At 45.6% G+C, this 60,948-nt stretch overlaps 4 protein-coding genes across 6 annotated transcripts; 2 read left to right on the top strand and 2 right to left on the bottom strand.

Annotated features, from left to right (window-relative positions):
• Positions 1-540: 540 nt before the first annotated feature.
• LOC129125216 (fatty acyl-CoA hydrolase precursor, medium chain-like) lies at positions 541-9,981 on the bottom strand. 2 transcript variants are annotated; one of them, XM_054640548.2, is made up of 13 exons: positions 9,839-9,981; positions 8,307-8,499; positions 7,496-7,640; positions 6,919-7,052; positions 6,430-6,583; positions 5,461-5,562; positions 4,527-4,631; positions 3,729-3,869; positions 3,558-3,644; positions 2,435-2,582; positions 2,118-2,249; positions 1,715-1,787; positions 541-1,288 (listed from the first exon to the last, which is right to left on the bottom strand). In XM_054640548.2, exons 1-13 carry the CDS (start codon positions 9,909-9,911, stop codon positions 1,114-1,116), a joined length of 1,662 nt encoding a protein of 553 aa, XP_054496523.2. In that variant the 5' UTR covers positions 9,912-9,981; the 3' UTR covers positions 541-1,113. The 2 variants fall into 2 exon arrangements, with proteins under 2 accessions (XP_054496523.2, XP_077041224.1); XM_077185109.1 differs by lacking the exon at positions 8,307-8,499 and having other exon boundaries at positions 9,839-9,925.
• Positions 9,982-13,200: 3,219 nt separating this feature from the next.
• LOC129125587 (fatty acyl-CoA hydrolase precursor, medium chain-like) lies at positions 13,201-24,440 on the bottom strand. Its single transcript, XM_077184995.1, has 14 exons — positions 24,154-24,440; positions 22,976-23,179; positions 22,223-22,427; positions 21,756-21,894; positions 21,371-21,504; positions 20,492-20,645; positions 20,150-20,251; positions 19,226-19,324; positions 18,613-18,753; positions 17,365-17,445; positions 16,380-16,527; positions 15,623-15,772; positions 13,808-13,880; positions 13,201-13,658 (listed from the first exon to the last, which is right to left on the bottom strand). Exons 2-14 carry the CDS (start codon positions 23,049-23,051, stop codon positions 13,469-13,471), a joined length of 1,692 nt encoding a protein of 563 aa, XP_077041110.1. The 5' UTR covers positions 23,052-23,179; positions 24,154-24,440; the 3' UTR covers positions 13,201-13,468.
• Positions 24,441-24,454: 14 nt separating this feature from the next.
• Positions 24,455-26,789, top strand: CIAO2B (cytosolic iron-sulfur assembly component 2B). The gene is made up of 5 exons (XM_077184996.1): positions 24,455-24,690; positions 24,786-24,863; positions 25,527-25,652; positions 26,113-26,158; positions 26,575-26,789. Exons 1-5 carry the CDS (start codon positions 24,550-24,552, stop codon positions 26,670-26,672), a joined length of 489 nt encoding a protein of 162 aa, XP_077041111.1. The 5' UTR covers positions 24,455-24,549; the 3' UTR covers positions 26,673-26,789.
• Positions 26,790-44,740: 17,951 nt separating this feature from the next.
• RRAD (RRAD, Ras related glycolysis inhibitor and calcium channel regulator) lies at positions 44,741-48,822 on the top strand. Of its 2 annotated transcripts, none has more exons than XM_054640826.2 (5): positions 44,741-44,869; positions 45,150-45,486; positions 45,610-45,683; positions 46,201-46,405; positions 47,961-48,822. In XM_054640826.2, the coding sequence occupies exons 2-5, from the start codon at positions 45,153-45,155 to the stop codon at positions 48,236-48,238; spliced, it is 891 nt and encodes a 296-aa protein (XP_054496801.1). In that variant the 5' UTR covers positions 44,741-44,869; positions 45,150-45,152; the 3' UTR covers positions 48,239-48,822. The 2 variants fall into 2 exon arrangements, with proteins under 2 accessions (XP_054496801.1, XP_077041228.1); XM_077185113.1 differs by having other exon boundaries at positions 44,795-44,869; positions 45,120-45,486.
• The last annotated feature ends 12,126 nt before the right edge of the window (positions 48,823-60,948 follow it).

Below are 60,948 nucleotides of genomic sequence, written 5' to 3'. Positions count from 1 at the left end.
GGGCAGCAGTGCAAGGGGTAGTTGGAGTAGGGCTGTTTGTTTGTTAATGGCCATGAGGAGAGCTCTCCTGGCTTCCTGGATTCCCACATTGTTCCTCTGTATCCTGCTTGCCATGTAACCTGGCAAAAAGCCACTTGCCTCCCGGTGTGCCCTGAGCCCTTCCCCAGCTGGGGGAGCCTGGGGGTGCACACTCTGCACATCAGCAGATCTTCTCTCTGGTGCTGCTGAGCCAACAACGTGCAGGGAGCACCACCAGCCTTTGCTCCCCCCTCTGCCTCTGTGGGCATCTGTCCTGCCAGCAGTGCGTGCTCCTGCAGCCCCTGGACTGGGCAATTGCCAGGAAGGAATGAAGGACACCCAGTCACACCCCAGAAGAGTCTGTGGAAGAGCCTTAAGCCTCAGGTCCTGCACAGACACCTGAAAAGATTCATACCTGAAACCATTTGTGTGGAAGAAAGAACCTGGGCACGTTTCTGGCTCCTCGCGTGTGCCTTGACCTCTCGGAATGAGCCTCCATCAGTTAAGTGAAAGAAAAGGAAGTTCCAAAAAATCAAAGCAACATTTATTTAGAACAATTCACAAAGCAATAAAACAGGTAGAGATTTTCTGTCCTCTTTTGTGAGATGTCAAGCCCACCTCACAGGCGTAGTTTGATGGATGCTCTGCTGCCTACAAGCTATTTCCAGTTAAAGAAAGCAGAAGGAGTCCCTAGGAAGGACAACTGGCCATGCCTTTCTGCAAGAAGAAGGGAATAAGCATATAAAATATTCTGACACTTATGGTATAGTCTATATATATATAATTTCTTACAGATTTCAGTTCATTTGCCCATTCCCACCTCAGTATTCAGTTTTGATTTGCCCTGAGTAGGTACCATGGTCTGTCTGGACCTGGACAGATTGATTTTTTTTTTTTTTCTGCTTGCTTCATTAAATAGTGATTTTCAGTCTGACAAACATTCTGAATGCCCCTTGTTTCTGTCCCTTCACTGGGATTAGGACAGCAGATTACACAACAGTGAGTTAGGAGGTGATTATTACTCTGTATGCTGACAAACTCATTTTGTTTGACTTTCCTTTGGGCTTTAAAAGCAAACGGTGGCCTCCACAGTTCTTATAAATCTGTGTGTTTTCTCCTTCCAGTCTGACTTTGTTTCATGAGCTGTGCCCAAAACTGCACTCTGTGTTCTTTCAGTTTCTTTGCTGCCTTTTGCTCCAGGTCTATTGCCAGGTATTTTTCCTCCAGGTCATACTGAGGCCAATGGACCAAGCCCTCTCCGTTGGGATTTCTGGAAACAACAGAAGGACAAGTTAGCTCTCCATTTGCCAATCCATTGCTGTCTGACTGCTCAGGTTCAGAGCAGTTCAGAAAACCAACAGGTGAGCCCAGCTGATGTGATTCTGGTACCTGAATAAATGGACAGTATTTTATGAAAATGCTCATCAGTGGAACAGCAAAAGTGTAAAAGTTGCCATTCATTTTAGATCTAAAACTCCATTCCAGATGGAGTAACTGCTCTTAGATTTTTTCTTTCTCATTTCTGCTGGGTTTTATTGGTTGTTTTAAGACCATTAAGAAGAGATATTGCTTCAATATTTCTCTTAAATTCTGTCAAATTTCTAGGAAGCAGCATATAAGTACTGCTTCAGGCAGGTAAGTACCTTCTGGGCAGCACAGACTGAACTTGAGCTGTAATTAGCACTGTGATTCTCACCCATTTTTAGCAAAGTTGGTCCAGTATCTCATAACAGTCCTGCTAAGTTCATTTTCTTCTTCTGTAGCCCCTCCTGCAAAGGGAGAGATGGAAGGGCCACATTAGAAAGTAACTAATGAGTATCAGCTGTATCAATTGCAACACTTCTCCTGGTTGCCCTGTTTTTCTAGGAGGTTTTTCTAGGAGAGACCTGCAGATGAATGATGTAATGAAAAGTATCTGCTACTGAAGATAGAAGATGCTTATGCTCATAATGATGCTTATGATATATAAGGTATGCTAATAATAAGTATAATGTTTTTGAAGCATATAAGAGAGAAATTCTATTCTAAAGCCCTGCAGTAATTGAAATGAGACATAATGAGGGTCTAAAAGGAAGATGGAGTACATATGGGTACATTACCAGCTAAGAATGGCTTTCCAAAGACAAAGGCAATCTCAGCTCCATGATCTGCTTTTACAAACTCTGGTACCAAACCTTCTGCGGAACTCGGCCGATGTTGGAATTCATAAAAGTAGACTGGGTTGCCAGCATCTAGAGGATACAGAAAAGTGCTGGTTTGAGAGCTGAAAATACTGCTCCAGAGATGATAAACATTCATGAAAAACTGTTTTGGTTAAATAAAAGCACTCTCAGTGCTCTGGATGGTGAAAAGTGCTGCACACTGTCCACACCAGCCCCCGACAGAACTGTACAGCTGTTCTGAAGCTGCTGGGTACCTCTGTGGTATCTGGCCACTTCCACAGATGAGATGACAAAGTAGACATCTCCCATTGCATCCAGGAGGCCATCTCGGACCTGAGCAGGGCTTTCTGCATCCCCCATGTACTCCTTGTACACTCTGTCAACAACTTCAGATGTAAGGCCCTGAAACAGCAATGAAAAGTATTATAATGATGATGAATGTTACAAGGAGCAACAGCAGTGGGTGAGTGTGGCCTCTGCACATGCCTGGCTAATCCTCAACAACAGCTTTCAGAGAAAATCCCCAGCTGTGTCAGAGTGTGGCTCAGAGCTCAGAGTGAAATTCCACAGCTGTGGATACAGGTGATCTTGGGGAAAAGAGGGATGCAAGATCAAAGGATCAACCACCTTTAGATAAGCGGCAGTCAGTGATGCTGACTCTTCTCTCTTCTATGGAAACACCTTCACAACAGCACAGAAATCCTGCTGGATTTCATAAAATCCATTGATTGTTGTAGATAACCATAATTTCTCCCATTCAGTACAAGCTTGGGCTCTGCATTTTCAAGTTCCTGGTGGATGTTTGTGTCATTGAATGATCCTTGCAAGTACTGGCCCTGCTTCTAGAGTCCTTAATTCTTACCTCATAATTTGTACTTTTCTATGGATTAGCTTCAGGAGAGCACAAAGGCACTACAAAGCCAAGAGATTTGTAAATTACAGGGAAGCAAAACCTCGAGAAACCTGAAGGAAGGTGTCAGAGCACCCCAAACCTCTCAGGCTGTCCTTTCCAGTGCCCAGCTACTGCTTTAGGAGGTTGTGTCCCATAGGTGTCCTGCCAGACCTGCTGCTACTCTGCACGTCTTGCATAACTGGGAGGATCTACAATATCCAAGAGACCTTGTTTATGGACCTGCATCACTGCTGGATTCCCACAGAACTCCTTTTGAGGAAGATGGACATTTAGGCTGGAAATGGAGAGGGTATTTGCAGTCACTGGAGGTAACAGGAATGCAGCACATGTGTGCCTGTTTCTGCCCCAATTCAGGGAGCTGTCCAGCACAATGGCATTTCCCTGTGAAATGTGTCCCTCCAGGGGTGAAACCAGCCTGACCAGCCAAGCAGCAGCACTGGCTTATTCTGAAACTGGTCTCTTACCTTAAAGATTAGTGGTAGGGTGCTCTGTAAAATTTGACGTGCAACATCTTTATCCAGACCATCCACAAAAGGAGGAAATTTCATCATCTGTGTGATACAGAGAATCATACTTATTAAAGCAGCCTCTATTTACAAAATGATATTTATATATCAACTTTATAATTCTCTTACCATAGGAAGTCCATATCCAAATTCACAGTTATTTACTCCTATGAGGTATGGGACAGCATTGATTGATTTTTCAGAGAGTAATTCCCTAGGGCTCTTTGGAAAAAAATTACCATCTACACATCCACTGCTGAAAAAGACATCCTGAACAAAACGGGAAAAAGGGAAAAGAAAGCTTCATTAGTGCATTCATTTTGCTTCTGAAAGTAGTTCAGATTTTAACTGCAGTTGCAAAGTGAAGCTAAAAGAAAATACAAAAAGTAATGATATCCATGCTAACTGAACAATCTCTGATTTTTTGCACTAGGAAGGAGGTTCTGTGAAGATTAACATTATATTTCTAATGTTTGTGAAGCAGAAGTCATTATGTTGAATTATATCTTTTCTTAGTACAATATGGCCATAGATGTGTGGAACAGTGGGGGAAAACCACTCCTGTATTGAAGTTTCAAAGGCACATAAGCAATGTGATAAGAACTTTTAAGTAGGACATAATATATGGTTTGATTTTCAGGTTCTCCAGAATCATCTGTGCCATTTTCTGTTCCTTGCCCTGGTAGAGCACGACAGCAAACCACAGGCAGCTCCAAGTGCATGCAGAATGAAGGGCAGGAACCTGTTTACACTTTTCAGGCAAGAATTCACTGCAGATCTGCAGTGCTGTCACGTCCTGAAAAAGTCAAGAACGTCAGATTTTACAACCACTTCAGGTTCTCCTAATATTACAGCCCACAAAGAGTATTCTCTGGGATGAAAAGATCTGAGGTGTCATTTAAATGCAAGAAGAATCATTTCACCTACCATTTTTTGAGTTATCTGTAGTAGTTCTTCTTCTGTTTTTCCTCTCAAGCATTCAACCATTGCAGCTGAACTGGATTTTTCACAGCCAGAGACAGCAGCAATTTTCTGAAAGCAGTGAGAACAAACAGTTTTGGACACATTTCCTCTGTCTGGCTCTGTGAGACACGGAGTGCAGCAGGAGCAGCCAAAGCTCCTGCACAAAGGGTGCTGGAGCCTGGCTTGTCCCAGCTCCTGAGAGAGGGCACTGGAAGCCCTCACAATCCTTCACACCATGGGCTGGGTATGAAGGGGAAAACCTCTGACTGCAGGTTTTTTTGATACAGAAATATTCTGAGACAATGCTGGTAAATAACGGGCTGGGCTGAGAAGGCTGGGTGACATAAAGGAGTTAGAGAATAAACCATCTGCAACAGGGAGCACATTCTACCACTCTTGGTGATGTCTTTTTGGCTGGAGCAAGAGCTGTCATTAGAGACAGCTGTCTCTTTTATGTCCCAGCTTCCAGGTTCTGGAAATTGTTCCTTGCAGTTGAAGAGAAAAGAAAGGGCTGGAAGCCTGTAGTTCTCAAAGTGAAAAAAAAAAACTGAATAAAGTCTTGTTTATTTGCACACTACAGGCATCAAACAGGAGGGGAAGAGAAGACTATTCAGTCTGACACTGGTTTCCAGCCAAACAGTATAAGTTCAGTTTTTTGGAAGACACTACATGTTACAACATTCCTGGACTTTTCATTCTTCTCTCATTGGGGATATTTGGATGTTTGAAAAGCAGCACATCATTAAACATGTACTATTTGCACACAGAAATACTGTCTTTAATGACTGCTTTGATCCACAAGAAATGTGAATTCACATGATTCAATATTTTGGACTGAACAGTGTAAGATATGCAGAACTATGTGGAAAAAGGAATTAAAATTCCCACCAGTACCCACCTGTGCATCCTCCTTAGGCTGGTCAGTGAACAAGCCCAGGGCTGCAGTGCCACTCTCTGAAATGGCCTTGTGGAACAAGCCCTTGGCCAGGGGAGATAAGACCTGTGAGAAAGCAAGGACAAGCATGACAAGCACTGTGTTCTCCCCTGGCATTTTGGGTTTCAGTATCAGCAGAGGCCATTGGGAGCATTTGGAAAGGCCATGTGCTAAGAGTGTCCCTGTGCAGCCTCTGGCCATAGCCCAGCTGTGCAAAGTGCTTTGGCAGCCCTGGCAGGGATGGGGAGTTCAGGGCCTTTCCCTCCCCCTGCCCTTTGCTCCCAGGGCCTCCCAGCACCGCCCTGCAGGGCAGGTACAGATGGGATGTGCCCAAGGCAGGCTGGCTCTGCTGTAGAAGGGCAGGAAAGAGCTTCTGGCCCGAGGAAGCAGGGATGTGTATGCCAGGTACAAGGAAGCCTGGCTGGGCTGTGTGAGCTGTACCAAAGTGGCCCCCTGGAGAAGGAGAGACTCACAGCCAATGTGCTCCGTGTTGGAGTAAAGATTGTACACAATCACAGGGTCCCAAACTGCAGGGCTGCACCAGCTACCAGAACTATTCACCTCAATCACTTTGCGCTGTCAAAGCAAACAGAATTGGGCAAGAGTCCACAACTCCTCCTAAAGGACTTTTCTCATGAGATTAGACCTTGAGGGTTGTTTACATTGGGAAAAAAACCCAAACGGACCAAAATTTAATTCAACAGATGAGTAATAACATTCTCTTCCTTAACCACAACATTTGAGCATGAAAATGACACATTTTTGTCATTCAAAAGCTGTGTTGTTTTGCCTTGTTGTGTTATCAAAGACCCAGGTGATGTGTCACTGTAACCCCGTCCCTTTTCTCTTGCTGACTTCCCATGCAGATACTGAAAATGGATGGAGGGGGTTTTTCCCCTAAGTAATTACAATTCAATATTACTGTGAACTTACAAGAGCAGAAACACTGATTCCTCCTGCAGATTCTCCAAAGATAGTGACAGATCCTGGATCTCCTCCAAAATGCATGATATTTTCCTGAATCCACCGAAGAGCCGCCACTTGGTCTAAATATCCCCAGTTACCTCGGGCATGCTCATCACCAGTGCTGCAGGGAGAGAACAGATTTGTTCAAGTGCTCCATGCAAGCCAGGAGGCAGAGGAAAGTACAATCTGTGGTGGGAGAAATCATCTGCCATTCTCTGCATAGAACTTCCCTCCACGACTGACAAATGGATGGCTGGGGCATCGCTGAGATTGGAGCAGCAGCCCCACAAGAACAGACCTGGAAGCTGCCTTGGCACTGGAAATTGTCCCCAGTGCTGCAGGTGCAGTTCAGAAATGTTTCTTTGCATAAGCAAGTCTTCTGCACTTCTCTTTACAAGGGCTTTGCACACATCCTTTTAGAAATCACTTAGGAAAAACTGAGATCAACCAACTTACCTAAAATATCCAGCAATACCTAATCTGTACTGAATTGCTACAACCACCACATTGTCAAATGCTGCAAGTACTGAGCCATCATATGATGAAGCTGCTCCAAAAACTAATGCACCTCCATGGATCCATACTAGGACCTGGAACAAGAAACACAGGATCAACCCAGCACAGGTAAGAGCCCTCAGTGAGAAAAACTAAATATAGTCCAAGAAACAACATTTGGTGCTATTTCACTCCTGATTCTTTCAGAATACATTTCACAAATTGTAGAAATCATTCAAATCTAAGGCCTGCAGGGCTACAAAATGGCACTACTTTTGTTAAATGCTTACACTGTGTCAGTGCCCTGTGACTTTGGACAGATCCTTTAGATTAAATCAAGCACTGCTTAGCTAAATGGCAGTACAATTTTACTTGTAAAATAGGGTTTTGTGTCTCTTTAATTTCAGTTAATATTGGCTGGGACAAAGCATGTAAGTTGTTCACCACTACAAAAGTGGCCCTGCATGTCTGCTCATGGCAGAGGTTGAAGTTTCCTGTCAGATAATTTTGCTCAAAGTGTTTTAAGGATTTTGCTTACAGGCAGCTTCTCCTTTTCTCCTGTAGAAACAGGTGTGTAGACATTTAGGTACAAGCAATCCTCAGACACTTGCAGAGCAACTTTCTCTTTTCTGTTGGTAACCATATTTGAAATAAACTGTCCTTGGACTTGGTCCTGTAGACACCTGAATAAATACAAAAGTAACAGGCAAGAGAATTCACTAAATCCTGAAAGCTGTGAAGAGAAGCTTTTTTGTACTTCCACAACAAAGTGCCAAGCAGAAATTGATCTGCAGCAAACTTTTAGATTGGTATGTGAAATACATATGAAAATATAAATGAATTATTTGAAGTCTCCAATCGCTTTTTCCACTGCAATGGCAGATATTAGCCTTGAGACACTGAAGAAGGCCAGTAGGACAACAGGAGTGAGTGAGACATTTACAAGGTAGATTGGAATTGCTGTGCATTTCCTATGTGCCCTTTTAAGCACTTGACTCGGCAGTTTCCCCTAAGGCTGTGTTCCAGCATTTCCTCAGCTCCTTTCTGTCCATGCTCCAAAGGTTTCCAGGGATTGGTAAGGGATGGCCAAGTGCTCCTGAGGCAGAGCATTGTCTGTAGGTGCTGCTCCATCTCAGCTCATCTGTGATGCCTGTCAAACAGCAGCTGCTGGTACAGAGAGCAGCTCCCAGAGTGTCTTTAGAAATGCATCCACTGGGACAGCTGCAGGTGCAACGAGGGGGGGCACCAAGGAATTTGCTTTCATGGATGGCCCTGTGAGCACATCAGTGTCATGGAAGTGCCCAGAGTTTAACATCATGAAAGGTTCAGTGGTTTGGTCATTGCCTTACATTGGTGGGTAGGAAGTGGCATCTCTGACACCTTCCCATGGCTCAGGTGGCTGGGGTTCAGAAAACCTCAGTGCTCCAAGTGGAGGCTTAGCAAAAGGAAGTCCCAAAAAGACATTTACAGTCCTGTCAGCTGTGTCCACTTGGAATTGGTACCCTCGGACTCTCCCGTATTTGGTCTCTGCTTCTGGTTGTTCTGTGGGACAGCAGCACAGAATCACATCACTGGTCTGTTTGTAAGCAATTGCTAGATTTGCTACTTAAATATACACCTTTTGTGCACTTAAACAAGTAGTTTTTATACATAAAACTTCAACAAACTCTCATCAGCTTTGACACTATACTGTCTTAATATGCTATATTATTTTACTCTTTTATTTTACTAATTTGATTACTAGTGTTTACTCATTTAAATTTTAGTTTAATTGAATTTAAATGTTAATTTTTAATTTTTTAAAATTTAATTTTAATTTATTCTGATGTACTTTCATTATACCCTAATTTTATCAGTAGAGCTGCCATTATTACAGCCTTCATTTTGATTGACCTGTATGTCCATCCCTTTCAGGTATATAATTTGTATTGTCGTACCACACACACATTGGTGGTTGCATAGAGATTTTAATATTTTTTTTTTCAGCCCTGGGTGGTTAGATAAAAACCCATTTTAAGATCTGTGTGCAAGTTCTAACATCAAATACAGATGTGGTACTGTGGCTGCTCAGCCTCAGCAGGCAAGATTTTGGGACAGGGATTTGACTTTGCTTATTGCAAAGGAGGCAAGTAATACAAATGACTGAAAGTAGATTAAAAACAGAAGTGAATTTTTGCTTCTGCAGCTCAGTTTGTGTGTCCAGATCAGCCCAGGGTTTGTGCCCCTCCCTGCTCAGGGTTTTTACCCATCCCTGCCCAGGGTTTTTGCCCATCCCTGTCCAGGGTTTGTGCTCAGTTCAGCCCAGGGTTTGTGCCCATCCCAGCACTGGGTTTGAGCCCATCCCTGCCCAGCGTTTTTGCCTGGCTCCAGCCAGGTTTTGTGCCCAGCTGAGCCCCAGTTTTGTGCACATCCCTGCCCAGGGTTTGTGTCCAGCTCAGCCCAAGGTTTTTGCCCAGCTCAGCCCAAGGTTTTTGCCCATCCCTGCCCAGGGTTTGTGCACATCCCTGCCCAGGGTTTGTGTCCAGCTCAGCCCAAGGTTTTTGCCCATCCCTGCCCAGGGTTTGTGTCCATCCCTGCCCAGGGTTTGAGCCCATCCCTGCCCAGGGTTTGTGTCCATCCCTGCCCAGGGTTTGAGCCCATCCCTGCCCAGGGTTTGTGCCCATCCCTGCCCAGGGTTTGTGCCCTGCTCCCAGCCCAGGGTTTGTGTCCATACCTGCCCAGGCTTTTTTGCCCATCCCTGCCCAGGGTTTGTGCCCATCCCTGCCCAGGGTTTGAGCCCATCCCTGGCCAGGGTTTGTGCCCTGCTCTCGGCTGGCCCCGGGAGGCAGCTGCAGGTGCCGTGTCTCCTGCAGCTGCCCTGGGCAGTATCCCCGGTGTTTACCTGTGGCCAGCAGCGCCGTGCCGCCGAGGCAGAGGATCCAGGCCAGCAGCGCCGTGTCCCTCGCAGCTGCCATGGTGCCACTGGCACCGAGCCCGCGGGCCGGGCCTTTATAGGCTCGGCCTGGGCCGCCTTACGCAAGGCAAACCCGGCTGAGGCGAGGCAGCGCTCGGGCTGCGAGCCAGGCCGGCACTGCCGGGCTGGGCCCGGGAGCGGGGAGCCCTCCTGCCCACGGCGCTCCTGCTGCCTCCCCAGCGCTCCTTGGCCATGGCATTGCCAGAATCCCGGGCCCCGCGGGCTCCAAGTGCTTTGGAAACGGCCCGGCATTGCCGGGAGCGCTGTCCTGCTGCTGCAGCACCTCCGGCTGCGGCTCCGGGGGAGGCTTTGCTCAGCCTGCCCCGCACACACCTGCAGGGCACCTCGGCTCTGCTCGCTCACATTCACTGCCTTTGGGTGCTGAGATCTCCGTGTGGGAAACAGCCTAGCCAAGACCAAACCTATAGCCCTTGCTTGGGTGCTGCTGTGCATTCTCTCTCTGCCTTCTCTTACCTGGTACTGTTTGGGTTCCTGGTAAGGGAAAACTCTTTCCATGCAAATTGGAACTACAGGAATCCCTCCTTGTGGCTCAGCTCCCACACTGGTGGGCATTCATGCCTCACTAGTGACACACAAGCTACAGGAGGTGTCCTTTGCTGCAAAGCCAAATATCCTGTACTCTACCTGCTGCTTTCTACTTTTGATGAATTTATCTTCTATAACCTGATCTTTGCTGATTTTACTAGAATCCATATTTTCCCATTTACTTTCCTTTTATTTTCCGCCTTGATTACTATTTTAATTTCCAAGCTTTTCTCCTCTTTGTTCTGCTCACTACTTCTCTCTCAAGTACCTACTCTGCAACAACTCTGAGCCCACATCCCATCCACAGGCCTAGAGAAGCAGCCATTCTGAAAATGGTGTGTGTGCAGACCAGTTTCTGTGAACTCTACCAATCCTACTTACAGTAGGATAAGATAACAAAAAATGGGACTTTAGATCCCTACAGCCTTGTCTGGAGATACTTTGGTAGATCTGCAAGCATGGCATATATGCTTTGCAAATGTGGAGACTCTTACTCCAGTGACACAGACTAGTAGAATCTGAGGACAGTGCTACATACCTGGTGAGTATGATTCTTGAATCCTGTTTGGCATTAAATTAAAGAGATTTTGCAGCTTGCCCTCAATCAGTGAATAATGCATAAGTCTTAATGTGACATAATTCATAAGTAAATAATGCACAAAGGTCAATGGAAAAATCCTGCCTCATGATGACCTTTGCCTCTTTGTACTGTAATAAACAGCTACCTGTCCTGATTTCAATAGCTGAAAAAAAATGGACAAATATTGTGGTAATCACATATTTGTGAACAGAGAGAGATATAATTCTCTCCCAGGATTTTCCTGGGAAGCTTTGAGAAGCTGTGAGAAAGCTCAGAGAAAACAATTCTTATCTCCATTTGCTGCAGCTGTTGTTGTGCACATGTGGAATGTGTTATGGAGATTGTTTACCAAAGAGTGGTTTCTTAATTGGACACTGGTGGTGGTGTTTGGATTCATTGACCAATTGGATCCATGTGTGTTTGTTGGGACTGTCTGTCAAGGAAGATGGGTTTTTCATATAGTATAGTACAATATAGTATAGTATAGTGTAGTACAATAAAGTGATTGATCAGCCTTCTGCAATCACTGACTCAATGCTCGTTATTCCCTGCTCAGGGGCTCACTGCTACAATAAAATATCACCGCCCCTGCTGAGGATTCAATGAAACTACAGAATATAAAACTTAGAGCTAAAGCCTCTGAAGTTTGGAGAGCTTTACCACATGCTAAAGAAACAATGTGAATCTCACCTCAGGAGCCAAGAGTGTCACAGTGCTTATCTCGACATAGAAATCAGTAAGATCTTCTGACATTTTCCACTGTGATTATTTTTAGTGCTGGCCTGTGCTAGGAAGTCAATTCAACTGCACTTCTCTGCATACACAAGATGAGTGTGTATTCTGTGCACACCCATACAGCACTGCCTGTTTATCTCCTTTTAAAGGAAGTGACACAACATGTCAAAGGTTTGTGCAATGAAGATTTAGCACAACTGTTTTGAAATTATATTCCCCTCACACAACAAAGGAGGTAAGAAGTGAGGACAGATGCTTAGGAGGAAGTTTTGCTTACCAAAACTGCAGTGGTAAAACAGTCTGACCCTGCTCCTGAGTTCTGCCTGGCAACAGAACTTGGGCAAGAAAATGTAGAAAATCCCACCCTACTTCTTCCAGGAAGTAACTGGGAAAGAAGGGATGGGTAGCTACTTGCTGTAGGACATTATTAGCCATGAACAATAAAAACTTCTTCCAGAGATATAGAGGGAAGCTGAAGGGAGGGGGAACAGATGTTCATTGCCCTGTAGGACGTGTGGAGCTGAATCACTGCTGTGAGGCACCAGTGTGACCAGGAATGTGGCTGGGATTGTGGTAATCACATAACCTCTGAACAGAGAGAGACACAGCTCTCCCAGGATTCTCCTGGGAAGCTGTGAAAAAGCTCAGAGAAAGAATTAAAACAATTATTATCTCAATCTCTGCACCTGGAAGGCAATCTCTGTTTGTCAGAGATGTTTACAAGAAGGAGTTGTCCCTTCTTGACCAATAGGTGAGAGAAGATTCCTAAAGGCCAATTCAGGTCTTAGGTCCACCATTGTTTCTATAAGAACTATGGATTTCTAATAATAAAGTGCTTTTCATGCCTTCTGATGATGGAGTCTCTGTATCACCTTTGTCTGTCCCCAATACCCCTTTGGTGATATGGGATAGCTGGAGCAGCCTAGGAGCCAGGTACAGCAAACAAAGACATGGCAGAGAAGTGATTGGCAACTCTGCCATGAAGAGTGCAAGGCTTGTTCTTGGCAGCCAAAGCACCCTGGAGTGGCCCTGGGACAGACCTAGGGCTGGCAGTGAGGCTGTGAGCCAGTGCAAACAGGGACAATGGCACAGGGGACAGCCTGGAGCACACAGAGAAGCACTGGGGAAACAACAGAAATGTTAATCCTTGTAGGGGAGCTACAACTGAATTTAAAAGCAGAGAATTGTGGGTACTAGAGAATTTTTCTCCCTTTTCTAACATTTGGGAGAAATCTTAATTCCAGCACTATTGTTACAGGTTAAGTACCACAGCAGTCAGAACTATCCTGTCTCAGTTGTAAAACCAACAGACAAAGCAGAACCTTCTGTATTTTCATCTTCTTTCCACAGAGGACATTTCTGTATCTACACCACACCAAAGCTTCTGTACCACCAATAAACTTGGCATCAAGAGAATCTTACTCACAAATTGGGTGTTCATTGATTTCCCTTTATTAAAACATTGCTGCTACATTCTGTCTTCAGTCATGGGGAGTGACAGAAAAACATGAGTACTGGGGAAATTTGGTAGCTGTATTTGACAAGTGAGGATCAACTGGAATTATTACAGTGAATAATTGCAGGTATGACAACTGTGAAGAAAAGGTGAGGGAAATGCAATTTTATCCTCAAATATACTTCAATTAATTTTTAATATCCTAATATTTTGCATATTATGTGCATGTTTAGACTGTAAACTATAACTCTAATTTAAACTTCTTATTTTCTGTGCTTTTGCTATTTGTCTTTTCAAGGATCACTTTTTTCCAGAATTCTACCTTCTTTTCTTTCAACTTTCTGTCTTTCTTTTGTTGTAGATTTATCTGCAAGTATTCTTCATCTAGGTTGTAAGATGGCCATTCAACCAGACCCTCTCCATTAGGATTTCTGTAAGCAAGAGGAAAGAAGAGTGAGTGCCCTTTTCAGCCACAAGGGAATTCAATCACATGAATTAAGACTGAATCAATTAAACCAGCCAATTCCTCATAGAGTCAGTGCAAAGCAGCAATATCTGTCATGAACTTCATGATTCTTACCCATTTCGAGCAAAGTTAGCCCAGTACTTCATTAGAGTTCTGCTGAGGTTCTTCTCTTCCTCTGTAACCTCACCTGAAAGACAAAACACAGAATAGCTACTCTGTGTGGCACAAATCAGGACATGGCTCCTACAGCAGCAGAATTCCCCTCTGTAAATATGCTGGCAATTGCAAAATTCCAACGTGGCAATTGCAACACCACTGGCCAACATCACTCCTACAGCAAGCATCAGGGTATTTCAGCACTCCTCATGAATGACTTCAGCATCATTACCCCACTGTAGAAATCTGGGAATTTGGGAACAAAGAAATAAGGTGATGTGCCTGTAACCTTCCAGGAAATCAGAGCAGAACCAAAAACCCCCCATGTGTCCTGCATCCCAGTACAACTGCAGGAATGGGCCACATGGCTGTGTTTCCTGGATCCCATTCTAGTTTTGTGGGACTGAAATTCTCCCTATTATTCAGAGCATGACTGTGCAAAGATTTCTTCATTCTCACACAAGATGGTGCCACTCCATTTCTCTTAAAATACTTTAAGAGTATTTCTTTAAATATAGTTACACATAACATAAGCTCACTGTATCACTAGGTGGGAATTATTTCAGTTCCTGTGTGTTTTTAATTATAAATGCATCTCAATACACTAAGAAAAATGTTTGGTATTTTAAAGCCCTTGATAAATTCAGGCAAAGGGGAAAAGAGCTGTTCAGTGTTTCCTAGTGCCAAAGGTATGTAAGTAAAAAAAAAAAAAAGGAAAAGGCTCTGGTAACAGATTAACAAAGGGCTTTACAACATAGCTGGATTGCTCCAAAGTTCAATGAAGTAAAAGGAAATACTTTCATTTATGTAGGCTTTAACCTATATATTTGATCAGACTATGAACTACTGTGCAAATCACAAAAATAAAAGCAGAAAAAATAGTGAATTCACTTAAAATAAGCAGAATTTTTGTGTCTCTGTCAAAATAAGAACTGTTCCTAATACGTTCCACAGGAAAGAAAATACTTCATGCTGAATACTACTGTCTTAGGCATATGTAATTAAAGGATATTGCTGGATTAATAATGTTCCTTAGGAATTGGCATCATGTTTCTTAACTGTTCAGTGATTGGCAGATTCATTGGGAATATAAAAATGTGGGATTCTGACAGAGGGAACTTCCAGAATCCCATGGGAATTTTGGGAGTACACCCTTAATCCTCCCTCAAATGGTTCCATTTGAATAAATGCTCAAGTATTAATTGAATTGTGAGGCAAAACAGTCCTAACCATTGGATCTTCACACAGAAAATGAAACACTGGAATTCCAAGCCTTGCTCTGAACATGGCTGGGGTCACTTCCTGCAAAAGAAGCCAAGTCCCCCATTCTCCAGAGCCTGACAGCCCATGGGATTTCCTCCAAGGAGGAGACACTGGCCTAAACTCCCCAGGAAAAGAAGAGATCCTGGCTTTCCTGCTTCCCAAGCACCCTACAAGTTTAATTGACCTTTCCTTCAATTTCATTTTCAGCCAAAGCCATTTGGCAAATTCAGCACAGTGCTGGGACAATGGCAGTGAATTTTCTAGGAAATATCCTATTTGCTGAATTGCTGACAAGATGTGGGACTGTGCTTCAGACCAAGCAAACTGTAAAGGAGAGAAGCTGGAGAAGATGGTTAAATGCATAAAACCAATTCTGCCAGGAGAAAGGGTTATGGCTTGGTCTCACTGCCAATATATGCACTTTAATCTGATGGAAATTAATAGAACACTGAATAGAAAAATGCCAGGGCTACAGGAGTCATTCAGGAGTGAGTGGTGTCTGTTCCTTACTGCGGAGCTGGATGTCCCCAGCCAGAAATGGCCCCCCAAAGACAAAGCCAACTTCATCCCCATGGTCAGCCTTCACATAGTCAGGTTTGCTGTCCCTGAATGCACTGGCCCGGTGCTGGAACTCAAAGAAGTAGGTGGGAGCTCCAGACTCTGCAAGACATAACATACAGGGAGTTACAGAAGAGATAAATAAACTTCAGCTGTCATCAGCTGTTTAAAATACTGCTTTAAAAAGAGCTTTATACTGGGCACTTTTCTAGTGTAATTGTTACATTCAAATATGTACTTTTACTTTTAATGCAAAATTAAGTGCTTAGCTTACACAAAAACCCCCAAAATTGGAAGATCCACTCTAAGATAACATACAGAAAACAAAATATCAAATTATTTCCACTTTGGAAAATCTTGGCATGACTTGTCTATACCTACACACCAGAAAATTTACAGACCACAGAGCTGCTGACTTCCCAAACAGCCATGGGCCAAAGGACAAAAGTGCTTTGATATGTTTTAATTTTTAAGCCTGTATACTTCAGTTAGCAAATATTTACCTGTGTTATCGTGCTCTGCTCTCAATATATTGTGATTATGAGCACACTTGCACAGAGATAAGGGACACAATCCTGCAGACCTGTATCATTGCTCCCAGTGGCAATCTCAAGAAGGGCTACCTACATATGACAGGATTTGTGTCTGCATCATTTGATCCAGCCTGCAGTAGGGGGTTTGAGTGTCCCACTGCTGTTGATCAGCTTACCCTTATGATAATTCAGTGCTTTAATGGCTGGCATGACAATTGCCATGTCCCCCAGCAGGTCCAGGAATCCGTCCCGAAGCTCTGCAGGGTCCTCTGTGTCTCCCAGATATTCATCTAAGATCATGGGCAGAAAATCTGAGGGTACATCCTAAGAGACAAGAAACAAACAGACAAACAATCACTGTCTGAATGAACACCTAAATTTGCCATCTTTTAAACTTCAGAGTTTCTGCAAAGGCACAAATGTCCAGGACAGCACCCATGCTGATGGGAAACAAAACCTATTCATGCTTTTTGTGGGCAAAAAAATACCAAACAAACCAACCACCTCAGGTCAAATTTGCTCCAGATTCATAAAATTAAATTATTAAATTAGGGTTAAAAATCTACAGGAATAAGTGCAGATCTAGCAATTTTTCCTGACAATATCTTCAGCTTCTGTCTTCATCAGGAGAAGAGAGATGGGAATTACAAAAGTAAATTCTCAGTCCTTGAAAGATTTATGGACCATTAGACAAGAGGACAAGGCCAATGGGATCTCCAAACAGTGTAAATTTTCAGGGTTAGAATTTGCTGCTTTAGAGATGCGCCTCAAAATGAGGAGTGCAAAGTAACTACTTTAAAAGCTACATTTAATGTAAACATACTGAAAAATACACCTTGAAACTCCCTAAGCAGGAGATTAGCCATAAGATTCCTTAACATTAGGGAAGCTATTACAGTAATCCCACAAATAGGTAAGATAAAAGTATTCTTTGAGGTCTAGAATGAAAAAGGCATTTTCCCAAATCCCAGGTCTGGCTCAATCCTGTTTCTGTGTAATTCCATACACCCTGGTCCTGTCAACTTTGCTGGGATTCTCCCCAAAGCCCACCATGGCCTCAGCCCTCAGTAACACTATGACTCAAGCAGTAAGACCCAAATCTGTTACATACATGAAAAAGAAAATTCACTTCTCAAATTAGATTAGTGCAGCAGTACTTACAATCATTGGTAGAAAAACCTCTACAGTTGAGGCAATTGATTTTCTATCTCCTATTTCCCTCAAACCTTTCATTTTTGATGTCTGTACAGAGAAAAAAACCAATGTTATTAGCTTACCATTCAATGTCTCTATTATTTTAAACATTGAAACTACATTATTCCATTAATTCTTACTACTGGTGTTTATTTTTAAAGCATCATATCATATGCAAAAGTGCAGCACAATGCAGCAGCTGTCTTGAAAAGCTTGTATTTACTGCAGTAAACGTTGTCTTGGTGAAGGTTTCAACATAAACCACTCCTAATACATAATTTATCCTTAAATCAATGTTAAGAAACTTGTTAGACTAGAAAACACGAGGGCAGAGTTGAAGCAAAAAGCTGCTTCTGTCTCACAGGCTTATTGTCATTCTGCTGGGGGAGATCTTAAAAGTCACTGGCAGTCTGTCTCTAGTCCAATTGTTTGAGCCCTTTGAAATAAGACTAATACAGTGTTCTTCCTCTTTTACAGCATTACATATAACAACTCTTCTGTCTGCAAAATAAATTCAAACAGATTTCACTTTGCATGGTTCTTCTGGGACTTACAACCAGCAACAGCTGCTTCATAGAGTCAGAACAAATGCTTGGTACTACACAAAGGAAATATTTAGGAAATAAAAGAAAGGGACAAGAAAGGAGAGGACACAAATCCATCTCCTGCAGTTTTTGTGCACTGAGAGCATTTGCTCATGTTTTGGAGGCACCCATTGAGTTCCCATGAGAAAGGAGAATGGGCTGGGCACCTGCATTGTGCCCTCACTCTGCCCCAGATGAGATTTTCAGATGAAAACTCTTTCTGCAGGTTATGATACCAAGGGGAAGCTGGTTGAGGTGATCAGTGGCACATTTTTAAGCACACTGTGTATCAACCCTGACTACTGAGCCTTGGGGGAAAGGATTGGCTTTACTTGTCTTTCAGGAACAAGTCCTTGATTGTTGCATTCTTTTTCCTCTCTCTGCCTGGATGAGGGATCAAAACCGTAGGATAAGAAAGCACTGTACAAAACTGATGTTCCAGCTGATGTGTCCATGCAGTTTAACTTGCAGGATGAAGCCTCTCTTCAGACCCAGTGGTTCTGGGTCACTGCAGAGCCATGATCTAAGCAATGTTTACCTTGTATGTATTTCCATCACTGCAAAGACTTGTCCTATCACTTGACACAAACATTAAAAACACATTAAAAACAAAGAATAGACATTAAATCACCGATCTAATGTTCCAGCCAAATTCATTGTTGGTGACTCCTATCATGAACGGGACTGCATTGAATTCTTTTCCAGCCAATATCTCCTCAGGTGGCTTATGAAGAAACACTCCATCCAAAACTAAGGGTAGAAATGAGATTTCCTGAAGGAAGAGGAAAAAAAAAAGATCAAATTAGTTATTAATAGTATTTCCAATTTTTTCTTCAAATCATGTAAGATGTCCACACTGAATATCCAAAATGCAAAAAAGGGCTTTAAGAAATCCAAGTACCTACAGCCACTGTAACATAAATTCAGTTTGGCACAGGAGTGTAAAATGCAGGCCTGGCTGGGTCAAGTGTAGAGGAATGTAATGGGTTCCTGATCCTGGGCTCTTCTGACATTAAAACACAGGGATGCTCAGGCCTTGCTCACAACTTCACAGGTGCTGTGACACTGCCAAACTTCCAGAAAGAATTGATGTGTGAAATTGCTTCAGCATTTAGGGAGTATTTTGACAAAAGATAAGAAAAATCAACTTTGGAACGGACCATCAATGAACTCTGGTCAGAGGCTGAGCTAAAGTTTTGCAAGTGAGCCATTAAAAAGTTCTGTTGCCATGAAGTCTCACCTACCTTGCTGTTAAGGACTATGTGCTCTGCTTCCAGCTTCCTCAAGCAGTCCAGCAGGGAGAGGGAACTGCTTCTATCACATTTGAAGATTTTGGCAATTTTCTGAAAATTATCAACAAAGACAAGCACTGTTATAAAATCATTATACATGCTGCTGTTAAGAGCTTCTTAGTGGCAGATTTAAGTGAGCTTGATAGATCTTTGAGTATTTTGTTTTACTGGAAATGCTACAGTTTGATCACAAAGTGAAATCATTCTGGTGTACTTCTCTTTCTTGTTGTATTTCCATTCACTGTTTTTTCAAACTTTGCTGTAGAGATAATGCAAGCTTTAGCATAAACCAAATAAAGAAAGAAAATACAAAAACATTTACATTATTACTGTCTGCCATTACAGGAAAAGATATTAAAATCACTTATAGAAAGTGATTTTATTTTAAGTTTGGGGGTTTTATGTTGTTTTATATTTAATTAATTTACTTCACATAAAGGCCCTCCTTAAAAAAACTGTAGGTCAATAAAAAACTGAATTCTTCTTCTGGATTCTTGTCAAATTTTCCATAATAAATGCCAGAGTTACTGTATCAAGCACAGTGGGTATAGAAATGGACATTTGCCTAGCTTGATATGTGTGTGACTGAAATGCCTTTGCCAGCCCACAGCTGTTACAATCATACAGTGTCCAATCTGTTTCTAACACCAAACAGACCAAAATTCAACAGGTGTGCTGCAACAATAAACTGGATCAACTTTGTTGCATGGTATACAATGACATTTTCCCCTTTTCTCTTTTAAACAAATTATCACATAGAAGTATCCTTTAGATATCCATATATATCCTATATAGATATTTAATATCCTTCTATCCATAGGAGAAGCCTATTTTAGGCTATAAAGACTTTAAAATGAAAAAAAAAAACGAGCTTACCTCAAGATCTGTTGAAAGACGTAAATCTTTACTGGGGGGAATTATAATTCCACTCTCTGCTATTGCTTTATGAAAGAGACCCTTAGATAAAGGAGATAACACCTGCCAAGAAGGGAAGAACAAAAAGTATTTATTCTAGATTAACATCCTTACCTTACAACTTTATGCTAATTATAGTCTATTAACTCCTGGATTCAGTTGGGAATTATACATCTTCATTTGCTAAATCTCCAGATTTAGCCCAATGTGCTGTTAAACTTACTGTCAAAAACCAGATTAAGCATGAAATGTTACATTAATTAAGCTTTTGAAGACTTTTATTTTTATCTACTATATACCTACATGTGCAAAAACAGAGCAAGATCCTGCAGATATCCCAAAGAGAGTGACAGAAGCTGGGTCTCCACCAAAGTGCTCGATGTTTCCTTGCACCCACCGAAGGGCAGCGACCTGGTCCAGGTACGCCCAGTTCCCAGGGGCGTGCTCGTCACCAGTGCTGGAAGGAAAGCACAGAGCCCTGCTCAGCACAGTGACAGTGGCACAGCAGAGCCACCTCAGAAAGCACAGAGCAGTGGCACAGTGACAGAGGCACAGCAGAAAGCACAGAGCAGTGGCACAGTGACAGTGGCACAGCAGAGCCACCTCAGAAAGCACAGAGCAGTGGCACAGTGACAGTGGCACAGCAGAAAGCACAGAGCCCTGCTCAGCACAGTGACAGTGGCACAGCAGAAAGCACAGAGCAGGACTGTGACAGTGGCACAGCAGAAAGCACAGAGCAGTGGCACAGTGACAGTGGCACAGCAGAGCCACCTCAGCACTCTGTGCTTGGTGCAAAGTGACCTACAGCCCCTCAGGGTCACACCTCAGCCCGACTCCCTCCATTCTCTGCTCACCCCTGCTCAGGTGCACCCCTGGCCTTTACTCTGCCTGAGTTTTTGCTTTACACAGCAGAGGATGGAAGCAAAGGCCAGAACAAACATCCTGTCCAGCACCAAATAAGCCCAGCTATGATCTGATAGGCTGCAATCACATGACCATGCAGATGGAATGTACAGACATTTCTCAGGGCTCTGAAGTCCTGATGTTGGTGAATTATGTACATTTAAACCACTCTAACAGTGGGAAGCTGATATAGAAGTTCAGCACATTTAGCAATCAGAACTTCCCATGCTTTAATCATGACAGCAAGTACTTTCTACAGAGTGAAATAGGTGTTCTTACTTGAAGTATCCAAGGAGTCCCAGTCTGTACTGAATTAATACCACCACAACATTCTCATAGGCTGACAGTGCAGAGCCATCATACCGAGCAGCACCACCAAATATGAAATTGCCTCCATGGATCCACACCATTACCTTGGAAACAAGAGGGTGAGACACACCTTTATGCACTGGTTTGCAGATTTCACTTGAAAAAGGAAAACAACATCAGAGAATTAGGAACACCAAATCACCGAAATACGATGGCTGCTGAATTTCAGATTGGTGGACTTGGAATTTCACATGCTAATATTATTTCTGTTTGTGCAGCATCACATTTTCAAAAGCAGGAGCAATCATTATTTGCAAACTTTATAAAACACAAGTTTGTTCAATGGTTTACATACAGGTAACTTGTCCTTCTTGCTTGAGCCAGCAGGGCTGTAAACACTGAGATATAAACAGTCCTCAGAAGTTTGGAATGCAAGGTGCTTTTCTTTAAAGTTTTTTTCAGCTGTTTTCAACAGGGACAGATCTTGAGGACAGCTTCACCAAAAAAAAACCAAACCAAAACAAAACAAAACCACAATTATTAGTACTAAACCTGCAATAGCATCAAGGTAACAACAGTAGAGAAAACTTCTTTTGCACCCAGCTGAATCCCCACAGGGTGCTTGAATTTTGTCTTATCTATAATCAGTGAGAGGTGCAGCCTGTAAAAGCACATCTCCACACCTGTACTAGAAACACTCCAGTACTGGCAGTGTATCCACCACCAAATATCAACTCCTCAGCAGAAGGAGGCCTCTGCACCCCAATAAACAGAGCTCTGACCAGCACGGGCAGGCTCTGCCTAGAAATGAGCAGCTCTCACAGCGGTGGGTAAGAAGTTGCATCTCTCACACCAGTCCAGGGTTCAGGTGGTTCAGGCGGAGAAAACCTCAAGGATCCAAGAGGGGCTTTTGCAAAAGGAATTCCGAGGAAAACATTTACAAGCTTGTCTGTGCCCTTCACATTTGTCTGTGTTCCTTTGAGCCGTCCAAGTGCAATGGTCACTTCTGGCCCAGCACCACTCTGTCCTAGGTAACACAAAAGGTAAAAAAAAATTAAATTGCATCTTCATAATTATCACACAGACTTTTCCATTAAGTATTTTTTAACTGATTGTTTAATTTAGAACATTTCAGGTTATTCCTTTCAATTTTGTTCAGTCTTCATTTTGCTTTGGTGGAGTGACAGACACCCCCCGCCAAACCCCCATGCCAGTGTCACCTGGAGCCAGGTAGGGGAGGATTTTGTCACCCTGCAAGAGCAAATTTCAGAGCAAACAGCAAAACCATTAATACTTCCTAAATTTACCATTCAACAAGATCTTAAAAATATTTTGTTTAGAGAATTCAGAAATGTTGCTGCTTTCTACCTTTTAAAAAAGACAGAAAGCTTTATTTTCATTAAATCATCTGAAAAAGTTTCATCTCACAAAACCAGTAATTTTTGCATCATGAAGGCATTTTGGCAGATTGGTAATCAAAGCAGAAGAGATTTACGGCCTTTATAAAAATCATTGGAACTTGGTGCAGTGGCTTCCCCAGCAGCAAGAACAACACCAGCAGCTCGCGGGGCTCACCTTCTGCCCCGCACACGAGGAGCGCTACAAACCCAAACCAGGCACAAAGCGACGCGATCGGGCTCGCAGGAGACATTGTCACCCCGGCCGGGCTCCCGGGGACCCTTCCTGCTTTATGCGGAACAGGAGGGGACAAAGGTCCCGGCGAGGGCACCCGGGGCACGGAGCGCGGCTGAACTGCAGCGTGACCGGCAGCAGCGCCTCCTGAGCGCCAAAAACAAACAGGAGAGAGAGACAGATCCTGATCAGGGATACAGACCCTGATTATCGATACAGACCTTGATTATCGATACAGCCCCTGATTATCGATACAGATCCTGACCAGCGATACAGACCTTGATTATCGATACAGCCCCTGATTATCGATACAGACCCTGATCAGGAATACAGAACCCTGATTATCGATACAGCCCCTGATTATCGATACAGACCCTGATCAGCGATACAAACCCTGACCAGCGATACAGACCCTGACCAGCGATACAGACCCTGATTATCGATACAGACCCTGATCAGCGATACAGACCCTGACCAGCGATACAGCCCCCGATCATCTATACAGCCCCTGATCAGCGATACAGACCCTGACCATCTATACAGCCCCTGATTATCGATACAGACCCTGACCAGAGATACAGCTCCGACTATCGATTCAGACCCTGATTATCGATTCAGACCCTGATTAGCGACACAGCCCCCGATCATCGACACAGCCCCCGATCATCGATACAGCCCGCTTAGCGACACAGCCCCTGATTATCGATACAGCCCCTGAACAGCGACACAGCCCCCGGTCACCGGCACAGCCCCGATCACCGGCACAGCCCCGGTCACCGGCACAGCCCCGGTCACCGGCACAGCCCCGGCGCCGCCGCCTCGCAAGGCGGGAGGGCCTCAGCCGGTCCCGGCAGTGCCCAGCGCCGATCGCCGCTCATTCCCCGGCTGTCAGCGCCACCGGCAGAGAACACAGGGCGAGTCTGAACACAGAGTTTAAATGCTATAAAGTTCTTTAAAACCCCCTAAAAACAACAAAAATATCACCAAAACACCGCAACAAGCAAAACAAACAATAAAACCCCCTAACTTGACCCCCACCCAACAACCGGGATTAGACTACAAATAACTAGAAAGTAACAATAAACAAAGAAGAAAACCAAATCAAAATAGTTAATTCTTGCCTTAGTCTCCTTTTAGAGGGGTGTATGAAGCCAAAGTATGTCATTGCCACACTCTACCACTCCAGTTTAAATCTGCGCGAGGTTCTTTTGTTTGACTTTTCAGAGTAGGGAACAGATGAGATAAACAATTGCATCGGAGCATCCTCGGCAGCGCCGGGCACAGGCGGGCACTGCGCCGCCGACTCCATTCGCCTCCAGCCCGGTGCTGCGGCCGAGCCGGGCTCCGGGGAAGAGCCCGAGGAGTCGGGCCCGCCCCGGGCCCTGCCCGCCCCGGGCCCTGCCCGCCCCGGGAGCCGCCCCGGACCCGCCTCGCTCCGGGCCCGCCCCACTCCCGGCCCCTCCCGCCCCGGTGCGGCGCCGATCCCGCTCCGGGCTGGTTCCGGTGTCGGTGCCGCCATGGTGGGTCCGGGCCCCGGCGCGGCTCCGCTGGAGAACGCGAACCCGCTCATCTACCGCCGCTCCGGGGAGCGCCCCGTGACCGCCCGCGAGGAGGACGATGAGCTGCCCGACGCCATCGACGACCGAGAGATCTTCGATATCCTGCGGGAGCAGCGGGCAGGGCAGGGCAGGGCCGGGCCGGGCCGGGCAGGGCCGGGCAGGGCGGGCAGCGCCTCTTTCCTTAACGCGCACATCTCATCCGCTCCATCAATGACCCCGAGCACCCGCTCACCCTGGAGGAGCTGAACGTCGTCGAGCAAATGCGAGTGAAAGTGAGATCCCGCCGGGATGTGCTGCTTCAGGCGTCCGATGATATAATATAATATAATATAATATAATATAATATAATATAATATAATATAATATAATATAATATAATATAATATAATATAATATAATATAATATAATATAATATAATATGTTTAAATAATAATAAAATAATAATTAAACAAAGAATGTAATATTTAAATATTATAATATTTAATAATATATAACGCAATATTAATTAGATATTAAATAATACATCATCATTAATGCATATTATTTGATAATTGATTTTAAGTATAATAATAGATATAATAATATATAATATATTAAAACTATTAAATATATATAAAATAATATATATTAGTTATATTACATTATACATGTTAAATAATCTATAATATAATGTTTAAATATATAATATTTAAATATATTTAGAACAGTTATAATTTTAATAATTATAACATGTGTATTATTATATTCTATATTTTTAACATATGATTTACATATTAATGATACATAATATTTTATAATGTTTAGATACATCCGTAGTATGTTACAATATTTAACTGTATTTAGAGTAGCACCTGAGCACAGCACTGCCAGGTGCCAGTGAGCCCCGTGCCCCAGGCTGGCTGGGGTTTGGGTGTGAGCAGCGCTGTCCCCGCAGGTGGACGATGCCCAGAGCACGGTGTCGGTGGAGTTCACGCCCACCATCCCTCACTGCAGCATGGCCACCCTCATCGGCCTCTCCATCAAGGTCAAACTGCTCCGCTCGCTGCCCGAGAGGTTCAAGGTGGGGATCAAAGCAAAAGTGGGGGAGGTGTTTGGAAAAATTTAAAAAAAGGAAGAAAAATGAAAGAGCTAACCAGCTTGCAGTGAAAAATAACGAGAGCTTTTTTCATTTTTTGTGTGAGGGACCCTGCAGGAAGCAGAGAGGGCAGGGGGTGAAAAGCAGCCCACAGTTCTGGGGGTTGTTGGGGTTCTGGGGCTGTTGTCTGAGGGCAATCACTGCATGCTCTGTTTCAGGCAGGAGGGCGGCTCTCACCCTTGTCTGGAGCAGCTTAGACACCTGCAAATGCAGAATTCTCTGCAATTTTAGACTTGTATTTTATTCCATTATATAGAGTAACTGATAGTGGCAAGACTGTCCGTTCTCCCTGCTTTTTGTTACTATTTCATTTTTATTAGTTTGAACTTAATCTTCCAATATTTTGTTGAACTCATGCCCTATTTCTTGTGTGCTGCTGTTTCAGCTGGATGTTCATATAACGCCAGGAACACATGCCTCTGAGCACGCAGGTAAGGCTTTTAGTCCTCTCTTGTGTGGTCTTCAAATTTGTTTAATCTTGAAAATTAGTGAGGAGAGAGGTTCCCACAGCTGCAGAGCATCTGCTTAGGTCTGGGAATTTCTGTGCAGATCCTGGGGGATGTTCCAGGGCAGGAACACTGAGTATCACTGAGATTGGGCTGCAGTGTTCTTTAAACATCTCCTCAGGCTCTGCTCTCAGGCAGTCACTGATTATGTGCCTGAGCACTTGGAAGAGGGGAGGAAATTGGGATTTCTTGTGTCCCACCTGAGGAGCAGCTGCTGTGACAGAGACAGAGCCTGGGGTGCCTTGGCATGCCCAGCCCTGCAGCACCATGGAGCTGTGCTCACCCAGCCTGAGCACACCCAGTGCCTCTGTCCTGATGTTTCCTGTGGGTTTTTCCTGCAGTTAACAAACAGCTCGCTGATAAGGAGCGGGTGGCAGCTGCTTTGGAAAACACTCACCTGCTGGAAGTGGTGAATCAGTGTTTGTCTGCTCGGTCATGATTGCCTGCTGAGGAAATCATTGGTGTTCTGATCTACTCAACTAATTTTGTATATAAGTGGTGATGTTACAATTTACATACAACTGTGAGCAAAATAAAATCACTTAAATTCTCTTCAGTTGTTTCTTTGCTCTTTAAAAAAATACTATGCTTACAGACAGCTACAAAAATACAATAGAAATTGGTTTCTTAATTGTGTGAGTCATTGCATAGGTACAATTTTCCATTAAAAATATTCTTTCAACCTGTTTTTAACTGGTTCCTCACTACTAAAAATAAGTTATAAGCTACACTTTAGAAGTGGATTTTGCACAGTGGACTTCACAAGTACACCAAGATAACTTTTAGTTAAAATCTTTACATTCCTGTGACAGTTTCAGACTGTTAATACAGTTTTACTTTCAGACATCACAAGTTGTAGAAGCTGGTGTGTGCAGAGCTGGAGGACATGTAGCAGTAAGTGTCCACACTTCCAAATCATGTGTCTGGTTTTAATTTACTTAGATTAGCCAGATGTGGAGGGCTCTTCAGACCTGTGTAAAACACGATTTATTTTTAATTACTACTTCATTGTGGTAGGAAATGAAGGAGATTTTATTTGTGCACCTGCAATATAGGAGTCATTACCAGTTCTCAGTATGAACAGCCCAGCAGGCTCTGCTGGAAGACTGTCCTGGCAGTGTTTGACAGCTAAAGCACAAGTTTTGCTCTAAATGCTTTGAGATTTAATGCTCAAACCCAGCCTATGCTTCTGGTTTGGGAACCGTGGCATTCACTAAACTATTGTCTTTGGCAGACATTGACAATAGAAGAACTCATTAAGAATTCATTTGAATTTTTGTAAAGGATGTCTCTAGTCCTGGACCACATGGAAAAACAAGAACCTGTTGAGAAATCCTGTTGGGTATTTTGGCACATACATCTTGGGTTTCTGTGGTTGAAATGGCTCCTGAGGTGTTTGAAAGTCTCTTTTTTCCCAGCCCCACGACCAAAGAAGCCAGGATTTGTCAGTTCTGTGTTTATTTTCTCTTATCTGTTCCATTCTTTCTCTGACCTGCTGAGATCTGTCCAGGTTGTGGCACAGTCCCTGCCCTTGGCGTGGTGTTAACTTTTTATATTACAAACTACTGTACTTTATTGACAATAATTTCCCAATACCTATCCCCTATGTTAGACAGTCTGTGTCTAAACCAATCCAAAAGTGTCACCATCCCAGCAGAAGATGGAGGACAAGAAGAAGGAGAAGAAGGACAGGACATTCCTCCATCTTGCCTCTTGAGCCCCCATTCTAAAACCCCAAAATTCTACATTTTCACCCTGTGATAAATTCACTAACACTCTACTCAAACTCTTGTGGCTTGTAACTCTTCACACAAAGTTGATAATTGTTTCCATGGGTTAAAAGCAAAGGCACAGGTGGTTTTGACTCCATGCCAAGGTCTCTCAGCCCCTGCCAGGGTCTGGAATCACCCAGGGCAGCCAGAGCCATGTCCTGGGTCCTGACACATTCACCCATTGCAATGTTGCCTTCTTTGCCATCAGTTATCAGGAAAATTAGAGGTACACTTTCTATAAATACAGGCAGTGCTCAGCAGTTTGATGGCAGTGCTTTGTACTCCAGTAGCATTTTCCCTGGGAGGGTCTCAGATGCTGTTTGGAAAGGGTGAAGCTCATGGACATTGTGTAAAGCTCAGCCTGGCAGTCCAGTCCAGTCCAGTGCTCCAAATGTGAGTCCAAAGTCACCCAGCAAAGCAGGAGAGGACAAGGCCAGACCTGCCCAGGGCAGAGCTGAGCCTCCCTCTGCACAGGGCTGCAGAAAACCAACTCTGCAGGAGCTCAGCTCAGCTCTGCTGGGCTCACTTGGCTCAGCAGCCTCTGAATGGGCAGCACTGCTGGGATGTATGAATGAAACTGCAAATAAAGACAGTATTTATGTAATATTAGTGTTGGGCAAGGAACAGAAGGACCCAGCTTTGCTCTGCCTCTCCTGTTGAATCACTGAACTGATGAGTTCTGACACTGCCAGCATTTGCAGCACAGCTGAAGCTCCAGCCAAGGCAATGCATGCAGGCAGCTCCTGGGCACCACGCTTGGGTGGGTTGATTTTGCTTTCTGGTTTTTGGTGGCTTTTTACAAAGAAAATAAATTTTGCCCCCAGATTTTGGGGAAGAAGGAAATGCAGGTATGTGCCAGGGGGAAAACAGGAGGATGACTAAGCTGCCAACAGATTGCTTCAACCAGCACTCCAAACAGAGAAGGGATCAGGACATGGAGCTTTGCTGAAGCTCTCTGCTTGGCTTTCACCACTACATAATAGTAGTGTGAAATAATTTATTGGGATGCTGGCACTTGCCTCGTGAAGCACACTGTGCTCAGCAGCCCTGGGGAGGCACTTTGGACCATTTGCCTTCTCAGAGAAGCAACAGAATGTGTTTGATGGTTTATGTTTATTGGTAATAGTTGGGGGATGATTTTTCAGTACGGGGGATCTGCTGTGGGTTTTCAAAGCAGAGGTTTGACTTCTGCTATTTAGGGATGGAGAAGCTGGTTGGTTTAGATCTGCTGTGTTTGTTTAGGTGATGTGGGTGTTGTAATTACCACAGAACCAACCACAGTGGCTTTGCTGAAGGCCCCAGGCCCTCCTGTCCAGGCTCCTTCAGCTCTTGCTGATCATGTACCACCAGTTCTGGTGAAAACCTCCCTCCCTGCTCTTGAAGATCATTAACTGGTTCCTATTGCATGGAGACAAAGTGGGAGAACAAAACACTAATTTGTTAGAAATATTTCTTTTCAGATGTTTATTATTCCAAAACTCCACCCCTAAGTTTAGCCTCTGGAATGCTTTGTAATAGGACACATTCCATGAGAAAGGATGACCCTTTGGAGCAGCTGTGTTGCATACAAACAGCCTCATTCAAATCCAGGAAAAATGCCAGGAGCAGACATCTGCTGTGCATTCCTGAGCTCTGGGCAGAGCCTTTCAGGGCAGCCGGAGATGGCATTCCCCATTCCCAGTGTGCTTCCAGAGCAGCTGGAGATGGCATTCCCCACTCCCAGTGTGCTTCCAGAGCAGCCGGAGATGGCATTCCCCATTCCCAGTGTGCTTCCAGAGCAGCTGGATGGCATTCCCCATTCCCAGTGTGCTTCCAGGGCAGCTGGAGATGGCATTCCCCATTCCCAGTGTGCTTCCAGAGCAGCTGGAGATGGCATTCCCCACTCAGGGTGTGCTCCCAGGGCAGATTGATGGCATTCCCCACTCAGGGTGTGCTCCCAGGGCAGATTGATGGCATTCCCCATTCCTGGTGTGCTCCCAGGGCAGATTGATGGCATTCCCCTCTCCCAGAGTGCTCCCAGGGCCGGTGTCTGTGCTGTCCCTGCTCTGGGCTGTGTCTGAGCCCACAGCCCGAGGCAGCTCCTTGGGAGGGGCAGGATCCCCCCAGTGCTGCCCCATGGCTGAGCCCCTGCATCCCCTGCATCCCCTGCATCCCCTGCATCCCCTGCATCCCCTGCATCCCCTCATCCCCTCATCCCCTGCATCCCCTCATCCCCTGCATCCCCTGCATCCCCTGCATCCCCTGCAGCCCCTGCAGCCCCTGCATCCCCTGCATCCCCTCATCCCCTGCATCCCCTGCATCCCCTGCATCCCCTGCATCCCCTCATCCCCTGCAGCCCCTGCATCCCCTCATCCCCTGCATCCCCTGCATCCCCTGCAGCCCCTGCATCCCCTCATCCCCTGCATCCCCTGCATCTCCTGCAGCCCCTGCATCCCCTGCATCCCCTGCATCCCCTGCATCCCCTGCATCCCCTCATCCCCTGCATCCCCTGCATCTCCTGCAGCCCCTGCATCCCCTGCATCCCCTGCATCCCCTGCATCCCCTCATCCCCTGCATCCCCTGCATCTCCTGCAGCCCCTGCATCCCCTGCATCCCCTCATCCCCTGCATCCCCTCATCCCCTGCATCCCCTCATCCCCTGCATCCCCTCATCCCCTGCATCCCCTGCATCCCCTCATCCCCTGCATCCCCTGCATCCCCTCATCCCCTGCAGCCCCTCATCCCCTGCATCCCCTGCATCCCCTGCAGCCCCTGCATCCCCTGCATCCCCTGCAGCCCCTGCATCCCCTCATCCCCTGCATCCCCTGCAGCCCCTGCATCCCCTGCATCCCCTCATCCCCTCATCCCCTCATCCCCTGCATCCCCTGCATCCCCTACATCCCCTGCAGCCCCTGCATCTCCTGCATCTCCTGCAGCCCCTGCAGCCCCTGCATCCCCTCATCCCCTGTATCCCCTCATCCCCTGCAGCCCCAGGCTCAGCAGTGCCAGGGAAGCAGCTCAGCAGCTCTGTGTCCAAGGATGCAGCTGAGCATCCATGGAGGAGCTGCACCCTTGCATGGCATTGCTGCTGGTGGCCCTGGGCTGGAGCAGTGTGTGCCACTCACTGGCAGTGTTAATTAATGAAAGCTCTATGTTAATTAATGAAAGTATTTCAGCATTCTGGCCATGCTCAGGAGTGATGTGTCTGCATCAATGGAGGGCTTTGATAAAGATCTCCCTCTGGAGCTTTGATTTAGAAACTCTGTGTTTTACAATTGTTTTTTATAGCTGTTAAAAGCATTTCCCTTTGGCCTGTCAAGCAGAGAACTGCACCACTTTCCTTCCTTTACCAAATGCACTGCTTGGCATAAATGCAGACTGAAGAAGTGGCAGAGTCAACGTTTATCCATAGGCAAAAGAAAAGTTTGTAGTAAAATCTCTCTGATGTTACTAAGTAACAGCAAAGAGAACCAAAGTAGGGAAAGTTGAGGTGTGTTTGAGTTTGCTGGTCTCAAAGCCAGCAACATTTAATAGCACATAAAGTTTTCATTCCACAAAATGCTAAAAATACAGGGCATTTCTACAAAATCCACAAATAGCAGAGAGCCCTCATTTTGTCCAACACACTTGGGTAGCTGCAGAAGACATTCTGTCACACTCTGAGACTGTTTTACCTCTTTCTTATTATTAACTCATACATTTATTATGTCCTATCTCTGAAGAGCTTTTGCATCCTGCTGCACCCAAGTTATCTCCATTCCTTAACTTTTCTTTTGAGGCTCTAAGGAGCAGCACTGTCTGCAGTGATGAAGACATCCTGGTTCTTGGGATGGATGGAATCCTGCTCTCCCAGTTTCATTCCCCCTCTGCTCAGGCTCTCTTGCCAGCTCTCATTGGTTTGCTGCCTTGCAGCCTCTCACTGCAGCCCCTTCCCTCAGCGAGGCTCTCGGACAGGAGCTCAGACAGACTCTGCTTCCAGAGCAGCACAGGAGGGAGAGAACAGGCCAGAAGGTAATTTCCACTAAATCTGTGGAAAAAAAATGACCTGGAAATGAGGAGCAGCTGCTGCCAGGGACCTTTGGGAAGAGAGAGAGGTGGCAGGGATGTGCCCCACCTCCCTGAGCTGCCCCTGCCCTCACACGGGGCTCTGTCCTTCCCTTTGTGGGAACCCAGAATGTCCCTCTGGCTGTCCAGGACACCCAGGACCCCTGGCACAGAGCCCAGAACACCTGTGGGTTTGATTATGACCCATGGAGCAAATTACCAACCTTAGATGAAGATCAGCAAGCCACAACAGTTTAGGTAGAATAATAGTGAAGTTATCACAGGGTGGAAAAGTCGATTTTGGGGTTTTTGGTTTGGGGATTCAGGGGGCAAGATGGAGGAATCTGGGGGTGGGTGTCCATCCTTTCTCCTTCTTCTTCTTGGCCTCCATCTTCTGCTGTGATGGTGGCACTCACAGATTGGTTTAGAGTAGAAGCTCAGTGTCTAACACAGGTGATGGGTATTGGGAAGGAATTGTAACCATTGTACAGGTAGTTTTTAGTATAAAGACATAACCCTGCCCTGGGGGCAGGCAGAGTGCCTGGAACTGTCCTGCTGGATGGGCCTGGCAGGGCAGGAGAAAGAATTTTATAGATAAGGAACAATAAACAACCTTGAGACTGAGAAATGAAGAGCCCTAACTGCTTCTTCAAGCACTGGGCTGGGAAAAGAGACTTTGAACAATCTCAGGGTCACTGTGAGCAGCCAGAGATCCTGAACCTTGGCAGGGACAGTGAGCTCCCATCACCTCGTGCTGAGCACTCCCTGCCCTCCTCCCTCCCTGCAGGGCAGGATCCCGGGTGGGCACAGCCCCAGCCTGGCCCCGTGCCCGCCCTGCCTGGGCTGTGGCACATCCCAGGCACTGCTGCCCTGCTTGGGGGTCACACACAGCAGGAGGAGGGGACAGCCACTGATAACCCCATAAATAACCCCACGTTTCAGGCTGCCAAAGCCCACTGGGCAGCTCTGAGTGCAGTGGCCCAGGGTCTGGGCACAGCGAGGCACCCCTGCCAACCCTCCTGGAGCTGACCCGGCCCTCATTGTGCTGTAACTTGGAGATGGGGGTTTGTCAAGCACTTTCCCCCCAATCTACCCAAATTAGCTCCATCTGGGCTCCCATCAAATGTGCCACACGTGGCTTTGACTGGAATAACCTCAGGAGGTCGTCAGGAGCTTGCTTAACCCTTAAAGCTTCATTGTCCCACTTTGCTAATGGGAGAGCTGCACATGCTCTGCCTAAGGATTATGGAGGTGTCTAAGCAGCAAAATACTTTTTATTTTCCCTGCAAAGTGACAAATAAATCATCCACGTAATCTGAAATGCTTGCAGAAAAAAACAATCAATGCCAACAGATTCCATTCTTTTCCCCTTTTAATACAAGTCACAGTTTTAATACAACAAAACTAGTTTTTATTACTGAAAATCAGAAAACGGTTTCACTAACACTGCAGCCAACTTAAAAAAACCCAACCAAGCAATTGCTTTTTAGGCAGAAAGAAAATAATTAGGGCTGAGTCACATAAATTCTTTCTCTTCAAATTTGTACTGACTTATTTTCATAACAACACATTTATGCACTGGGTTTTTTGAAACATAAGTCAACATTGTAAAGAGTCTGTCAAATTCTTTAGCAATGCTTCTTACTAATGACAAAATTGACTGGGAGCCTGAAACAGGAGCTGTTGTTTAAAAAATTTCTTCTCCTTTCCACTTACCATTTTAGGTCTGATCCTGACAACTGAAGACCTTTAACTGAGGTCATACTCTGGATTATATTTTTAGTATACAAGTGATGAAGTTTTGTCACATTTATCTTTGTTTGCAAGGACAATATTGGGCCATTCCTAGTAAAACAAGAGAGTGAATTTATTTTTTCAACCAAAAAATAAACATTGTATCAACTTTAATTTCAGTCATACCTGCCTTCCTTTAAGTGCATGTGTCATTTGGGTGCACACAGTTCAGTTCATCTGGAGTTTAAGCCCTTGGCTGCACAGGAGAAGTACCTATGCAGGTACCAAGTCACACAATTAACTGTTTTTCTGCATTTTATGGCTGAATAAATAAACACTGCAGCTTAGATGCAAGTTCTGTACACATCAGGTAATGCATCATGTTATTGCAATATATTCTGCTAATCCTTAAAACCGCAGGAATTTCGCTGGGAGCATTGTGAAGCCGGTGCACCTTCCTCTGACATTCTGCTGCCCTGCGGGCTTCAGCCTCCTAACCCTGCTCGAGTCTTTCTTTCCCTGCTACAAAGGAATTGCGTTTTCCCCCGGCTGGCGCGGCTCCCTGGGCAATCCCAGGATGGGCGAGCCTCAAACCGCGCCTTGGTCCAGCTGGAAGAATGAAAGCCAGCCCGCAGAGCGGCTCTGGAGTACACAAATAAAACAGGATGCCAAGGAGAGGAGAGCTGCCAAGGCTGTGATGTAACAGCCCTGATCAGCCGCAGGCGGCTCCTGCACCGGGAAAAGCGCCCGGCACCGGAGCCCCGCAGGGAGCCCGGGATGGCAGAGCCGGAACAGCTCGGGGGCTCCGGGATGGGATCGGGATGGGACCGGGATGGGATCGGGATGGGATCGGGATGGCAGAGCCGGAACAGCTCGGGGGCTCCGGGATGGGATCGGGATGGGACCGGGATGGGATCGGGATGGGATCGGGATGGGATCGGGATGGCAGAGCCGGAACAGCTCGGGGGCTCCGGGATGGGATCGGGATGGGATCGGGATGGGATCGGGATGGCAGAGCCGGGACAGCTCGGGGGCTCCGGGATGGGATCGGGATGGGATCGGGATGGGATCGGGATGGCAGAGCCGGAACAGCTCGGGGGCTCCGGGATGGGATCGGGATGGGATCGGGATGGGATCGGGATGGGATCGGGCCGGCAGAGCCGGAACAGCTCGGGGGCTCCGGGATGGGATCGGGATGGGATCGGGATGGGAGAGCCGGCAAAGCTCGGGGGCTCCGGGATGGGATCGGGATGGGACCGGGCCGGGCTCCCCGCAGCTCTCGGGGCTCTCCGGGCCGGGATTTGTTCGGGTTCCCCGCAGTTCTCGGGGCCAGCCCAGCCTGGCAAACCCCGCTGGGCAGCGCCGCGGGCTCGCTGTGAGACCGCACCAAGAGAGCGAACACGGCCGGCCAGCCGAGAGCGGGGAATGAGGAAATGGGGACGGGAAATGGGGAAATGGGTATGAGGAAATGGGGAAATGGGAATGGGGATGGGAAATGGGGAAATGGGGAAATGGGGAAATGGGGAAATAGGGATGGGGAAATAGGGATGGGCATGGGGAAATGCGGACGGGGATGGTCCCCGGGCGGGCCGCGTCCCCGGCAGGTGGAGCCGCAGGTTCAGCAGCGCGGAGCGGGTCCCGCCCTCGCGGCTCCTGCAGGGCACGGCCAGCCCGGGGCACAGGGCACAAACCCGGCCCGGGACACAGACCCTACCCTGGCACAGACCCTGTCCAGGCACAGACCCTGCCTGGAGCACAGACCCTGGCCGGGGCACAGACCCTGCCCGGGCACCTCTGCCCATCCCTTGGCTGCGCTCATCGCCCTCACCCCGGGCTCCCAGGCAGGTTCCTGCTGCATTATATCGGCTTTTCTGCTTGCACTTGACCAAATCCCTTCAAAAAATCAGTGTATAACATCCACAGAAGCTCTGTCCCTACATCTAGCAATGGGCTGTTCTTACAACAGGATGTCTTTTCCATTCATAAAACCTTTTTATTTCTTTTTCTTTTCTTTTTTTCTTTTTTTTTTTTTTTTTAAGCTGACACAATTTCAGCTGAGCTGAGATACAATTTATTTCAGCTGACTTAGTAATTATTGAAGCATTCCATTTTAATCTGGGTGATGGTTAATGAAATCTGCCATAAAATCGTTTGTGGCTTTAGTCTTTGTAGAAAAACCTCACAAATATGTGATAGATATGGAGAAATAAATAGGAACAATATAGAATGCATTGTTATTTTCTGTCACAGCTAATCAAGGGAAGCCTATACATCAACATGGCTTGATGGTGCCAGGATGACAGACTCATTTCTCCAATGAACCATTTTCTTCTTATATGGCAAAAAAGCACTGCATCTGTATGACATCATCTAGAAAAATCCTCCTTCCTGAAGAATACTATATTCTTTTTTGTTGCTTAGCTACGTGCTGCTGTTACCTTAGAAGGCTGTAGATTCATCTGAGTGATCCTGGTGGAGCTGGTGTGCTTGAACAGAGGAGTGAGTGATGCAAATTTATAACCCTTGTAAAGATATGAAAGAAAGGACTGAGTGTGAAAGAAAGGCTTTGCAGCAAAGCAATTTTCTGTGTATGTCATATTTTTTTTTGGCAATAATTCTTGAATAAAGAGCAATTTCACCCCACGGCTGGGGGTACACGAGCAGGCAGAGCCTGACTGACACACACGTGGTGTTTTTAACGTGAGAGTCTGATGCCAAGGCAACATTTGCCTGATTCATGTTAATGACTGCTGTAAGCGTAGAGGAGGGAAAAGAATGTTGAGGCCTGATCTCATTCCCAAAACTGTGACATGGAAAAATGCCATCAAAAGCTGAATTCCACTGGCACCAGAGAATGGGATGATCACTGAGTCTTTCCCTGAATGTAAGAAGCTTTGATGACTTGGGAAATGAAGTGCCTGAAGCCCAAAGGTTTACACTGTGATGTGCCTGTCAAAAACACCCTGGCTGGAAATGCCTGAGACACCCGGGGCTGGGAGCTGAGCAATCCCTCCCTGCCACTGCCCAGGGATTGGCAGCTCAGGGTGCCTGGGTGAGCTGGGCTGGGCTGGGCAGGGCTGAGCTGGGCTGGGCTGGGCTGGGCTGGGCTGGGCTGGGCCGGGCTGGGCTGGGCTGGGCTGGGCTGAGCTGGGCTGGGCTGGGCTGGGCTGGGCTGGGCTGAGCTGGGCTGAGCTGAGCCGGGCTGGGCTGGGCTGAGCTGGGCTGAGCTGAGCCGGGCTGGGCTGGGTTGGGCTGGGCTGAGCTGAGCTGAGCTGGGCTGGGCCGGGCAGGGCAGGGCTGGGCTGGGCTGGGCTGGGCCGGGCTGGGCCGGGCTGGGCTGGGCTGAGCTGAGCTGGGCCGGGCTGGGCTGGGTTGGGCTGGGCTGAGCTGGGCTGAGCTGAGCTGTGCTTTGCTGGGCTGGGCTGAGGTGAAGCCTCACTGAAGGCTCCACTGCGCTGCCATTCCCTAAATGTGGGGTTTGCCTCTGGGAGGATGAACAGGAAATAAAGTTATTTCTTACCTGCTTCACTGTCGCTGGTTTGGGTGCAGGATGTCCTTGATACCCGTCAGGATTTTGCAGTTTTGTCTCTAGGACTGACAGACTTCTAGCACTGGATTTGGGTTCAGATTAATCTAGTTAGGGCTGGCTTTCAAATTAAGATCTGCATTTGCTTTCACACTAACATTTTTCAAATCTACTGCCTATAAGGCCCTTTACATAAGAAACACATTTCATACCATTCTCTTAGCCCAGTCTAGGCTCGTGCTTGCTCTCTGTATTTAACCAAGGGCCTAAACACTGACCATTTTATATTTTTTGAGACAGTGGTGGATAATGAAGCATATCGTGATTATAATAATTACGTGATTTCTCAAGAATAGAATCAGAATGAAATTTGAAAACTTAAAATGAGAAAAAAAAATAAAAAAAGAAAATTCTTTTCATTCTTGTAGAACTCTACAATTAGAATTGTGGAGGTTTTTACCAAAATGTCTTGTGCAGCAGCAGAGGCAAAGCAGGAAATGTGACATTCAAAAGAAGCAGAGATTCCTTTTACTGCTATGATGCAAATGTGGAATTTGCCAAACTCAGCACATTCCAACTGGACGAATTCTGAGTTTTTCCTGGAAGAAATGATAATATCTCTCACATCCAAATTCCCACACACTTTACATGGGTGATTCCACCCACCACAGGAAAAGACACCACAAATTCTGCACTGGCTTATAAAGAAGTACAAAGCTTTTCCAATTCAAATTCCTAAGTGTCCCCTGTGACTGTAATTTTTTGTCCCTGTTTCAAGGTTTCATTTCTGGAAATGTAAGGAAAATGGGGTTTCCCCTCAAGGGAGACAAGAGCAAGCTTTGTCACCCAAAGCAGAGGGACAGCTCTGTTTGATTCTGTCCCCACCAGGAGCTCACATCACCTGCAGGGGTTCTCAGCCTTGCAAATGCACATTTGGACACAGAACTGAAGGCATTTGTGTCAAAAAAGATACATTAAACATTCCTTGTCCCCTTTTTCTTATCTGGTACACAGAAGAGGGCAGCACAGCTGAAGTTTCACTCTGTACTGCCATAAACACTCTCAGCTGTGTTTCTGTCCTGTGTCCTTTCTCAGCAGTGCATCCCCGTGGCTCTGAGTGCTGGAAACCTCCTGGGTGTTTCCTCTGAGGACCACAGGGCTGCTCCTCTTACAGGTTTTCAACCCAGGGAGACTTTTCCTTCTCCACCATAATTTTCATGGGAATGTCTACATTATGACCACTCCATCCAGATTTTCAGAGCTGCTGACAGGTGACTTTTGAAGACTCTGTCCTGCAGGTGTATGGAGAATTGAGCTCTTGGGCTAGCAAGGGTGACTTTAGGCTGTTTTTACCCAATGTCCTACCTATCAAATGCTTAGCTCCTCAATAAAATAGAAGTAGGTCTGCAAAAATGTTACTCAGTGCTCAGCTGACAGTGTAAACAGATGCTAGGAATTCTTGGGATTAACAAAGGAAGCAGAAAGCCTCATTCTCTACAGTGAGAGTCCATGGGAACATGTAGTTTGAATAATCTATGCTTCTAATCTGTGCTTTCTGTCCCTAATGTCCAAAGAGATGTATTAGTTAAGATAGAGAAGGGCAAGTAGGGATTATTTGTGTTTATACACGGAGTGAGGAACCCCAGATTCCTAAGCCACAAGAGAAAACTACTGCAGAAAGCTCTAGAATCACTGCAGGCATGAGGGAGACCTGAGGGAAATCTTATTTTCTGCTTCACCATACAGTAAATGGGGTGGTCTATGTGTGTTAAAAAACAATTAGAAAAATATACAGAAAAATCCTCCATCAAGAGCCTCTGGTGGTTGTGTGTGTGGAGTTTTAATAGTGTTTACCATGTCCTTATTGTCCATTCTTCTTTAGATACTGCCACAGACAGCTGCTGGAAAGTGGCTGTAAGTCGAGTCTGACCCAGGATGGCTCCTGTAATTTGTTATTGTAAATAGACTCATCCTCTTGCCAGGAGCTATTGCTGGCAAACAGTAAATCTTCCTTTCTCAGTTTGCTCCCTTAGCACTACATGATTCCTGTAAGACAGACACTTACTTTGGCCCCTCCCTAAACCAACTGTCTGTAAATTCAGAAACCTTTTCATGGTCTCTGAATTCCAGATATTTCTCGTGAAGGGGCTCTGACATCCCCCCCTGAAGGAGAATACACGGTGCAGGAACTGTAAGAGGATATTTGGCACTCCAGTCACAGGGGATGATGTATGTCCCACACATTGGCTATGACAGCTTCAGTATGAAAAAGAGGAATTGGGGGTGATTAAAGAAAACAATTATGGAAATGTCTTAGGTCATGTTCTGCTTTTACTCTGCACTTGAAATGCAATAGGGGCAGGCAGCTGAGCACATCCAGTGGGTGCTGTGAGCCCAGGGGATCCCAGGCTCTGCCCCCGCTGAGAGGGAAACTCGCGGCTGAAAATCTAAAATAAAGTGGAGCTTTGAGTTAAACTGAGACAGAATCCTTTCCCCAAGTGCACCCCAAGATATATCAGGGGTTTACCAACAGTCTGTGGACAGGAAGAGGAGGAACTCAGTGGGCACAGTGAAACTGGAGCTGCCCCTTGTGCGGGTGCTTTTTTCCGGAGCCGTGATTCACCTGGTTCTGCTGGTCACCAGCTCATCAGGGCTGGAAGTTTTGTGGCTTACTCAGAGCAGTGAGAAATTTGGAGCACCTGAAAGATGAACCATCTTTCCAGTTACTCTTGACACAAGTTATTTTTTGCACTCCTTCGCAGGAGTTTAGGAAGTTCTTTGCTTTACATTATGAGCCATGGACTTAAAACTGCCTATTTTATCATTCTCTACCTGAAAATGCAGCAGTTCTGCATTCTTTTGCAGTGATCTTTAGAATTTCTGGTTTGGAGCTGAGAGGAAGCACAGCAGCCATGAAAGGCCTATTAGTTGTGCAGCTGTAACAATGGATTTAGTTGGGTTTCTGCTTGCATTTCCCCCTTGGCACTCTGTGTGAGCTTTCTAAGCTGCATCGATTTCTATTGACTCCAAAGCTCATATTTCTCACATTATTGTTTCAGTCCCAATTCATGGCTACCACTACTCAATCAAAAATATCACCTGCCATTAAATCCAAGAGTAATTCTTTGGGGAAGCTTGCCCTGGCTGCAGGGCTGTGCTGCCTTCCCTCAGCACATCCCGAGGCAGGGGCAGCGTGGATGTGGCATTTGTCACCTCCCCACAGAGGAGCCTGTGCAGGGCTGAGAGCTCCACCTCTGCTGGTGATTGTACAGCTCAGAGTCCCCTGCTCTTGCCCCATACATTAACTGCCAGACAATGGAATATAAATAGGCCTCATGGGAAAAGGTCTGATACAAACTGAACCAGTTAGCCCAGGGCTGTTCAGCTCACACTAATCTGTGATTTTAAGGGTGATGGTGAGGAAAACTTAATACCATATTTGTACTATATCCTACTTTTTGTAGGATAATGAAAAAAATGTTGTTTTTCATTTCCCTGTATCTCTCTCTCTTGCTTAGGTTAAAAACCCAACATATTTCATGCTGCTGCCCCTGTCTCTTCTCCCAGTGGCCTGAGGGTGTCAGTTCTGTAATAAAAACAATAATAAATGCTGCTATTTCTTTCTCAGTCCAGGTATTTGGGAGGCAGCCAGGCTCACACTTCTGCAGGAGTAATGCTTCATGTAACTTGGCAAGAACAGACCCTTGTGGGTATCTCTACCATTTGTATAGAAATAACTTCACCCACACAATGGCTGAATAATCAGACTTGAGCAGTGCAGATGAGTTGAAAGGTAGGGAGGAGAGAAACCCACAACTTCAGTGTAGAGCCACACTGAGAGCAATGCTGACCCCCAAACCTCACTGCTGCTGATCCAGCCTTTGGACTGTTCAAAATATTCCTTTTACTCCCAATCAGTTGTGAAAGAGTTCTGATGTAGGACAGCAGTGATCACAAAAGTAATAATATTAATTGGATGTAAAAAATAGAAATGCTATTTATAATATGGCATTTGACCTTGAACAAACACTGATGAGGAAGACTCACATAAAGTTCATGAAACCCCCAAATTTTTCTTTTTTAACCTGAAAATTCAAAGGGGAGGGTGTTAGGTGTTAGGTTTTATATGCTTGGTTTAGTTAAGTTTAGTTTAGTTTAACTTAGTTTATCACTGCACCCCCTGCAAAGTCTGTGCTTGTCATTTAGACCATGAAATGCCCCCTGCAGCTAATACAGAATAAAGGAACTCTTTGGCTTTGTTACCCCAGGAAGACATAACTGGAAAAACAGGATCAAACTGCATGTTTTACATTTTCCAGATGATGAAATGTACTCAGGCCAAGAGAGTGCACTAGAAATGAACACTGGTACTTCTCAAAAGCTTGAGGAAAAGTGAGAGGGAAAAGAAACAGAGAAATAATACAACAGGAAAGAGATAACAGAAAACAAGAAACTGGGTGTATTACAACAGTGAAATGCAAAAAAAAGACACCTTAAGTGGAAAGTCTATGAAATTAGGAAAATTAAAATAATGCAAAGATGAAATGAAAATGAAAATAAATGTAATCCCTTTTTAAGAGAAAAGTAGAAGCTTGAACAATAGAAAATAAGGGTAGAAAAAGCAAGGCATGAAAATCTCTTTTAAATAGAAATAAATTCCAGTTCATGAATCTGTTAGAATCATGGTGAGGCAGAAGTGGAAATGGAGGGCAGGTGAGAAGGAGAAGATCCTAAAGCCCTTCAAAGAAACTGGAAAATCACCATTTGAAGCCTGTGGACTCATATGCACCTCACTGAAATCAGTGGGGGTTGCCACAGTAATGTATACATGAAAATACAATAATTATAATAATTACCAGCAAATAGGAAAATACAGTAATAATTACCAGCACCCATATGCTATGTGAAGAGATATGTTTCTCAAGTGATTAACCTGAATTATCAGGTAATTCCTTCCAGCTTCACAGAACAGCTGGGCCTACAAAGATCAGGGGAGATGACCCAGCTGGTGACCCCAGCGATCCCCCAGGGATCACAGAGGGAGCAGGAGCAGCCTTGGCACCGTGCTGCTCTTCCCTCCAGGAACCAGCACAGCCCCAGGCCTTCTCACTTTCCAGTAAAGGACACTGCAAGAACCCAGTGCCAGGTCCTGGGCAGGATCCTGTGACCATGGTGGTATTCCATAACCCTTAATTCATTACTTGTACCCGGGTGCTGGCAAAATACCCCAATGTTTGCCATGGAATCCTGAATTTTCTGTAGGATTTCTACAGGGTATAACTTTATTTTCAATCCCTTTTCCTGCTGAAACACTGTTCTCTCAAGGTTTTTATTCACCACTTTGACATATGCCTTTCCTGTTAGTTTTCCTGCAAATGGTCTATCTCACATTTACATCAACAAAATACTCATAATTCTCACCAGCAGAAAGCTTGATTACTTTTACAGGATTACAGGATTACTTTTTCGGCCTGTAAAGCAAAATGCAGTTTCTTTGAGTTGTGCCAATGAAATCCCCATTTTTAGTGTGTTTCCAGGCCAATAGTGCTCTATGTGGCACAGAAGTGGTACTGTCTCTTTGGCTCTGTTGCTTCTCAGATTTCTCTTTTTTTCACACAGAAAATAATTAAAAACACCCCCACTTCATATGTCAGCTTCTGAAGTGTGACCCTGACACACAGCAAAGTCTGGTGCAAAAGACATAAAAACTCCCTGAGAATAGTTTCAGGTGACAATGTTAGGCAGAAAAACCCCAAATTTTAAGGAAGCCAGCTGAAGACCAGCCATATCTAGAAGTGTATTTACATAATTAATTGTCTATAAATTCAGAATCAAGGCAGCTTGGCAGATTCCAGTTTTTCCAGCTGAAGTATCCACAGTGTAGTTCCAATGCTACCCATAATTTATTTACCATATGGTTCCAAATGCCAGCCAGAGGTTTCTAACTCGGTTCAGTCAGCTGAAGCACACACGTTTTGCCTCCAAACTCTGTCTGTTTGAACTGACAAGGCTATTTTGGTTGCTGTTTTGTGAGACAGGCAGGGACAACTTGCTGCAAGCACTTGACGATCTTTAACTGCCACGTTAACGCTCCCGACCGCAGTTTATCAGCGTGAAGCGGCCAAAACCACCCCAAAAGTGTGGACTGGAGAATTATAATTGGCTCCTGAAAATAACAGGATATTCACCCACTTAGCCCAAACCCACAGGGTTTTCTTTCCCTTACTTTATTCCCTACATCTCTGGCTTGGTTTCCATCACCTCCCTGCCTCTTGCCTTCTTTAACCTTGTTTCTGCCGGTGATTTGGAAACCTAAAAGTGACACGAGTTCGATGGCAGCCGTGGCTGTCCGGAGGCACGGGGATTTTCCCGCTCTGCCGGGGCTGTAATCTTTCGGGAGCAGAGGCCGGGGCTATTTTGGCCGTACAATGTCTGACATGTTTCGGTTGCTAGGTAAACAGCGAGCTGTATACACGGCGCTGGGTGAGCCATGCAGGGGACGAGTATAGTTATCTGCTGAGTCCTTTCTTCACCCGATCACATGCGCATGACTGTGCCGCTCATGAGATAAGACTTTCACTGTCTCGCTTTGCTGCTCAGGTGAAAGCGAGAGGAGAATTTGACCTTTGTGTTGCTGCTGGCCTCTCGAGCCGCTCACCCCGCACGTGTGTGCGTGTGAGCCCCGCACGGGCAGCGCTCCGAGCGCTGGGCAGAGCCGGCACAGGGGATGCGAAGGGTGCGGGTATTGCCATTAACAGCACCGCAGAACGCCCAGCTCCCAGCCGGGACAGAGCCGAGGGAAGCTCCCTGTGCGCTCCGTGCGCTCTCACACGGGCTGGGAGGGGAAACAAGGGACACACACACAGCAAATGCTGCGGGCATCCCCCCCGGGGCAGTGGAAACAAAGGACACACACAGCAAATGCTGCGGGCATTGCACCGGGGCAGCGGAAACAGGGGACACACACAGCAAATGCTGCGGGCATTGCACCGGGGCAGTGGAAACAGGGGACACACACAGCAAATGCTGCGGGCATTGCACCGGGGCAGCGGAAACAAGGGACACACACAGAGCAAATGCTGCGGGCATTGCACCGAGGCAGCGGGAGGGGAGCACCGGCCGGCGGGGCAGGGCAGGGCAGGGCAGGGCAGGGCAGGGCAGCGGGACCGAGCCCGGCAGCCCCAGGGTTCGCACAGCCGCGCTCCTGGGCCGGCCCTCGCCTCCCCCCGCGCTCGCTGCCGGCCCAGCCGGGCCGACGGGCGGGACCCCCGCGCTGACAGCGGAGCGGAGCCGATCGTGCCTCCCCCCACCCCCGGGGGGCTCCCGCCTCCTCCCGGGCTCCCCGCGCCGCCACCGCCCCCGTACAGCGCGGCGGAGCCCGCGGGGGCGGCGGCGCTGCCGAGGATGCGCTGGCGGAGCGCCCGGCGAGCGTCACGGCGGGGAGGGCCCCGCGCCTCCGCCGGGACATAAAAGCGGAGCGGGGAGCGGTGGCGGCAGCAGAGCTCGGGGAGCTCCCGTGGCAGCCACCGGGGAATCCCTCACCGATCCCTCACCGCGCCCTCGTTCTGCGCAGCGCCCCGAGGTAAGCGCGGCTGCGGAGACAGGGGCTGTGCGGGGCCGGGGGCTGTGCGGGGCCAGGGGCTGTGCGGGGCCGGGGGCTGTGCGGGGCTGCGGGGCTGTGCGGGGCTGCGGGGCTGTGCGGAGACAGGGGCTGTGCGGAGACGGGGGCTGTGCGGGGCCGCGGAGCTGTGCGGGGGCTGTGCGGGGCCGGGGCTGTGCGGAGCCGGGGCTGTGCGGAGCAGCGGGCGCTGACAGCCGTGCCCTGCCCGCAGCCCGGGCTGACAGCCGTGCTCTGCCCGCAGCCCATGACCCTGAACCGCGGGGACAAGCGGCGCGGCAGCACGCCGTTCGCGGCGCAGCAGCACCTGCACCGCCGCAGCATGCCCGTGGACGAGCGCGACCTGCGGCCGCTGCCGCCCGAGGAGCTGTCGGGCTTGGTGCGCTGCACCTCGTACAGCCCCGGCGGGCAGCACCGCCAGAGCTGGGCCTCCGACTCCTCCGACTCCGTCATCTCCTCGGGCAGCGACTCCGACGGCAGCCTCTACAAGGTGATCCTGCTGGGCGAGCACGGCGTCGGCAAGACCAGCCTGGCGCGCATCTTCGGCGGCGTGGAGGACTGCGCGGACGCCGAGGAGGCCGGTGAGGGCACCGCGGGCTCGGGGGTGCCGGGGAACCCCGGCTCGGAGCCTCCCCTACGGCCACCGGCAGGCGTGGAGGAAGAGAACTCCTTTTGCTCAACTCTTTTTATTTGATTTTCCATAGGAAATACATACGACAGATCAATTATAGTTGATGGAGAAGAAGCGTCTCTGGTGGTGTTCGATATATGGGAGCAGGTAGTTACAGATCTTTCCTCATGCTTTTGCTTTATGGCTTGGTCTGTAGTTCTCTTAGGCAAAGAAAAAAAATAGAAATGGAACAACTATGCCTATTTGTTCAATCAGATAAGTGACATTAAAAAATTAGAATTCATACTGCCTTTTGTTCTCTCTGCAATTAATTTCTTGTAGCTAGGCAGGCAGTTTAAAACCCTGAATAGAGCTGAGTGAGATTCTCTTAATGCTTTAAATAATCGGTATTTTACATGAGCAGCCCAGGGAATTACTGTAAAATCGAGATTGTCAATCTGATCAGTGCAGACCTGATATTATTCCTGGAAACAAGAGAAATTTATTTTGTTTTGTATTTTAAATAACAAAATGTTTGAAATTTTGGGGAGATTGGCTTACTTTTACTGACTTTTTATAATAAAGCTAAGAAAAGAATCTTTAAGGTGCTTACAGTAATAAATGATCCCTCAGTGTTGAATAGATTTTTCACCACAATAAATCCATTTCTTGTCTGTTGTTTCAGGATGACAGCCAATGGCTCCAGAACCACTGCATGAAAATGGGAGATGCCTATATTATTGTCTACTCAGTGACAGACAAAGTTAGTTTTGAGAAGGCTTCTGAGCTAAGAATCCAGCTGAGAAGAGCAAGGCAGACAGAAGATATTCCTATTATCCTTGTGGGAAATAAAAGTGACCTGGTCAGGTCCCGGGAGGTCTCAGTTGATGGTAAGAGACACTGAATTTTCCAAGTGCTGTCTCAAGCAGTAGCAAAGGCTGTGCAGGATCATGGCCAGCAGGAATGTCTGGGTTTGATGTAGAAAAATGTGGGATTTGAGGATCACTGGGGAAGTGGAGCCAGCTGGCTGGTGCTGCAGGGCTTGGTACCACAGCAAACACTGGAGGTGGCTGTGGGGGAAGATGTGTGGCTGTGCAGAGCTGCAGTGGGAGAGAAAAATGTATCAGCAGCTTCAGCACAGGACTACTAAAGCCAGGCTTTAACTGTATGGTGTGTGTGCAGTGGCACTTGCCGGGCTCAGGCTGTGACAGTCGGAGCTGTGACAGTCGGAGCTGTGACAGCCTGAGTGTGCTCTTCAGGGGACACAGTGCCATGCCACAGAGCCAGGCAGCCTCAGGACAGGGGATCCCACACAGCCTGTGCAGCCCTTTCTGCTGCAGGTGACTCCAGCACATTCGAGCTGCGCTGGTGGGACCAGGCTCACACAACTCCAAAGTCTTTTTGTGCTCTTCATCTGTGATCAGTGGGAATCCTCTCAGCCAGCTCCAGCTGGCACTTGGGTACCTGGAGCACAGGAACCAATGCCAACACCACAGCCTCGATTCTGCTTATTTAAAAATTTTTGAGGCTTTTTCTTTGGCTGGGTTTTGTTTAGTTTTGGGATGAGTATTTTTGTTTTCCACTGGAAAAAATACTCTGAAATATTGGTGCCTTGATGATGAACCATCTCTCCCTATCTGGTTTCCATGCTCCCAGTGTTAAATTCCTGCTCAGGGAATTGACTGGAGCTCATCAGGAGATTACTTTTTCAGGCTGGGGCAGGGCATGATTGACCTGTCCTAGTTCTGACATCTGTACTTTCCTCAGGTTTACAACACTGCCATTATTTGCCACAGTTGACTGTGGAAATTTGTGCTGCAGCAATGTTCCAGGGTTAAGTGCTTATGCAGACCACTGAATATCTTTTATTTCAAATTCAGCCCTGGTCAGATTCAGTGGTGCACAACTTTGTGACCTCTACTGATGTGTTCAATGACTTGACCTTGTGGCCTGTATCAGCTCCACTTCTATTGGTGTGGAGAACTCACTTGTTGCAGCAAGACAGAGGTGCAGAATTGCTCAACAGCTTCCAGAATAAACCCCATTTCTTTCTGTACACCACTGTAGGGGGTCTGTACCCAAAGTCAGTTTAATGCAAAAGGAGGAGACTCACACTGCTCCATATCAAACCACAAGCACGCTTCCCAGGGCCTCTCCTAAACCAGCTTTAGCTCTTACACAGGCTGCCTGAAGGGCTATTGCTGCCATGTATTCAATTCCATTGATCAGATGAGATTTCTGACCACAGCACAACAAAACCAAGGACAGTAAGGGGGCAAAACCATGAAAAGCAAATTTGGGTTTTCCTATTTTGCAGTAAAGCTCTTTCATGGCATTGAAGGCACTTGGCTTACTTAGAGCCAATTCCTGTTTTGTCCTGCTGACAGCACGTTTGAAGAGAAAACCTCTCCACTGACCTTCCTTTCTGTCTGTCTGTCTGTGCAGAGGGCCGGGCCTGTGCCGTGGTGTTTGACTGCAAGTTCATCGAGACCTCGGCAGCTCTGCACCACAACGTGAAGGACCTGTTTGAGGGCATCGTGCGGCAGATCCGGCTGCGCAAGGACAGCAAGGAGGACAACGCGCGCAGGATGGCCAACGCCAAGAGGAGGGAGAGCATCAGCAAGAAGGCCAAGCGCTTCCTCGGCAGGATTGTGGCCAAGAACAACAAGAAGATGGCTTTCAAAGCAAAATCAAAGTCTTGCCACGACTTGTCGGTGCTATAGGAGCCCCCAGGGAGGGACGGACGAGCCCCTGGTCCCTGAGGATCCCCGTGGGGACGGCAGCTGTGGCTGCTCCAGAGACTCTCGTTAATGCCTTAAGGTGCTCAAGCAAGGCTGGAAGTTACACTACAGTGCTTCATTGATAAATGGTTTAAGTTTCAGTGTGTGCAAGTAAATGAACTAACTTGAAATATGAGGCTCGACATGCCCACTGTGTACATATGTTCTATATCTTCTTGTCTTGTGGATACCAGAGATGCAAAGATAAGAAAGGATAACTATCACCATAGACTTGTCTCGTTTGCAGAGCAAAACTTCAACTTGTACGCAGGCTCGTACACTCTTTTTAGTACAAAGCAAGCAATGATAAATCTTTTTAAACTTAAATGTGGGGAGGGTGGAGTAGAACCACAGTAGAATGGGAGAAAACAAATTATATATATATATTTAAATACAGAACAGATATCATTTTATTAAGTTAATTTGCACTTCCATTAACTGTTATTCAATTAATTGGTTACTTGTTTACATGCAGATTTTATAATAAAATATTATTTCCTGTTATAATAAACCGTGTTTTTTTCTCATAGTGTGGCTAAAGAATGAGAGAACAGTATTTTTATATTGACCTTTTCCCACTGTACCAAATGTTACACACAGACTGAAGATTTACATGTGATAGAGTTCTGGAACAAGATGAATTGGGAAAATCCTCTGTCCTTTTCTTTAATACAGGGTTTCTTTAAGATGTAAACCCCGCTTTTATGAACACTCTACTTCAACAGCTCTTCTTGGGAAGGGAGCCCCTGACCCTTCATATTATTGTTCATCCTCAACCTGGTTCTCATCAGCTCTAGCAGGAGCAGGGCTTTATATACTGCCTTTAGTGAGATTGATGTGCTGTGTTTCTATTGATAAATTGAGCCCTGGAACGTTTGAAGTCCTCTCCTGCCTTGAAGGTCTTGTGTTACAGCCAAGAAGCAAATGCAGGAGGTTGTTTTTTTCCTTTTTGGCAGCAGTATAATTGTCCAATGTACTCCCACTCCTGCAGATGTGGTTCCAAGTGGTTTCAAGAAGTTCAAAGCAGGCTGGCAAGGGTGTTTGAAGGAGTTGTGGGATTCAGTTGTGTACAGTGGCCTTCAGTGCTGCTTTTGTGGCAATTTAGTGTGTTGTAATAGCTGTTTTTCCATGATTTTTCCCTATTTGCTATTAATGAAGTTAAAACCAAACACATTGCAGTGCAAGAACTGGAACTGAGGGCATTTTCTTTATAAATTCTGCCTTATAGGATACATTCTCTTAAAAATAATCCATAAGCTCTGTTCTCAAACCCCATGAAACACACATTCCTCTGCCTCTTTGCACTGTCCCTGCCTGAGCTGAGTTCATTGGAGATTGTTCCAGCTGCCTGGGAGCCCAGCTTGCCCATGGCTTTAGAGGGACTGAGCTTCCCCAAAGCTCTGGGAGGCTTCCTCAGGTCTCACAGCTTTCCTTGGCCTTCCAGAGCTGGGGCAATCAACTCTCCATGGAGTTATGCCAGGGCTCAGGCACTCCTCAGGGAGCAGGGCAGGAATTCACACGGGGAATGCAAGAATTAGCAAATTAGCAGCTCCTGCTGTGCTGCTGGTGAGCCTGGCTGGTCACATGCCCAGTTTAGCTGGTGCTGCTGCTAACAGGTCACATTTCTTGTCAGGTGTTGCCTTTGTGCTCTGAGTGGTCTGAAGTGAGGGATCCTGTCCTGCAGTCAAAGCTAACATTTGCCTGAGCAGACACTTTAATTGGATTTGGCTTTATTTTTCCACTAGCCTTGCTTCCTGGCAAGCTATTTTCTGTTACATATCTATCTTTATCTATTATATATCTATTATTATCCATTTTGGGACATCTGACTCTGTCAGAGTATGGCACCAGACATCTCTATACATGGCAGCTTTTAATGTCAGCACCAAAGAAATTGCTCTGATCCTGACAATTCTCCAGCCAGAGTGCCCAAATCTGCACATCCCTACTGAGGCACAGGCCAAGGACAAAACTGTGTTGGCAAAGCCTCAGTCTTCTGGTTGCCCTTTGCTTTCACAGTGAGCAGGAAAGGACTGAGCTGTCTGATGGATTTATGGGATGAAATCCTGTCCATAATAAATCCAGGAATAGGATGCACACCCAGAGTGTAAGATTGGGCATTTCACAAAGTGACAATGATGTGTTGCATCTCTGCAGCTGCAAAACCTCTCCAAGGCTGTGGTTACCAGCTGTGATTTCTGCACACTGACCTATAAATCCCATGGTTTTTACTGTTCATGAACTCAAAGGTCAGTTTAGGCCAATTCTTAAGCCGGAGATAGTTTTGAGGAGCTCTGGCACATTCCTAGTGGCTCATTTCAACTGTAGAAGAGAATTTGTATTTTGGACCTAGATCATATATAGGCACTGTGAGACAATAAACTGTGAGCCACTCTAAAGAAACATGGGCTAGTCTAGAAAATTTTCTATCAGTTAATATTGCACAATAAAATATTTATTCAAATCTTCATTGCACTAATTTTTTCATTCATTCATTTTTAAGTTTCTTTGTACAGGTATTAGCATAATTCAACCATGGCTCTTGAGAAAGGGAAGCAGCTCTGATGTTATATTGCAGCTCTGACAATAATATGCTCCAGATCATACTCTATGCTGTAGAAGTATTATCATGAGTACTATTTTGCAGAGATTTTGAAGCTCCTGGAAGGTATTTTGCCCAGAAAAAAAAAATTATTGGATGCAATTTAGTGGAATTTCCAAGCAGACTTTTTGGAAGTACAATATGCAGCACTAGATAAAAACCAGTAACAGGCTGGTAAATGTCTCTAAAAACCAAATTTCTTCAAAAGGTTATCTGTATCCTCAAACATTTGAAAGTCATCTCTAAGTTTTTGTAATTTGAGATGTTTTACTGGTGGGGTTACTCAGATTCTTATCATTAAAGGGCTGAATCTATTATGTGAAAAAGAGTGAGTCCCAGACAGCAACATTTTCTCTAATTATTACCCAAATAGAACAGAATATAAGGGGTAATGTGTGAGTTTTCTTAGTTTTTGCCTGTGCACATCAGTTTTAATTTGGAGAGACAGCTCACACAGTTATTTAATCTTTGCTGCTTTCTCTGCTGCTGCCAGCTGAAGTTCCTACTACTGCTAATTGTGGTGGTGGATTCTGTGCTGGCACAAATCCATCTGGAGCAGCCAGTCATTAACAACCCCAGTGCAAGGACATTGCCTTTTCTATGTGACACACGTGTTAGGAAAACAAATCAAACCCTCTGTGCCTGCTGTGCTAAACTAGACTCTGTACAGTCTCCACCATATGAAAAATGTGGAAAATAGCATCCCTCCACCTGCCAGAACCACGAAGCATAAAATCATGTCACATAAATATAGACAAAATGTTATCTGCTGGGGAAGACTTGGCCAAAAATGAAGTTTTACTCAGAAGCATTTTCTCAAAATAGGAGTAGAAAAACCAGAGCATGATCTACATAGTAACATTGCATAACATCAGCATTCCTCACTGAGAAGGAAAATAGAGTGAGTTGACAGTGATTAAGAATGCAGTGCATGACAGAAAACTGGTGAGATGTAGTCTAAAAAAAGGGAGTTAATACTTACTCATATCATGCTGAAATTTACTTCAAGGCTTTTAATGTTTTTGAAAGACAATACAGATTTAATTTCAAGTACATCACAGAGACCTGAATGAATCTGCAGTTGCAATCAAAGGTGATGTCTGTGCCTCCCAGGAGGTTCCTTTAACTCATTATTTCCCACAGGACCTCTGGCATTGTAAGGGACACCTTGACTCCCTCTTTGCACAAGGGAGCACTGAGCACCAGCACCACTGAAGATACCAATCTCTAAAGATTGAAATAGCAAATTGCATCTGCTGTCCTCGTGCTCTGTGCCACAGATGTTGAACAGAGAAGTAAAAGAGGCAACAAATCCCAACTGAATGTCTGCAAATAACATTTCTGTAGCCACTGTTCAGAATTCAAGAGGAAACAATATTGTTTAACTTAAAAATGTACTAAGGATTCCCACACTAGAGAGTAGGAAGCAGACTAAAAATTTTTTTCACCAACAAAAAAGTATCACAGAAGTGATAAGTACCACAGAAATGTTCTGCCACTGGTTAACATGGCAGTTGTATGTCTTGAAGACTTTCCTCTCTCTTGCTGACTTCTCCCCCTCCCCTTTTTTCCTAATTATAAATGTGCTGCTGAATGAATCATTGGAAACCAATTAGAGCCTACAGATCTTTTATTTTTCATTTCTAATAACTCCCATATTTATCACAGGAAATGAAGAAAATATTAATCTGATTTACAATTTAGTGCTCAGAGACAGAAATAAATAGAATATGTTTGAAAATATTAATTTTGCCACTCTGCTATAAAAGCCCCACTAAGTTCTTACAGAGGGTTGGAGAAAGGAAAGGATTTGGACCACAAGTGTTCCTGCTCAGAACAAAACAGTAAGACCCAGGAAAATCTCCTCAGCTTGTTGCTGGCAGTGAGTCCCACTTCATCAGCCTCACTTTATTAGCATAAATGATGATGATGTTGTCAAGCTTGCAGCCCCACTGAAGGCTGAGACCTTTTCTTTGGGAATGACAGTTTTCAGTTCAGGAGATGCCTTGGCAGAGGGACAGTAATTTTTGTCACGTTTAAATTGGATTATTGTAATATTTTGTGCTTAACAAAGAGCTGCAGGTGGGAAATGCAGCTCTGCAAGAGGAGCTGGCAAAAGGAGCAGAGCATTCCCATGTGGGGCTGGGCTCCCTCACTCCCCAGGGCAGGGGTGGCCTCAGATGGTGGGAATGACACTGCACCAATGGCAAAGGTGCCTCACCTCATTGCCTGTCTCTGGGCTGGCTGCAAAGCTTGTTGGACATGCCATGGGTGAATTTGGAGTGGAATTCTATCAGTTCTTCTATGATAGGCGAGGAAGCATCTTGGAAGTTAAGTTGTGAGTGGTTGGCCATGCTTAGGTAGAGATGTGCTGGGTTTTCACCTGCAATTTACTCTTGACAAGGCTATGTAATTGTTTTACTAACATCTCTTTGTGAGAAAGAAACATAAGTGGTCTATGTGGTTCCAAATTTGTGGGAATCCACAAAATTAGAGAGTTTGGGGAAAGCTGCAAAAGGCAGGCCTCAGATACAGCAGAACTGTGATTGGAGCTGAGCAGCAGTCATGAGATAGGTCAGCAGAAAAATAAAATTATTTAAAAAGTAGAAAAGCAAGGACAAACAGGACAACAGTCTGTGTATTAACGCTTGTCTAGAATAACTCCCTAAACTACAGAAAGTTTATCTAGCAAGATATTAGGAAGTTTGAAGCTTAATAATGGAGCTCTGTGCATTGTGTTTGAAGGCTTACAAGCAGGTATTGTATTCGAAATAAGCCAGCATTGTTTTAACCAAAGAAAGGGATGTGTGCTTATAGTGGTTGATAGAACTACTGTCAATGTGCTTTGCTTTGTGTGATTGGGCAAAAAACTTATAAAGTGAGTTGTAACATTAAGTTCTTGGTCTGCTGCCTGGAATGTGAGCTGCTGGCATCTTCCCATTGTCATGACCATGTAATGAGAGTGATGCTGGAAAATAAAACAGCTCAAGGCACGTTCCCAGCAGTCCTGTCCTGTTTGTGATTTGTACATAGTGCCTGGCCAGCGATAAAATTTGGAGTGGAGAGCAAACTCTCCACTCCAATTTGGAATTTGGTGTGCTCCACAGGAGCAAACTCTCCACTCCAATATGGAATTTGGTGTGCTCCACAGGAGCAAACTCTCCACTCCAATTTGGAATTTGGTGTGCTCCACAGGAGCAAACTCTCCACTCCAACTTGGAATTTGGAGTGTTCCACAAGAAGCAGCTCTGCATTTCTGGTGGCAGGGACGCGTTGCAGGTGCTGGGGCCACCACAGCTGAAGGCATCTGGCACTGTCTGGGACCTGCAGGAGGTCCTGCCTGTTGGGGAAGATGGAACAGGAAAGCCTTATAAATATGATTGTCTGGGAAAAGATTTTGAGAATATAGAAACTGTAAGCAAGACTGAAATGAAAGCAAGCTTTGAGATCCCTCAGTTACTGAACAACTGGAAAACAATGGTGTGGCCAGCTGAAGGTGATCCCCTTTTGATGGAACAACACCCTCTGCTTGCAGACAGGCCCAAGGGTCAGAGCAGACCCTACAGCTTGGCAGAAGGGGTCCAAAGAGGAGTTTTTAGGGTTTAAAATGTAACACAGTGTGGTAATGTAATGATTCTTATAGGCTGTATGGAAATGCTATAGGATTTGTATCTTGTACTAGACTGGTTAGTGAGAATCAGAATATTCAACACAGAAGAAAATTTATTGTATTGTAATGGGAACCTCACTCTCTTACCCCTTTTACTCTCTTATGCTTTTGCTCTCTTACTCTCTTACTCTCTTCCCCTCTCATCCTCTCTCCCCCTCTCTTCTCTCAGTCCTGCTCTGAGCTGTGGCTGGCAGCTCCCAGCAGGGCCCTGCCCCCAGGCCCTTTGCAATAAACCCCAAGTTCCTGACCTGGCTCCAGAGATCTCTCGTGTCCGTCTGTCCTGACTGTCCTACCCCCCTACTCCTACACCTGCCCTGTTCTTCCCTCCTGCAGGCCAGGGGTGCCTGACTGGACTCTCACACACAGGGAGCTTTAAATCCATGATTTCCTTCCAGACCCCTGGAATTCAGAGGGGAGAGCTCACCACTGTCCTCAATGAAAGCAAGAATGGAGCTGTGGGTACCAGCCAGGTGCTGAACAACTTTCTCACAGATATTTCAGCTGTGGGACACCTTTGTCCCATGCTTTTCATGTCAGCTGCAGCTTTGTCCCTGCAGCCTCCATGGTGGCACACTGTCACCCTGGCACTGCCCTGCTGCTGCTGCTGCTGCACGACTTTCTGGGAGTCAGCAGCTGAACACCAACCTGGGCCCAGCTCAGTGCTTTACATAATATTATCTGGGTAAAAAAGGTCACATTTTGCTGCACTTAAGTCCCTGATTAAGCCAGCATAGCAAATTAAATTACTCTCTTCCTGAATGTCAGGGCTGTGGTTGCATTTGCAAGGCAAAGGGAATGCAAGATTTCCAGCTAATCTGTGTATGGAGAAAAGAAAGAAAAACTTATGGAATCCAATAGTCACCTCTCATTTCTACCCTCCAGGCATTTTTTCACTGGAAATAGTTTTGGCTATTGAATATTGTTCTTCTGCCCTCTCACTGCTCATGAATTCTTGGATCTCTATCCTTCCTGCCCAGTCCCATATAGAAAATCTTCTCAGAAGTCTAACACATGAAATCTCAGGGAAAACAGGTAAGGTGAAAGATATGAGCAATTGCAAAGTTTGCATGATTTTGAAAGGCACTAATAAAAGCATTTTATTCAACAAATCAACATTTCTGTGCAGGGTTTACAGCTCACAGTCTGCAGCATTTTGGTAGCCCATTAAAGTTTTAAAAAAATCTATGTTATAGAAAACACAGAACTATTATTCTTCACAATAATAAAGGTTTCCTGTGTTTTTCTTGATACTCTGCAACAGATCTAAGTCTGTAGCAAACTGTACAGAAGTAGAGAAAATGGAAACTAAAAAACCAGGCTGTTCCAATCTACCTTTTTGTCATTACCAATAATGAGCTTTCACTTGTGAAATCACACACTTTATCATACTCATGTGTATGATAAATACACAACAAATGCATCTACATGTGGTCATTACTGCTGAACTGGTTTTCTTCCTCTCTTCTTAGGTAGTAATTTAAAAAATAACAATGGAGGTGGAAGTTATAGCATAGAAATGAATAAACATGGCAATCAGGCAGCAGACAGCACTGAGTGAGCAGAGGATGCCTCCTGCACACCTGTCTCATGTTCAGTGTGAGGTTTTCAGAGCCTGCAGAGCTGTGGGATCCCTGCATTCTCCACATTTATCCAAAGGCTGAGCTGGCCAAGTACCAGAGCAAAACTCCTGAACAGCCAAGTCCAGCAGCACAAAGATTTAGCTGCAAATAAACACCACTGTCCCTCCTACCTTCCCAGGGATTTCATTAGCAGAGTCTCCAGCTCTGTTTAGAAAGGTTTTGGGGGTTCTAGAAAACACCACATTATGTTTAAAAATACATTTACATTATATATATAAAACAGGTGTTAGCAGCTTTTTAACTGACAGTTTTATACTCAGCCTTCAGAAAATCAGTAGTAAATTAAATTATTATTTAAGTTTTACAAATCTTGGCTTGGCTAGTAATTGGTTCATTTTTAATTACTGAGTAAATAATTCGAGAACCAATCTTTATTATTTCAGTCCCAAAGTAACATTCTGCCCCTCAGGGGTAAGATGGATTAAGGGGAATTGCATTTTAACCACTGAAATTGTGAGCTGGTTGACTTTCTCTTTTTTTGCTGGCTTGGACTGTGACCCCTTTAAACTCACCCTGCTCTTACCTGCAGTGTGAGTGAGGACATCTCCAGACATTGAAGTGAGCCCTGCATTCGAGTGTTTTTCTGGCTTTTCTGCTTTTTAATTTCTTTTTGAATGACTGCTGCTGATACAGTATGCATCTGAGGAGTCTGATGGAGAGCAGGTGTCAAGTCCAAAAGAACAAACCACAGGCAAATTTTGACAGGAGTTTGGATGCTGTGAATGTTGTAAAGGCAAATTAGTATTTTGGGTGGTAACTTCAGGTCATCCTTGGCTGGACAAAGACTTTTAGTGCTCTCATTAATAAATATATAGTCATTACAAAAATCATGTCAGTATTTTGTAGCTTTGTTTTCAATTAGGAGCTTGTAAGCATTCAAGTACTCTAAATTTTCACTTTTGTGCTGAGTGGGGTAAGTTTGGTGGCAAGTTCCCAAAATGAAGTATTTCTGTAAAATGACATTTATTGTACATTGAGTTTTCTGCAACCTTTAATTTAGGTGTTGTGGCATTCACATTCTCTGAAAAATCCCTTTGCCCAGGGTTTTTCTTCTGGGAAGCTGAGAAGCCTCAGAGAAAAGGAAAACAATTCTGATCTCATTTGCTTCTCCTGTGTTGTGCTCATGTGGAATGTGTTTGGAGATTGTTCACCCACAGGTGATTGTTCCATTGCATTCTGCTGGGAGTTGTTTTCACTCTTTGGCCAATCAGGGCCAAGCTGTGTCAGGACTCTGGAAAGAGTCACAAATTTTCATTATTATCTTTTTAGCATTCAGTAAGTATCCTTTCTGTATTATTTAATATTGTTTATTTTGGTATTCTTTAATATAATATATTATCATAAAGTAATAAATCAGCCTTGTGAGACCATGAGTCAGATTCATCACTCCTGCCTTCGTCTGGGGGAACCCAAATACAATGGGGGTGTCACAGTCAGACTGAGCCTGTGCTGGCACCCACTGCAGACACCCAGGGGACAGAGCAGGGAGGGAAGCACTGACATGAGCTCTGGGTGCAGGTGATTTTCCATCCCAGGGCAGAGCTGGAGGGTTTGTGATGCTGCAGCTGGAGGATGGAGAGCACACACAGGAATCCTGCAGGTCCAGGTGCTTTGGGCTGCCAACTGCTCCCTGCCCAAAGGGCACAGCCAGGTCCAGGGCTTCTCAGGCTGGGGCAGGAAAAGGGAGAACAACCAGAGGAGCAATAAAAGCATCACTTGCATTCCTGGTCTCTGAGCTGCCCCAAGAACAGCACGAGGATTGCTTGTCATGGGCATATTTTCTGAAAAATCCTTTGCTAGGATTTTTTCTCCTGAGAAGCTGAGAGGCCTCAGAAATTAAATGTAAACAATGGTTATCTGCTGCTGTGGAGTGAAACAGGTGCATCTGGGATTGGTTTCATGTGGTTGGTTTTAATTAATGGCCAATCACAGTCCAGCTGGCTCAGACTCTCTGGTCAGTCACAAGATTTTGTTATCATTCCGTTCCATTCCATTCCATTCCATTCCTTTCTTTGCTAGCCTTCTGATTAAGTCCTTTCTTCTATTCTTTAGTATAGTTTTAGTATATAATTTTCTTTTAATAGAATACCTATCATAAAATAATAAATCAGCCTTCTGAAGCATGGAGTCAAGGTTCTCATCTCTTCCCTTGTCCTGGCACCCCTGTGAACACCACCACAGATTGCTGACTCCAACAAGGAGCTGTGCCTGAAGAAGACCAAGTGAAAAGTCTCCCAAGTGCTCAGGGAGGAGTCTGCTCTTCCATGCCATGGTGGGAAACTTCCTGCATCTCAAAGCATCACCTCCATCCTTCCTACTCTCCCCTCCCTGCTTCCCCCAAGAAAGCTATTTTTAATTCACTGATTGGAAAGCTTTGTTTCCAAACAGCAGGATAGAGGTTTAATTAAAACTCCACCTGGTACTAACATAATCCAGCAAAATCCATCCATTTCAGGAAATAAATCCTTGATGAGGTTGGTTAAGCCAAGAGATGCAGTTTGGGCAGTTTTCTGCACTCTTCCTTGAATTGTGCTGTATTTCTGGAGAAAACTGCCCAAACCACTCAAATCTCTGAAATGTTTTACATGACATTGGAAATGCTTATTAAGGTCACTTGGTGGATAATGGACAAAAAGCATTGATTGCATTTCAATGGGGTTTTTTTGTCATTTCCACAAGGATGAACAGTAAGAAAATCCTGAGCTGAAATTCCCAATTCTCCTGTCCCTACCTGGGTGGCAGAGAAGACACAGAACCTCTGATGTTAGATGAACACACAGCTCTGTAATTCCTTATTCAACTCAGTCCTGTTTATGCAAATAATGTTATTAGGATCCCAGGACAGGCCCTGCTCTTTTCTGGGGAGTCAGCAGATCCAGACCCTGCTTTTGGAATCAGCAGCACTTGTGTCCTGTCAGCAGAGTGCATTACATGTGTAAAACTGAAGGAATATTTCAGAGGCTGTCAGGTTAGAGTTGTGTTACTGCTACACCATGGGAAAAACAAGAATAGAACTTGGTATTCATCACCTCACGAAAATGACAGGTGCATTTGCCTTTAATAAACAAAATAACTGCAGGGCAATTTCTCTGAGACACAACCACACTGGGGCAAAGACATGAGCAACAGAGTTCTCCAAACTGATCAGAGCCAAAGCCAAACAATTCCCCCCCTGGTGAGGAACAGTCTGAGCATTAAAGGTGAATGTTATGGGGTTTTCCCTTTTCTTTCACCATTCAGACCCATTCCAAGGGCATCTTGGAGAATGGATGGTTCTGGATCCAGAATTGTTGCCTGATGAGATTCCTCCAGTTCTCTCATGCAAACAGAGAATACTTGGAGGGCTGTCCTGAGGCTGGGAATAAGGAAAAAGCTGAATGTCCCCAAGAACTGAGTGGGAGAACGATGGTTCCTGCTGAGCCTGGCAAATACAATTTGTTAAACACCACCCCAGTGAGGACACTGAGCTTTCCCTCAGACCTGACTGTAGCTGCATTTCCTCTCAGCAAAGATTCAGTACCTTGAAAAAGCACAAATGGGAAAAATACTTCTATTTTCAAGGGTATTTTGGACAAAATGGCAAATTATGCAGAGAAAGAATTTGAAACCTGTACCTCATGTTATGTGTTTTGCACAGGAATGTTTTGACAGATGGATGCATTCAGACAGAGAAATTAAGAAAATGAACCCAATAAAGGTTTCCTGATTATTTTTATTTCCAACATCTCAAATATTTGAATGACTAAAAGCAAAAGTATGTTTCTATGTCTGGGAGGCAATTAACAACAACAAAACTGTGGACACGTCTTTCATTCTATTTGATTAAAAATAGAGCAGAGGTCAGAGCCCTACAAAGACAAATGCTTGCACCACACTGTCTGCTGCAGAAGGGCTTTGCTGAGCTCAGAGGAGCAGTTTTAATTGAAGAAATCAAACATCTGCTGGGGTTTTGAGGAGCTGACCTGCCCCAGCTCTCTCTCCCCCACCTCTTTGCCAGCAGTGTCACAGACATCTTTTATGGAAAATCCTTTCCTTAGGATTTTTCCTCCTGAGAAGCTGAGAGGCCTCAGGAACAAAATGTAACCAATGGTTATCTGCTGCTGTGGAATGCAACAGGTGCATCTGGGATTGGCCCATGTTGGATGTTTGTAATTAATGGCCAATCACAAACCTTTGTTATCATTCCTTCCTATTCTATTCTTAGCCAGCCTTCTGATGAAATCCTTTCTTCTATTCTTTTAGTATATTTTTAATGTAATATATATGATAAAATAATCAATCAGCCTTGTGAAGCATGGAGTCAGATGCTTGTCTCTCCCCTCATCCCCAGACCCCTGTGAACACCCTCACACTGCAGGAGCATTTCCTGCTCCCCACAGCCCTGGCTGAGCCAGCTCAAGGCCCAGCACCAGGAGTGGGGCTGGAGCACAGCCTGGATGCTCCTCAGCTGGGAGGTGCCACCCTCAGCTGTGACCAGCATTGCACAGCAGTGTCCCAGAGCTGGGACATCACCTCAGCTCTCCCTGCTGGGAGCTCTCCTGCACAGGCTGGGGTGTGCTGAAGGATGGACCACAACTGAAGCTGATGGGCAGCTTTACTAAAGGCAGTTTCATTCTTGCTCCCTCCCTCATTTGCTGACCTTGTGCTTGATGCTACTTGAATTAAATTCACAGTAATTTGTTCATATGTGTTTGCAGAGCTGCAGTGACTGAGCAGGACATCCACTGCACTATTGCTCTTC

This window comes from Agelaius phoeniceus, chromosome 12, assembly GCF_051311805.1.
Source record: "Agelaius phoeniceus isolate bAgePho1 chromosome 12, bAgePho1.hap1, whole genome shotgun sequence".
Taxonomy (NCBI): domain Eukaryota; kingdom Metazoa; phylum Chordata; class Aves; order Passeriformes; family Icteridae; genus Agelaius; species Agelaius phoeniceus.
The sequence above is the reverse complement of the archived record's forward strand: the minus strand, read 5'-3'. Positions and strand labels throughout refer to the sequence as shown.

Excerpts from the sequence above, each read along its gene's own strand:
- LOC129125216 (XM_054640548.2), bottom strand. The coding sequence starts at position 9,911 with ATGGCAGCTGCGAGGGACACGGCGCTGCTGGCCTGGATCCTCTGCCTC. Across the intron at positions 4,632-5,460 it reads AGCCTAAGGAGGATGCACAG|AAAATTGCTGCTGTCTCTGG; the intron begins GTGGGTACTGGT and ends CACTGCTTTCAG. Across the intron at positions 3,645-3,728 it reads TTGGATATGGACTTCCTATG|ATGATGAAATTTCCTCCTTT; the intron begins GTAAGAGAATTA and ends TGTATCACACAG.
- LOC129125587 (XM_077184995.1), bottom strand. The coding sequence starts at position 23,051 with ATGTCTCCTGCGAGCCCGATCGCGTCGCTTTGTGCCTGGTTTGGGTTT. Across the intron at positions 20,252-20,491 it reads CTTGCTCTGTTTTTGCACAT|GTGTTATCTCCTTTATCTAA; the intron begins GTAGGTATATAG and ends CCTTCTTGGCAG. Across the intron at positions 13,659-13,807 it reads GCTAACTTTGCTCGAAATGG|AAATCCTAATGGAGAGGGTC; the intron begins GTAAGAATCATG and ends TCTTGCTTACAG.
- CIAO2B (XM_077184996.1), top strand. The coding sequence starts at position 24,550 with ATGGTGGGTCCGGGCCCCGGCGCGGCTCCGCTGGAGAACGCGAACCCG. Across the intron at positions 24,691-24,785 it reads ACGACCGAGAGATCTTCGAT|CTCATCCGCTCCATCAATGA; the intron begins ATCCTGCGGGAG and ends TAACGCGCACAT. Across the intron at positions 25,653-26,112 it reads CGCTGCCCGAGAGGTTCAAG|CTGGATGTTCATATAACGCC; the intron begins GTGGGGATCAAA and ends CTGCTGTTTCAG.
- RRAD (XM_054640826.2), top strand. The coding sequence starts at position 45,153 with ATGACCCTGAACCGCGGGGACAAGCGGCGCGGCAGCACGCCGTTCGCG. Across the intron at positions 45,487-45,609 it reads CGCGGACGCCGAGGAGGCCG|GAAATACATACGACAGATCA; the intron begins GTGAGGGCACCG and ends GATTTTCCATAG. Across the intron at positions 46,406-47,960 it reads CCGGGAGGTCTCAGTTGATG|AGGGCCGGGCCTGTGCCGTG; the intron begins GTAAGAGACACT and ends CTGTCTGTGCAG.